Source organism: Ailuropoda melanoleuca, chromosome 2, assembly GCF_002007445.2.
Source record: "Ailuropoda melanoleuca isolate Jingjing chromosome 2, ASM200744v2, whole genome shotgun sequence".
NCBI classification, from domain to species: domain Eukaryota; kingdom Metazoa; phylum Chordata; class Mammalia; order Carnivora; family Ursidae; genus Ailuropoda; species Ailuropoda melanoleuca.
In genome coordinates this window covers 55,238,651-55,299,598 of record NC_048219.1, presented here as the reverse complement: position 1 = coordinate 55,299,598, position 60,948 = coordinate 55,238,651, and the positions used below count along the sequence as shown (strand labels likewise).

At 39.8% G+C, this 60,948-nt stretch overlaps 1 protein-coding gene across 4 annotated transcripts; it reads right to left on the bottom strand.

Annotated features, from left to right (window-relative positions):
- Window positions 1-364: 364 nt before the first annotated feature.
- SAMD13 (sterile alpha motif domain containing 13) lies at window positions 365-39,951 on the bottom strand. Of its 4 annotated transcripts, none has more exons than XM_034653781.1 (4): window positions 39,864-39,951; window positions 35,018-35,102; window positions 17,300-17,411; window positions 365-1,508 (listed from the first exon to the last, which is right to left on the bottom strand). In XM_034653781.1, the coding sequence occupies exons 1-4, from the start codon at window positions 39,871-39,873 to the stop codon at window positions 1,365-1,367; spliced, it is 351 nt and encodes a 116-aa protein (XP_034509672.1). In that variant the 5' UTR covers window positions 39,874-39,951; the 3' UTR covers window positions 365-1,364. The 4 variants fall into 4 exon arrangements, with proteins under 4 accessions (XP_034509672.1, XP_034509673.1, XP_034509674.1 ...); XM_034653782.1 differs by having other exon boundaries at window positions 39,247-39,931; XM_034653783.1 differs by lacking the exon at window positions 39,864-39,951 and adding an exon at window positions 36,507-36,929.
- Window positions 39,952-60,948: the final 20,997 nt, after the last annotated feature.

Here is a 60,948-nt window from a genome sequence, read left to right as displayed (position 1 = left end):
TTTTATATTTCTAAAGGTTTTGTTTGTTTGTTTGCTTTTTTTTTAGGCTTTTCTTTTTCTTTTTTTTTTTTTTTTTAAAGATTTTATTTATTTATTGGACAGAGATAGAGACAGCCAGCGAGAGAGGGAACACAAGCAGGGGGAGTGGGAGAGGAAGAAGCAGGCTCATAGTGGAGGAGCCTGATGTGGGGCTCGATCCCATAACGCCGGGATCACGCCCTGAGCCGAAGGCAGACGCTTAACCGCTGTGCCACCCAGGCGCCCCTAGGCTTAACTTTCTTTCCACAGTGTTGAGGAGTGACCTCAATCCTTAATCCCAACTGAAGAGGCAACCAAACAGAAAAGATCAAACATACACTGGCAATAAACTGAAGCAATGCTTTATTGCGACCACAAAGCACCAATTCAACAAGGCATTGACAGACAGAGATTTGAACAAATGTCTCTTTGAACAGAGATGTAGCAAGCTCACTTTTTTCAAGTTCTTAAAAACAAGTACTCAAACCAAGAATCAAACAAAGTATCAGAGCAATTAAAAAAATATTACACCATCATGAAGGAATATATATAAAAATATTCTGTACTAGTAACAAGGCTTTTTGATCTGTAACTCTTGGCAAATTCCTTCAGAAACAAATCAGTATAAATACAAACCATAAAGTGAAAAAATGCTTTCTTCTTCGGAGACAAAAAGCCAATTGGAAAGTAAACCTATGCAGAAAATACCATTACCCCCTGTGAAAGAAGCTGAATGTGGATGGAGATCCCCAAGACACACCAGAGTTTCTCTTTTCAGAGGTTGTGCTCCTGTCGGGGCCTTGACACACGTTCCTCTCAAACATCGCAGTATTTCCCAGTGAAACCTTAATAAGGTCAAGTGGAGGACCCTCTATAAAGGAGGGTGTCGGCAATTCCATCCAAATAACACAAACTCTAAGGAGCAGAGGGATTCAAGGGAGACAGCAATCTCTCTCTCTTTTCTCCCCTTCCCCAAGCTTTCTTGTCTTTAATCTCCCTACATCTGTAAGCAGAGGGTCATTCCATTCCACCCTTTTTCAAGGATTTTGGGAAAGCAATCTGAAGAAAACCCCTTTGGTGGGGAGGGGTGTCCAACTATGTCAAAGATTACTCTGTTTGACAAGCTCCACCAGGAAAACCATGCTGTCCACAAGTCATCCTTGCTCCTCCTGGCTGAGTTCAGGTCAGCCGATGGATTGCCTAGTCTATCCCATAGGATAACGTTTCATTTGACTGAAATTCTTTACATATACACATGTATGTATTCTGTTTACAAAGTTTCATCACATGAAACTAAATTATGTCATCATGTATTTTTTGAGGTCTAAGACCCCAATTTGACTGTACTATGAAGAGTTGTTCTTTAGATGCTTTGTCTGCAGAGGTTTTACATGGTATTCGTAGATTTTCAGGGCAGGCCCCAGTTTTAACTGAAGTCCCGTCAACACGTCATTTCTTGTCATCAATAGCAGGGATTTTCCATCAATTTCCTATAATGGAAGCCAAGGGTAAGACCAACATTAAGTCCAAAAGTGCAAGGATAATGAAGAACAAAAGAAGTTCAAAGGAAAATACATATTGATTGTCCTCAAGCTAAAAACATTACTTTTTTACTTGGGTTAAATGGAAAAAATAGACTCCTCTATTTTTATGTTCCATCTTCCACTTTTATTTTTGGATTAAATACAACCCATAGCTGATCCCATTTTCAAGATCACATCCCTAAAGTCGCATCTTAAGAATATGACAGGCAGGCTTGGCACATACACCTGTAAGGATCAGAGGTATTGTTTCTGAAAGAAATAATGACACTTTCCATTTATAAAATGTATTGAAGTTTATGCAAAATTTCTGTGTACTTAATTCCTAAAACAACTCTATAAATTAGGACAGGTAGGGATTATCAGCTTAATTTTACAGGCAAACCAAGGACCAAGGCGAGAAGTTAATATGCCTAAGATTAAGAAGTTAGGCAAGGGAAACAGGATTTGAATCATCTGCCTACAGCCAAAGCTGATGTTCTTTCCATAAGACCCTTCTGTTTCTCCTGACACTTGGAAGTAAATATGTGTGGTATAGGTGAACAAATGGGGTCACAGAATCCTAGGTTTTCTGGAATCTTGTCAATCACAACAATGGGCAGTGGAAAAAAGATTCACTCTCTGTGAACTTCTTTCCTGTCCTTTAAAAGAATCATCCTGTATCAACCCAAAAATCAACCTCTCATGTTGAGGGTCCCACCATACTTCCTCTCAGTGGATCCTCAAGATTCCAAATAAGGTAGTGAGGTGCAGGGCTCTGCCCCTCCTCTCTCAGAGTCTGCTTTCCACCCCATTCACGTACCCAACCAGAGTGCCCTGGAGACCACAAAACTTTGGGGGTGAAATATAAACAGGCTTTCCATGAAAGGGAGTGGATCCCAAATACAGAAAGTAGTTTGGAACTTCTGGAAAGGAATCACTGAGAAGGATGCTGAATACCACCTTCTTTTTGTTATTCTTTATTGTGGGGACAAATGAGCTGGCTTTTAGGGGGCCTGGGCTCAAGAGATGGACCAGCTCTGCATTTTCAGTAAGCCTCGACATGTCTGTACAGACATATGTACAGACATATGTATCCATCTCCCCCACTGGTGGACAGACAAAGGGATGGGGGTGTAACTGCAACTACACAAAACTGACTCTTTCCTACACTGACCCCAACAAGGCCATTCCTCCAAACTCCCCTGTGTTTTGCCAGGCTCTAAAGAAAATGGGCTTCGTATGTCTCAGTGTGTGGAGAAAAAGCACTGGGCTAGCGGGCTGAAGAAACACCCACTTTGTGACCTTAGGTAAATCCCTTCCTCCTCTGTCTCCTCGGTTGGTAATGTGGGGATTGGGGGGTTTCTGACAGGATTCCATGAGAGATTATTTTTGCAAATGCTTCCTGAGGTATGAATTCTACAATCACTTGTCATTGTTCCTCAACAGGCCCATGGTCCTCACGTCATTTGTCAACCACCTACCATGAACCAGAGCAGAAGGACAAGGAATTACTTCTAACTGCTCTATGGTGCTTCTGAACTCTGGAAACCTTTATTTTGCTGACAACTAGAAAAAAAAAAAGTCTCACATTAATTTGTGAGAGACAACGATTCAAAAACATGGCGTATAAAAAAGCAGTTAGTTGACAGGGCAAAAGTGGAAAATTATTTCAGGACATAGGATTTGACTTTCCAACCCTAAAATATTTTCTTCTCCTTTCACGGCTAGTAAGCCCAAAGACTGCCCGTCAGTAAAACCTGTAAGGATGAGAACTGGCAGAGGAGCTTATGACATGCGGAAACCACGGTAGCAGTTCTGAAGGCACTATGAGGTCACAGGAATCTGAATCATAGGTCCCTTCAAAGCTCACCGCCTAGCTTAGATTAACTGAGCTGAAGATGGACTCACTTGGGACGCTTTAGAAAACGGCAGAGCCCTTCCTGCTCTCCATCTTTCCTTTGTTGTTGTTTGCTCATACTTAACTTCCTACATATTTTAAAAGGGCATGAGGAAGAGATGACCCTGCTTTCCTTTCTACACTACAAGAAAACTTCCTTGACTAACTGAAAGTGATTTTTTTTTTTTATCTTTGCTGGCAAAAAAGTCCTTCTACAACTCAGCATTTCTGTCAAAAGCCAAGTATGTCTGTGAAAAATGCTGAAATTTGGATTTTATTTAAGACAAAATGGAAAATCAAGTTTCACGCTCCAATTTGATTTTCCTTTTGTTCAGTAGCCACACTGCAGTTCACCTCACACTAGGGTTGGTAAAAGAAAGCTCCATCTGGAAATCCTCATTTTAAAAATTGGAAATGAATATAACTCATACATACAACAAAACTTTCCTTTTTGGTCATGATTATAGCAGCTCAGATGAATGGCAGTGGAACACAACATGATGGAAATGTGAGCTTCCAGGTCAAGCAAACTGCAGTCTGAACCCTGTCTCCACAATTTATTGTGTGACCCTGCGTAAAGGACCAGACTTTCCTGAGCCTCGGTTTCCTCACTTGCAAAATGAAAATAAACCCCTGAAGGATTCTAGAGATTAGACATGATTCATTCACGTAAGGCACCTAGCACAGTGCCTGACAGACAGGAGGTTCTCAATGACTACTAAGCGGCAAGAACAGGATATGTTCCAATTCCAAATCCATCTACTGCTTCCTTTCTGGAAGTGTGCTCCCTGCCTGAATGCTACCCTTTGCCAGAGGGATGTAGGCGTATTCCTGTTCAAGTTCAGAAGACTCAGTGAGATTAAAAAAGCTCAAAGACTACATCAAAAATTTGTCTCATAAAAATTGCAAACACAGAAAAGTTCCTTGATTAAGGAAGCGAATCATTTGTTACATAACTTCTATAAAAGACTGAGATGCAAATGAAATCCAAATTTTGCCAGTCAGCATGGTGTACTAGAATGAGCATGAGATTGGAAACTGGAAGACAGAGTTTCTGATGCAGACTCCATCAGTAATTTTCCACAAGCAACCACTCCTTTGTACCCCAGTCTGTTTATTAGGATAAATGAAGGGATTGGTGGGTGACCAAATCCAATTAAATAGATATTAAAAAATCCCATGATTTTGCATGTACATCATGATTAAAGCCAAAACAAAAAGATAGTTCACACCTTGGGATCCTGTTCACATCCCTGTGTTAAGGGATAATCATTTGTCAGTTTCAGTGAAACTTTGTACGTGGCTTCTGTCTTCATGTAAGAGTAACCAAGTACCTGTTGGACAACAATATTGATGCAAAAAAATCTTTGCCTACTTAATAAGTTCCAGCAAGTACTCATGCATGGAAGTAAGGTTTAGAGATGATAGGTGTAAATTTCCAATGAGGGCAAGACCCAAGATGTAAAAATAAATGAGAGGGATCCTTAGATGTTATAGCTCAGTAGATAAGCATGTGTCTTATAGTAAGACATTATTTTATTGCTTATTAGGTGGGGCTTGGGCAAGATACTTAATCTCCCTAAGCCTCATTTCCTTATCTATATGAGAGAGGAAAAGTAGCTACTGTATTTCACTGCTGAAAGGATTACTGAGATAACACATTTGAAGTAGAATGCCTGATACCTATCAAGGACTCAATAAATGCTATCTATTAAAAAATGTATTTAAAAAATCTTAACCCATTTACTTTTCACCCTTTCTCTCTGCAAACGCTAATCTACACCTTGGTAGCTCTTTCAATCAAGCCTAATTGTGATATGGCCCGTTGGAAATGTATGGGAAGAAAATGAGGGGGGAAGAGAGAAGAGAAAGAGGTTAGGAAGAGGAAAAGAGTGGCCGTCAAGAAAGAGGAAACTGGTTAAAAGCAGGGAAGGACAGGGAAAAAGTCAAAGAGAAGTCAATGGGCTTTCTGATGGTAGGTTCCTACAACTAACCCAGGAGGCCATATTTGTGGTGGTGGTCTCTACTGTCCCAAACACGGTGCAGAGGAAAAGAAGGCTCAGTTAGAATCAGAAGATGAGGTGGAAGCCAAACTCTGCTGCTTCTTAGTTTCTTGTGTATCATCTGGTCCATTATTTCTTTCCTCTGTGAAAGGAGAGGTTTGAACTAAGCTGACTTCTGTCCATTCTAGTTCAACACACTCTCAGATTCCAATTTCATCTTTTATAAGCATGAGATTCACCAGCCTTACAGGAAAGTCTCCCTGTGAAAGAACAAAGCACAGACTCCTTACCGATGACGTGGAGGAATTTGACGAAATAGGCTGTCTTTTTCCACTTCAGTCTTCCCTCTCACATTTTCTAGAACTTTCTTTGTAACAACTCTCTTGCCATTCACTATCTGGCTACAAGTGGTGACCAGTCTGAAGTTTCCCATTCCACTGCTTACAAAGGGTACAAATGTCCCAGAGGAAGGGGGACTTGCTCTGGAGCCCAAGGATACAAATGTGGAAAATCCTGTGTCCAATATGGGGATCACATCGAAGAAGGAGGAGCGAAATCTTGTGGCCTTTCCCACACGATCAGTGGAAAAATAATCTCCTGAGAAGAGGTCTTTGTCTTCAAAGACATTTTGTGAGCCACAGTGTGGCCTCTCAAACCGTCGTTCCTCTTTCAAGCAGTTTTTGTCTCTGTAGCCACCTGTATTTTCAATTTTGATGTAGTTCTCTTTGGACTTGTCATAGTTGTTGCATTTCTCAGCATCAGACAAGGCCTCATAGGCTTCTTTTACTTGTTTGAATTTCTCCTCAGCTGCCTCCCTGTTTTCTGGGTTCTTGTCTGGATGTACCTGAAGAGCTAACTGGTGATAAGCCTTCTTAATATCAGAGGGGGACGCGTTTTGAGGCACCCCTAGTACTTTATAGTAATTCACCATGTTTCTTTAAAGGACCTTTCCTTACCAAGACACAGAGTTTGTTTTCAGAAGAACTTCCATATAATTTTGGAAAGTAAGATGGTAAGCTACTACACCAGGACCCTTTGAATCTTCTCACATAGTTGTTGGAACAAACTCTTTTCTGGTGAGGAAATTCCTCTTTGATGTCCTCTACAATTCCCACCCCTCCACCCTACCCCCCACAGCTCATATGGGGGGAGTGACTATGAGCTCAACATTATCAGCTAATGACTCTCAGCTGATGCTGTGCTCGCCTTGCATTCCTATTGGTGGAAAATCTGAGGTGGACAATATACATATTAGGAAAACTTCACCTAGTTAAAAAAACCAACAGTGAGCAGCTTGTTTACAGAAAAAAAACATCTATGTGGCTCAAAAAGAAGTCTTTACCTCATTTGTTAAAGTGACAGTCAGAAGCAAAATGGGTCTTGCCTTAAATCCGATACAAAATCCATTTTGGTTCATTGTGAGGGCTAATGCCTTCAGTGACTTAATGTGTATCTCCCTGTTATTTAATATTTGCTGCTGGCACAAAGTGGGTGATAAAGGGGCTCTATTACTAAAAAAGTCTTGTACACATTTCTGATGAAGGAAAAAGAATGAAACTCACTTCATCAAATGAGGAAACTGGGTTACAGAGATGTCTGCCTAGATTAAAAAAAAAAACCCACCAGAATAGATTCAAGGAACAGAATTAGAAGTAAAGGCTTCCCATGTATGGCCAGATAAGGCTTTTTCACTTCAGCTATCTTTATAAAGTTAGCCTTTTTGAAACTTATCTCTGGACTTAAGAACAAAACTAAGTAGCAGCATCACAACAGCAGATGCTTTAAAAAATGGCTTTGAGGTTCAAGTGTAGCAAGGGCTGCTGATTGCTCTTTTTTCCAGGACACATAACTACACATCTCTCAGACTTCCTTGCAATTTGGTGTGGCCATGTGACCATGTTCTGGCCAATGACCTCTGAAGAGATGATGTGTACCTCTTTCTGTGTGCACCCAGCCCACAAAACCAACTATGTGTGCTCCTCCTTGCTCTTTATCTTTATGCCAACTAGATGTCAATACCTGGATGATCTTGATCTGACTAAGATGACAGAGCCTCCATCACCCTGGGTTCTTGAATTACAGCGAAGGAGAACACTCCCAAGACCACCATAAACTATTTATATGAATAAGAAACAAACTTCTACTATAATTAAGCCATTATACATCTTTTCATCTACTTGTGACAACAGTTAGTCTACTCTAATACACCATTTCCACAACTTCACCTTCACTTCTAGGACCTTCAATAATGCCATCAACCAGCAGAGTCCTACCTCTGCAACACTTAAAGTCCAAAATCCTATCCTATCTCTCGCTCCTTCTCCTTACTCTCATTTCACATTTCAATTCCACTTTCTCCAAGGTCATGGGTCTCCTTCAGACTCCTCGTTTGTATCAAGTCTGCACCCCTTGGTTGGCCCTGAGAACCATTCTTTCATATGCCCTCTCAAATTGCCCTCTTAGGCCATTAGTTATCCACTGTGCCCATGACACAAACACCCCATCCAGAAGCAGAATAGCAATCCAGCTTCTCTGACTCCTGTGCCTGGTGCAGCTGAGGAAAACAAGCTGTGAAGATGAAACACTACACAGGAGCCATGCGCCAGTCTCGGCTGGGTCAGGAAAATTCCTCAGCAGTTCTATGTATCCTTGGTCAGCTTCCTCTCACATTCCCCTTGATGGCCACTCTTAACCTTCACTGCTCTCCTCTAGTTCCTTATTAAACCTTTTCCCATCCTGTTCACTCCAAGCACAGGAGCTTGCCTCTTGTTCAGCAAAGGAAATAGAGGCTGTCAGGAACTCCCTTAAGGTCCCTGGGGACAAGGGCAATCTTAGCTAGATCTGCACACATCCTCACCTATGTCCCCAGGGCATAGGAAAGATAGAGGAAGATAATCCCTGTCTTGCTCAGAATTGACCCCTTCATAGTTTTTTAAAACAAAAAAAATAAGAGTTGAGTATTTTATTGACGAAATTGAATGAACTGAATCATATATTATGACTGACATTACATTTTATTTTGGTAAAATATGTATAACATGAAGCAGGCCATTTCAATTAACTATTTTTTAGTGTAAAAGCTAGTGGCATTAATTGTATTCACAACATTGTGAAATCATTGCCACCATCTATTTTTTAAACTTTTCCATCATCCCAAACAGAAACTCTATTAAGCAGTAACTCGCCTTCCCCCCCCAAGCCCTTGATAACCTTTAATCTACTTTGTGTCTCTATGAAGTTGCCTATTTTAGATATTTCATATAAATGGAATCATACAATATTTAAGTGGTTTACTTCACTTAGTGTAGTGTTTTCAAGGTTCATCCATGGATCAGAACTCCATTCCTTTTTATGGCTGAGTAATATTCTGTTGTAGATATATACCACATCTTGTTTATCCATTCATCTGTTCATAGACACTTGGGTTGTTTCCACCTTTTGGTAATTGTGATTAATGCCACAATGAACATTTGTGTACCAGTATCTATTTGAGTCCCTCTTTTCAATTCTTTGTGGGGAATTGTTGAGCCATATGGTAATTCTATGCTTAACTTTTTGAAGAACCCCAAACTTTCCCACAGTGGTTGCACCATTTTATATTCCCAACCAGCAATGTATGAGGGTTCCAATTTCTCCATGTCTTTGCCCTTCCATACTCTTTGATCTCATCCTTTTTCTTATCCTCAGGGAGTTTGCTTTATTTAACTGTCCTCAATTTCATTCAATTTTAACCTATCTAATTCTTTTGGCTGCTCTCCTGCATGTAAATAAGTTTGAGTGTCTCCTCTCTTAGAAAAGAATCCTCATGCTTACGTGACCCTCCAGTTACTGGTTCTCCCCTCACTTGCCTGCCTCCCACTCACTCCTCAACTTGGAAAAAAGGGTCCTCCACTTCCCAAACAGTCATCTACCCTCCCCCCACCCCAACTCCACTGAAACTCCACCATTATTCACAGACCCCACAGGGGCTTCACCTTTTTGAGGAATTTGACCTTGCTGATCATTTCATTTTTCTTGAAACTCACTCCTTCATTGGTTTCTGTACAACCTCTCATTACTGGTTCTCTCCCCACTTCCCTGAGTGTTCTTTCTCAGTTGCTTTTGCTAGTTGCCTTTCTTCTCTAAACAGTTAAAACCTGGTATTCCCCAGGGTGCTGAACTTGGCCTTTTTCCTCTCCCCCTTCTAAATGTCTCTCTCAGTCTCATCTCTCCTATGACTGCTGATGACCTCTTATCTCTGCCTCTAGGTCTCACTCTTCCCCCAAACTGTCTGCTAGATATATATACCTGGATGTACCACAGGCCTTCAAATTTAATGTGCCCCAAACTGTGCTCATTATATCCCTTTTACAACTTTCCTCCCACAAACATCTTAGTTAATGGCACTACTTTACAACCACCCAATCTGGAAACTTGGCAGTCATCCAAGCTCCTCCCTTTCCCACCTGTGGGCAGTGAACTTGAGTGGTTTTGGGTTAGGGCGAGAACAGAGATTGGACAAATCTTCAACCTCCATTTCCAGTGATCCACTAAATTCTTCTGGCCATCTTCTCCAGATTTTCTAATTCTTCTTTTCCTTTGCCCAGTAGAATTATTGCAGCTTTGTTCCCACCTTCCATCTCCTTGTCCTCCAATCCACTCTCCACATTGCCACTAGACTGATCTTTCAAAACCACAAATCTCATCCTGGCACTCACTTCCCACTTATTACCCTTCCATGGTTTCCCACTGCCTTTCAGGTGAAGTCTCTTTTCTGCCAGACAAAGAAGACTATCTGTATTCTGGACCCCTGTTTCTTTCAGTCTTCTTCCTCGACGTTCCCTGCTCCACACCTCTTACTCCAACGCACTTGGAATTCTCAAGATAAACCATGTTTTCTCATGTCCTCATGCCTTTGTATTTGATCTTCCCCTGCCAGGAATTCTGTGCTTCCTTCAAATGGTTCTCATACCTACAATGGTTTCAGGTGGTTTTGTTAAAGTAAAACAATTCTTGTGATGATGAGCATTATTTACTTCAGTAATTTTATATTCATTTTAATGAGTGTTAGAAAAAGCTACAACAACTACTGAAATATTTGAACGAGTGAATAAGCCAAAGAAGCACCATGTACGTACCTGACTAGGTGATAATGTCTTACAACTGGTCTCATTTCAAATAAATGACTTAAGCAACCATTTGGGATTCTTGGTTTATAGAAATCCACTCTATTTCAATCAAAAACTCAAAAAGTCCTTTCCTTATCAGTTTTGTTTTCAATTCTCTTGGCTATTTTCTTATTGTTAGCATCAACCATTTGTTTTTTAACTACTTCCTAAATATTTATAGGTGGGAAGGACGCAGCAGCAGAGTTTGACTTGCCACTTCCCTTATTGATTATGTTATAAAATATTTTAAGCATATCAGAAGCCTTCAACTGTTAAGAAATATCAGGTGTCAAGGCACCTTAAATATTTTCAGTAGTTGGTATTATAAAATGCTGACAAAGTTATACAGTTGCTTCCAATTTGTGGGGTTTTAACAGGTCTCACTCAGAGCTGGATTTCCCATGAAGCTAATGAAGCTTAGCTTTGCCTCAGGAATTTTGTATTCATATTTTCGAATTTCTTTCCCCAAGGAGGGCTCTTAAAGTTGTAAAAGCTTTAGGGCTCCCAAAACCTGGATTTGTCCTGGGTCTAAGTAGAAATATCCACCACAGGGACACCTGGGTGGTTCAGCAGGTTAAGCATCTGCCTTCGGCTCAGGTCATGATCTCGGGGTCCTGGGACTGAGTCCCACATGGGGCTCCCTGCTCAGCAGGGAGTCTGCTTCTCCCTCTCCCACTGCCCCTCTCCCAGCTTGTACTCATTCTCTCTCTCTCCCTTGCTCTTTTGCTCTCTCTCAAACAAATAAAATCTTTAAAAAAAAAAAAAAGAAAAGACAAGACATATCCACCAGAATCACTGCAGTTGAAATCCATCCGGCGATGACTCAGGCCATTAGGCTCAGAGTTGCTCTGATTGGCCTCCCCACTTCACTACTTCTTTTGGAAGTAGTGTTATTTGGCAATTTGTAGCACTGAGAATTTTTATCCACATTTGTTAAGTCCGTGGCTTCCGAAAGTTAGCGAATAGTCATATGAAAAAAATGCCAATCTGCATTTCAAATGAATGGTTTAAACAACCAGTTGGGCATTTCAGAGTAAAATACTGCTCTTATACACGTGGTTTGGGAAAGTGAGGAGCTAATAGAGTAAAATTAATTTGTCACCATGAATTGCCTGCTATATTGTCATGATACTCTGATAAAAAAAATTATCTCAGTGATACATATTGTTCTGGAAACAGAATCACTGATGTTACTCACTTGTAAGTTTGAGGCATCTGAACAATATGAATTATATGACACTGAGTGAGTGGCAGATCGCTGCCTTCCATCTTCGTCGCATATAACCTGAGTACACGAGTCAGACAGATGAAGACATGGAAGTGAAGTGACTACATTATGAGAGGCAGAGCTATCTGGGACCTGCATTAGGGTCCAGTCTGAGTGGTGATGGTGCCATACTGGACTGCCAGCATTCCTTAACTGGCAACTAAAAGTATTGTCAATAGCAATGGCTTTCCACCAAAACTAATGCTCTTAGGAAAGCAAAGTTTCTGAAGTACATTTGACTCTTGAAAACCAGGCAACCCATATCCATGGGCAAATGCCAATTTTTTATCTAGTCACCAAAATTCAACTGTGTATATACAACCGCTCAGGTAGTTTCGTGCTCTGTGCTGTGCATTGAGAGCACACTTCATGAAGGCCAGTTCTAAGCTAACACTTGACTGTTAAAGCAACAGCTTGAGCAATGTTCTGTCTGTTTAAATCAACATTCGCTTTATAGAAATCTGAGTCTTAGAAAGGCGAACTCTTCTGGACCCTCCAGTGACCAATGTCAATCAAGAGAAAAGAAACTAGGAGTCACCACAGCATGAGAGATCTGCCTGCCAGAAGACACTTGGGAAAACAGCCACCACCCCACGATGTCCATGGGAAAGAGAATACTGACAGAGTTGTCATTACTGCCTCCTCTAGGAAGGACTCCCACTGCCTCCTGTTCTTATTGGCCAGTGAACCCTCTGGAGCACTGTTAACGAGGTCAGTGAGCCAAGGAAGAGGGATAACACTGGTCTTAAAGGGGATTGACCAGAAGAGTAAAACAACTTGAAACACACATACTATTGACACTGGGTCATGGGGGGTGGGGCAAGGGTCTGGGCAGGGGCTTAGAACTTCCCTTCCAACAGTTCTTTTGGCTTATAGTTGTGGCTTACACAGTAGGTTCAAAAGAGATTTTCCAGAAGAAAACTTGATAGAGATCATTACCAGAAGGAAACTTAATGGAAATCATTTTCACGTGGCATTGTGCCTGCTCAGAGAAAAGGACGTCATGCAAAGGTCACTGGCTTCACCAGATGCTTCACACCATAGACATGGGACACCATTCCTGCCCTTTGGACAAACCTTGCTCAATGGCCTGACATCTTCCAGGGAGTCTCACTACTAGAAAGCCACATCTGTCTGGTTGCTACAGCAACAGAATATCCAGTATCATACTGTGAGACCATACCGTGAAGACTGATGTTCTCCTGAAAGTCAGCCCAGCTGAGGGTGGACATGTCCAGCATCAATGTCACTATCTTACTCAGCTCTAAGTTCTGATCATAGTTCTGGAGCCTGGAAGTCCAAGCTTACAGCGCCAGCATGATCAGGTTCTTGGTGAGGCCCTCTTCCTGGCTGGCAGGTGGCTATCCTCTTGCTGCATTCTCACACGGCAGAGAAAGACAGAGCAAGCTCTCTGGTCTCTTCACTTCAGGGGACTACTTCCATCGTGAGGGCTTCACACTCATGATCTCATCTAAATCTGATTCTCTCCCAAGGCCCACCACACAATATCATCATATTGGGAGTTAGGGTTTCAACATACGAATCGGGAATTTGGGGGGAGGTGGCACAAACATTCAGTCCTTCATAGTTGGCCAAGGAACTAAGCTCCCCACATCACTGGCAACTGAATATCCTTTCTGGACCTGCCCTTTTCCAAGGTGGTGTAAGGGTACTTTCCAGCCCTGTCCTGTTTCTGTCCGATGGCAGGGCAAAGATTTCCCTGAGGAGATTTCAGCATGTGGGCCTCCTTATTGTTTCTCAGCTGCTGTGACCTGGAAGATGTGCCCGAAAGGGTCATGTGTTTGGGCTGGGGGTGGCGGTCTTCCTATCTAGGGTGAACTTGAAGTTCACTGACAGAAAGATCCTTGAAGGATCCCATCATCATGCCTTGGAAGGATGATGGAAGAGGCAGGGTAACATGGTAAAAGATCTTGATCTTCAGTCCTCATGGAAATCACAGTGGCTACTTGTCTTATCAGGATGAGCCTGACTAGTTCCCTCCTTGCCCTCCCTTTACCTTCTTTAAGGAAAAGAGGAAAGATGATGAGAAAAATACACAGCAGCAGGAAAATTTGGATCACTTCCAGGGAATAACTTAAGGCAGACTCTTTCCTCCACTCAACCGCCCTTCCATGAGAATGAAGGACCTCAAGCTTCTAGACCATGCTTGCAAAACTCCAATACCCTGGCAATTCATTTCTCAGGCTCCTGAGTGGGACTCAGCACAGTAGCAAGATGATGCCCTTTCTCCACTTGAAGGACTTCTGAATGAAGTGTTTTGGGAGAGTTTGCTCCCCTTTGCTTCCCGTTTTGCTGGTGCCAGAGTGATGTCATTCCTGGGAGAAAGGGCCCGCTCCTGGGCCAAGCTCAGAGCTGGCCAGCTCCATTCTGAGGTCCTGCACAGAACCTGCAAGGCCCAAAGGACACCCCCTCCCCCCATTTGCCTCAGAGGAGCCTGAGTAAAAGCCCAATCTGAAAAATGCTTTTGGGCAGCTGGGAATTGGGCCAAGAGACCTTTTAGCTGAGTCCTTTTTTTTTTTTTTTTGTTAACCTTTTACAATATTATTTAAATTTAATTTTAGAAGAGAGTTATTCAACTGTAATGACACAAATGGATATTACTCCATTAAAAACTAAAATAAAATATGTTCCAGCTGATAGGCCTTCACCTTCCAACCTGAGGTATTTCTCCCCACGATTTTTTATAAAAATTTTCAAACATGAAGTTGTAAGAACATATAGTGAACACCCACATGACCACCACCTAGACTCTACAATTAACATTTTCTATACCTTTCTATACTTTTATCATGTTTATCCTTTTACTCATTCCTCTAACCAATTGTCAATCCATATTTTGATGCATTTCAAAGTAAGTTGTATAAATCACTGTATTCCCCTAAACACTTCAGTTTGCATACTACTAATTGCTTAATATTTTTTTCTAGTTCCTTTTCTTCTGAGGTAAAATGTACAGGTCATGTAGCACACACATCTGTAACATCTGTATATGCCCGTGCACCTGCGGTGCACCTACTGAAGCAGATACATGTAGCCCAAATCCTCATCAAGACAGAACGCTACCATTACCCAGAAAGTTCCTTCACGCCGCTTTCCAGCCATTCTCCACTCCCACCTATCCAGAGGCAACCATTGTTTCAACTCGTGCTACCAATGATGCATTTTCCTGTTCTCAACCTTCACCTAGATGAAATTGCTATGATCTGAATGCTTATGTCTCCCCAGAATGCATATGTTGAAACGTGATCTCCAGGGGGTATTAGAGGTAATTGGTGATGGTGTTAGCAGGTAGGGCCTATGGGAGGGGATTATACGGATCAGTGCCCTTACAAAAGGAGCCCTAGAGAGCTCTCACATCCCTTCCTCCATGTGAGGACACAGAGAAAGACAGTTGTCGAGGAGGCAGACCCTCACCAGACACCCAGTCTGCAGTCTCCTTAGTCTTGGAATCCCCAGCCTCTGGAACTGTGAGAAATAAATGTTTGTTGCTTATAAGCCACCCACAGTTTATAGTATTTTTGTTATAGCACCCCAAACAGACTAAGATAGGAACTGTTCAATATGAACTCTTGTGCAAGGGTTCTCTTACTCAGTGTGATACTTTCTCATCCCAACTGCTTTACGTATTACTAGCTTGTTCCTTTGTATTACTAGCGGTATTGCACTGAATGACTATACCACGTTGTCCCAGTTTCGAAATTGGGACTATTACGAATAAAGCCACTAAGAATAATTTTGTATAGATCTTTTATGGACATATGTTTTCATTTCCCTTGGGTAAATAGTCAGGATGAAACTGCCAGATCATGGGGTAGACGTATGAGTACTTTACATCCCCACCAACAATACAGGGGAATGTGTTTGCTCTACTTCCTCATGAGCATTTAAATTTATCAAGCTTTCTTTTTTTTTTTTTTAAAGATTTTATTTATTTATTTGACACAGAGAGAGAGACAGCCAGCGAGAGAAGGAACACAAGCAGGGGGAGTGGGAGAGGAAGAAGCAGGCTCATAGCAGAGGAGCCTGATATGGGGCTCGATCCCATAACGCCAGGATCACGCCCTGAGCTGAAGGCAGATGCTTAACCGCTGTGCCACCCAGGCGCCCCATAAATTTATCAAGCTTTCTCATTTTAGCTATTCTGGTGGATGTGAAGTGATTTAAGCTGCTATTTCAGCAAATTTTCCAAATTAACAACAGCAACAACTATATATGCTTGTGTATATATGTGTATATATATGTATATATATATATATAGAGAGAGAGAGAGATCAGAGATCAGGTTCGAAGAAAATACTGAAGGAGATTTATATATAATTAGAAATTATATATTAATTATATATATATGATACATATAGATAGATGATATAGATATATATTAGAAAAGTTTCCCTAGCCAAACCCAGCTTAAGAGAATAAGAGATAGCTAAATGGATATGGAAGAAGCAGCCAGACACATTCTTCAATTTATAATTCTATCAATTATATTACAATACTGGGAAAGTAAATGTAATGCTTAGAAAACTGCAGCCTTCACTGATAGGGAGATAGGATCTCTGTTTCCTTACAGAGCTGGTCTGGTGTGGACCACAACATGCCCCCTCAATTTGCTCCCTCATGGTCAAAGCACCATCCCTACAGTGCTGGCCCAGCCTAAAAAATGGGAGTCAGGAATCATCCAGATAATGGAGAGGGACCCCTACTCCCTCCTTCCAATACCAACCCTGGATCTGAGGGAAGGGAATTAACACTTTAGGGCCATGAACACTGTGCCAGGACCTACCCTAGGTACTGTGCAGACAAAGTCCCTAATCCTCACATCACCACCCTACCAAGTTGGGCATTGATAGCCTCAAGTTGTGGATGTGAAAGCAAGACTCAGAGAGAGAGAGAGAGAAACTTGCCCAGAGTCACACACAGTTAGAAGAACCAGGATCTGACTCTAATCTGTGCTCCTTCCACTCTACCTTGCTAAGCACCTGGAACACAGATTGGAGGGGGCTTTCCTAGCTCAGTTGGTGCTGGGGCCAGGAGCGGATGGTGCTACATGTCTCTCATCAGATCCGCCCCACATTTCCCTTTCTTCTCTATTTCTGCTCTCCAGTGTGTCTGTGGTGAAGGTAGGGCTGTTCCATCTTTCAGAAGATGCAGCTGTAAATGAGCGTTAGCCCTCCTTCCTGCAGCTGTGAATGTGTCCCAGGGCTTGGGTTTCTCTCTCTCAGGAAGGAGTCATTAGCTTGTCACTTTTCTTCTTCCCTTTCCCACCCTCCTCAGTGGTCTGGTATACTTGGTGTTTGATGTGGAGGACAGGCAGAGCCTCATAGATCCCTCACTGCCCTCTGGTCCTCTTCCTCCTCACTCCCTCTGCCTGCTGTGAGGAAGATGTAACTGTATTCATCATGGGTTTCTCTACACCGACTTACCTGCTCCTGAAAAGCACTAGCTTGCTCCTCAAATCCTGCTGTTCGGAAATAGTTGACGACATCCATCACTGCCCAGTCTGCAGGATCCGGCGGCCTCCCGTTCTCCATGGAACTGCAAAACACAAACCCAGACACTTGTTGTGGTGGAGTGTGCAAGAGTGTGTGGCCTGGCTCACTACTCAGTCTCCTAGGGGCAGGACCTGGGCAGCTTGCTAGAACCACAGCCGTCTCTTCCCTCAGAGGCCCAGATCCCAGTTTACCTCTCAGGACCATAACCATTCTTGTGTTTCTTGGGTTCAAGACATCATTACTCTTACTGGCTCAGTCACTGTCTTCCTAATAAACCATTAGACTCTTCGTATGAAGTGCTTCCTTATGAATTGGTTTTTAATCCAGAGATATTAGGAGTGGTTCTATGATTTCTGACAACTCACAGGATGACACTCATACTCCTAAATTAAGAACACCAGGCCCTATACAATATGGCCCCCATGTACCTACCTTTCCCCATCTCCTACCACCTTCCCCATCCCCACCCCACATATCCTCTCTGCAGCTGGGAAATTGCAGGGCTAAAGCCATTCCCCAATATGCTGTGCAGTTCTGGGCCTTTGCACATGCTGTTCCAGCCACTTACAATGCCCCCTTATTTGTCTCTACTTGGCACAATCCACCGTTCCTACCTAATTTATCCTAGTTCCCATGCCATCTCCTTGTGAGGCATTTTCTGGCCCCACCAGGGAACTGTTTTAGTTATAACCTCTGCATCTGAGAACTCCATTCAAACTCCCATTGCAGCACTTTCCACACTGGATTATACTCTCTACTTATTGGACAGTCTCTCTCATCAGACTGGGAGATGTGGGCTAGGGATACACATCTGGGCCTGAAACATTTTATTATTCCCAGTGTCAAGCATATACTTAGGAACTCAACCAATATTCACATGACTAAATGATGATCAAGCATCTGAGAGGTTCTATGGGTAATCTGCTTCACTGGATTTAGAAAGGAGGGGTAGGAAAAGTAGAATAGAGAAAGAATGGCAAGGACCCGCCATTACTGTGACTTTGCCTCATTTCTCTTTCAGGAGTGTTCATCTGGATTTCTCTACACCTCACCTAAAGTAATTCTTCCAGAGTGTACATCTAATTACATTGCTCCCCTGCTTAAAATTCATCAGAAGCTGTCCATCGCCTTTAAGATGAATTCCAAATAGCTTAACTTGGCTTGAGAAATCCTTCAGAACAAAGCTCCTGCCAGCTCTCCTGCTAGGAATACACTAATGAGCAGACATGGTCCTTACTCTTGTGGACCCACAGTCCTGTAGGGATAGACAATGATCAGTCATCATACAACTAAATGCACAGCCGCATATTGTGGTAAGTGCCATGAAGGACAGATACACTGTACTATGACAGTTTAAGGGCCTAGGGGATGCATTCCTGTGGAAGTTTTTCTTGGGGTAAGGTCTAGAAAGCAGCCAGAAGTTAACCATATGAAATCGGGTGAAGATTATTCCAGGTTCTTTGGAGGAATATATACAGTCAAGGGAGCCATGCGTCTTGGAGCCCCCATTGAGGATTCTGGATTTTTGTCTATGAGCAACGAAACTTGCTAAATGGTCTTACATAAAGGGGGTGACCTGATCAGATTTGCATCTTGAAAAAGAAAACTGGAGATGAGCCAGAGGGGAAGAAGGGATGCCAGTGAGAGGTGGTCTACTGCAGTCATCCATGCAAAAGATCATGGTGATCCAGACCAGAGTGGTGGCTACAGACAAGGAGAGGAAGTGTGTGGATTTAAAAGATTTTTAACCAAGAAAATCAGCATGACTTAGTGGTGGACTAGACAGAGAGAATGAAGGAGATGGAAGTGTCATGGAACTGGATGCATGGTGTAACTTCACTTAGATGGCATTGCCAGGTTTAGTTGAATACACTGAATTTTGGGTATCATCTACATCCAAGCTGAGATGTAATACGAGACTGAGTCTGTTTCTCAAAGCAGATGAGTGGGCTGGAGGTATACATTTCGGAGATTTAATTTTTAGACAGTAACTGAAATCTTGGGAGAGGGTGAGAAGAAAATTGGGCCTAGAGCTAAGCATGGGTGAGAGGTTCAACATGTTAGTGAAAGTTGAAAGGATTCATGTTATTTTTAATGGAAATGAAATTGCCCAGACTTTGAGGAATCCTGAAAACCTTCAAACATCCAAAAGTCAAGGGACTAGCTGTACCACTGCCTCATCTCCCACATAATGTTTTGCTCATAGTAGGAACTTAAAATATTTGATTAAATAACCAAACTTCTGTCCTATCTCAAGACAAAAGAGCCCTTCATCAATGACACACAGGATCAATGATTCATCAACACAACATTTAATTGAAAAGCAATGCTTACTAGTTAATAGTGTTTTCCCTTTTGAGCTTAGAGATTGTGAATCTATAAACACTGCATGCCCATGTACATATGCACTTATATATATGCATGCTTACTACACACACACACACACACACACACACACACACACACACACACACCTTCCTACCATTTAACAGGTAGTATACATGGGGAAAAAAACGACTTTCATCCTAACATTGCCAAACATTAACTATGTATTTTAAAGTCAAAGCTAAACGGGTTTTTAAAAAATTATCCACATGCTGGGATTTTTCTATCATCCCATTAACATAGGCAATCATGAGCTGACACTGGGCAGTTCCTTTAAGGTACCATTTTTCCTTCCCTCTCTTGCTTAAGGTGGGTTTGAAGAATGTCTATAAAGGCGTTCATTGTTCTAACAAATCTTTTAAGTTTCCTAATCAGCTCACTTCTAGCAGTGAGCAGAGAGTCCCATCAGATATACTTTCAGGTGCCCCAGAAAACATCTGAATTCACTCTCCCTGTGGCTGACTTCAATTAACTGCCTTTCCTCATAGAGAATAGTTATCTAATTGTAATAACAAAGTATGCTACATTGTAATTTTAGGATGGGAGGGTTTCCTGATTCTTACTCCACTGGGATATGACATCATCACTTCCATAATTGTGAAATATTCTTGAGTATTAGCAACACGGCAGAGAACAAAGACTTTACAACACTGCTGACAGTGTAGCATGAAGAAGAGGAGCAACGGAACACCAGGCACTCTCTCGTATTTAGGGTAAGGAGACCCATGCAGAAGAAATGGGCATGAAACCAACCAGTGCATTTAATGACTGATCCATCCTAAGTTTAGGCCTGATAGCAAAGAATCCCAAAATAACTTAGAAGACAAATCACAGTGTTAGACTACTCACATCCCGAGAGGAGAAACCTGTCTGTCTTCATCTTGTCAGCTCTCGCGCGCCTAGCGCAGGTCTCGGGTGCATTGTTCATGCACAGCAAAGCTCTGTTACGTCAGTGGACTAAGAGCCAGAGCGGACGTAGAGTCTACAATATGCTTTTTGTACATTTCCTATTATCAGCCTCTGAACTCCTTGTCATCTGGCTACTGTAACCTGTTTTTAGGAAACTAAGGCTCAGAAAGATTCAGAAACTCACCCTAAACTACATAGTAGATAAAGCCAGGATTGGATTCCATATATGCTTGCTCCCAAATCTACGCTTTTCCACTCAACTCCTTGATACAACAGATATTTACTTGAAGCCTATCGACTTCTCAGTCCAGGACTAGATGTAGGGTTATAAGGATAGGAAGGCATAGACCCTGCCCTCAAAGAGCTAGCAATCTGGCGAGGGCAGCAGACGTGTAAACAGCTACCTCTAAGTAATACTAGAACTGAGGCCTGAACATGTGCTGCTGAGGACACACTGGCTGGAGGGCCCAGAAGGTTCTGTCTGATGGACACCTTAGGATCTCCCATGGCGATTTTGAAAGGTATCTGTTGCTCCAAACTCATCCTAAGTTAGGCCTTGAGAGGGGACAGCTTGCAGAGGCAGGAACATGCAGGCACATGTTGTCACTTGAAGGTTGTTTTTTATAAAGTATGATGAATAATTTCGCTGGGTTTCCAGTGGTTTTGGTAACAGTTTTAAGGAGAAAACTGGCGACGATCAAGGGCAGCATGAAAGTGGGAGTTGGGGACAGGGGCGGAGTGCCGAGGCCCCAGGAAATTATGAGTACATTTCAGAGGATGGATTTAAGTGTCACCCTTCCCCACTGGGAAAGCCATATGTCTCCTAAAGGACTGCTATTTGTGACCACACTGAGACACTTTGTTCCCTTTTAAATGGACCATTCTCTCCAAATTTTTCTTATAACCTGTGCATGTCAAATTGTAGAAGGAATTTAAATGGCGCTGTTTAAAACACCTCCCAGATGGTGGTATCCATTGTGGCTGCTAATTTTGCACAGATGAAATGAGATGGCAGATATAAAAGTTCCGTTATCATCTGATATTTATTATTTACCATCACCATAGCAAAAACATTTCTTAAAATATAATGTATACGGATGATAAATTCATGAATACTTTTCCAGGCATGGGATCTTTAAAAAATACATATGCATTTTAACTTATTACAAAAAATTAGCAAGAAATGAAGGGCAGATTTATCTATGGTCCCATCACTTACCAAACCAATGTTTCCATTTAACCCAGTCACCATTTAGTCCCTGTGTATATGGGTTAAGTACATCGTATATTGATAAAAATTATATCATGCATGGATAATTCACACTGGGAAACAATTATCCCTTAATTAAACAATCACCTCACTTTTAAAGAGAGCTACAGACACAATCATTGGGACAGAGATGCAATAAATAACAAATTTGGCAGGTACATGCAGATGGAGACCTCACTGTGAGTGTTTTTCATGCTGACATATTATAATTTTAAGCGCTGGCAGAAGTCTCCACTTCCCCTTTACACATTAGTGAAGGCAGGTGGAACACAGTTGAAACCTTTTCTCGGAATCTAGCACGTGTATAGTTGTTAGTACTCATGATATTCTAGATTCTAAGGGTTGATCAGACCAAAAGGAAACTGTGGATAAATACAGTCCATATGAGATTTCAAAACCCCATTATACTCATTAATTGCAATTCTGCTCAAATTTCAGAGCAAAAGTTATTTTAGGCACTAGTTAATTTATTATGGTGATATATTTATCACATTACTCCTTTTATAAAGGTAATTCTCAATGTTACTTATGTTTCCACTCAGAAATGCATTCTAATTTTATACTGCCTTGATCTTTCAACTTATTTTCAAAATTAAATTAAACTACTCTTTGCCCATATCTTAGAACAGCCTTTGGCTAAAAGCAATATAATTCTGATTGTAATAAATTAATATTGATTTTTTTTTTTTTTTTTGCCTATGACATATCTGACAATGAAGCAACTAAATGAGCTTTAGTTTTATCTCTACTCCTTTCTTCCTCTCCCTTCAACCAAACTAGCAGGGATCTGGCTAAAAGGCAGGCCTAAAAAGAGAAAGGAGGATTCAAAGGTTCTTGACAGGACATTTTTCATTTTTTAATACTCTGATAAATAAAAGTTGACTGCATTTAGCTGCAGCATACTCAAGCAATGAAAGCACTGAGAAAGCAAATCATTCTTCAAGCCTTCTGTATATTTCAAATTCTTTCTCTTGGCATTCAGAAATTTGATTCAAACATAACTTTCCAGGCTTATTTCCCATTCTAAGTTTGTACTGAAATTTAACTGGGCAACATCCTGGATTTTCCCATATCCTCAGCTTGGTTATGCTGTTCAAAGCTCTGTTGGTTCAGCTTCCAAAGATTAGAACCTTACTCATTTTTGAAAGGTACTGGTTAAAAGTCCTGCTCCTAATATGCCTAATCTTTTATTCCAATCATTAATTGATTTTAATCTGCCTACTATAAGCCAGGCACTTGATGAGCCTTGGGAACTCATTGTCTAGCGAAGGGGAAAATCTCAAGTCAGCTAAATGACGAAAAAGGTTATGGTTATGTGTGTCCCCTGCTTTATTCCAAAAAGTGGTTTAGGAGCAGGAGGAATTGAGAGATGGAGGAAGGAGAGCAGAGAAGTAAAAGTCACCACGGCAAGGTGAGTCAGGGTGTGCTGGGTACGTAGAGAGGCTTTGGAGCCCTGATTCGGAAGAAACACCAGGAGCAGGTCCCAGGGACAGACAGGACTTCTTCCTGCATTTCTTTCCTCTGTAATAGACATCTTCCTTTAGGCTGACGGCTGTCCTCTGAAATCACACGGCACTCGGTCTTGGACATATCTCTGCTGGGCATATCTCCCCAGCACTCCCCCCATCTCCCTGAAAACAAGGGATTTCTATAACTGCCTCTTTCCCTACCTGTTCTCAACCTTGTAGTACAAAAAAAGACCTCTGAACAAGGGTAAATAAGGACACTCCTCTCAAGAGGATGCAATGAGTTAATTTTTATTCACTATAAGATACAAGTCATGCCAAAAGTCAGGCTAAACACAAACATGTGTATGTTTCATATCCCAATCAATACTAAAGACAACTGTGCAAGCCTGAAGAGCTTTCCCTCCCTGTTCTGAGCCACAGCACAGTGGTCACTAATCCAGAAGACTTAGGTGTGGCTTTACTGTTTAGACAAACTCGGTTTTCCTTTTGTAGGGATATGGGTAGCGTGCCAGAAACTATGTAGAAAACAGCAGCCCTTCAGGGCTGATAATGTATAAAACATATATAAAGCATGTTTGTGAACTTTGCTGGATTTGATGAAACTCCTGTTGTTTTCATGCTTTAAATGATATGCTTGGCTGACTCAATGGTTTTATCCATTTTACTCTTTTGAAATGTACACTTCTTTAAGGTAGTCATTTGAAGTGGACATAATGGGACAAATCAAAACAATAAACAGACTCAATTCTTAATTCAAGTTATCATTTAATTTAAGGGAATAATGAAATATTTATCATAAGGCCATATGACAAAAGTGAATTGTGCCCTACCCCCACAAATTCAGATGGTGAAGCCCTCCCCTTGATGTGACTGCATTTAGAAATAGGGCTTTTAGGAGATAGGACAATTAAGGTTAAATGAGGTCATAAGGGTAGGATCCTAATCCAAAATGATTGGTGGCCTTATAAAAGCCAGCATGCACATACCGTAGAAGTCCACGTAAAGACCTAGTGAGAACGTGACCATCTAAAAGCCAGAAAGACACCTCTTATCAGGAACTGAATCTGCTGGTACCTTGATCTTGGACATCCCCATTTCCAAAACCGTGAGTAATAAATTTCTGTTGTTTAAACCACCCAGTCCATGGTATTTTGTTATGGCTGCCTGAGCCAATACAGTATATATCAGAGTGAACAGATCACTATAAAATATTAAGGAATGAACTTTATCTTCACTAAGAAAAATAAAATTGTACCAGTTACAAGTATCACCATTAACTCCTATATATCATCTGTATTCAAGAAACCACATAGCACTCTAACTTATCCCACCAAACATATATAACAACAGATCCTGATTAGAAAGGTTATTTTTCAAGTTTGAATTATGGGCTCAGTTTACCTCCCCTTCCCTCCCTATTCTTTATTCTTTCTTTCTTTCTTTCTTTCTTTCTTTCTTTCTTTCTTTCTTTCTTTCTTTCTTTTTCTTTCTCTTTTCCTTCTTTTCCTTCCTTCCTTCCTTCCTTCCTTCCTTCCTTCCTTCCTTCCTTCCTTCCTTCCTTCCATCCTTCCTTCCTTCCTTCCTGACAAACCATCAAGAGGCATTTTCTATTTAGCCACTTAAAATGTTTTGGGTGTTTTATTTCCCTTTTAGTATAGTGGTATCTTACCATCATGATCACCCCCTGTTCCAGATTGCTGTTCCCTGTAAAGAACAGCATGGTAGAAACCATCATTCACTGCACTCAGGTAGAGTCAAGCTGTGTGGTTGTGGGTCTGGGAAAGGAGGACAGAACGGATGAGAGGGGCCTGATGGGGAGAGAGTACCCAGGAACTACCTAGCAGGTGGATACAATTCCCTCACTGCATTCAAAGAACATACATCTAAGGACCGCTGATCGTTTATACAGCACCACAGAAGGTCAGGATTAGGAGTAAATAAGCAAAAGCTGAAGGCCAGTGATCAGACACGCAATTATTTCTATCAGTTTCCTCTTCTTCCTTCGATAAGGAGCCAGGCAAGGGTTCCAGGCAAATAACCAAGTATCCTGTATCCCATGAAGTTCTTTATTTAACCCTAAATGTGACTGCTTCCCTTAGAGATGGAGACCTGACTGGTGGATTGTTGTACACATAAGCATTGTTAGATTTTTTAAATGAGATTAAATAATAATAGCCATTGTTATTACTGTTATATGAAAAGTCTTTTTGATAATTCTACAATAAGGCCAGAGTTTTGAAATTCTAACAGTGCTAATAATAATTTCTCACTCTACCTTAATATTTTACTTCTACCATTCACCTGCTAACCCTCTAATTCACATGGGCAAAAACTTAATGCTTAACTTAATAGTTACTATAGTTAACTGGCTCTCAAAAATTAGTATTACCCTATTAAAGCAAGTTTAAAACTTTATAGCACCCATTACAAAGAAAAGTATCACATTACTAATTATAAAAGGAATTTTAGTTCCAAAATTTAACAAAAAAGTCTTTCTTCAAAATGAAACCATACACTGACTGCAAAGGCAGAGGATATGGTGAGATATGGATGCAAGAAAAGACATGACATTAATAAGAAATAGCTTCTTTTGAAAGTCCTTGGGCACCTGGGTGGCTAAGTTGGTTAATAAGCAAGCCTTTGGCTTCGGTCATGATCTCAGGGTTCTGGGATCGAGTCCTGCATTGGGCTCCCTGCTCAGTGGGGAGTTTGCTTCTCCCTTTTCCCCTCCCCTGACTAATGCTCTCCCTCTCTCCCTCTCTCAAATAAATAAATAAAATCTTAGAAAGAAAGAAAGAAAGAAAGAAAGAAAGAAAGAAAGAAAGAAAGAAAGAGTCCTTGCTAAACATTGCTACTGTCAGTTTTCTATTGGAGTAGAGCTTCCCCACTGAGGGGTGAGGGGCATTGTGGTGGTAGGGAAATAAACTGCTTCTTGCTGAAAAGCTGCTAACTTATTATAAGCATCTATTGTGTGGGAGCATTGGTTCCTCCTCTATCCTAGAAGAAAATAAAAGAAGGGAAAAAAGGCCCACTGTTGAAAAAGGGAGTAAGACTAAGACTAAGTGATTGGCAAAATATATATATTTGACATTGAATACTTGTGATTTGTACAGATAGGCACATACATGTAAAACATCTAGAATTTTTTTTTTAGAATTTTGTAAAAATTCTAACATTGATCTAACATGTCCAAACATAGATCAATAACAGTGTCATGTACCAAGGTTCATGATTAATCCAAAATCTGTGCATCTACAATCCACAAAAACAGAATACTATAATTCCACTTGTTCAATAGAAGCTTATGGTGTACATTCTTATATGACTATGTGTATACATATGGATACAGAAAGTATTTGTATACAAACTGTCTAGAGAGATATAGTCCAAACTATTAAAATGGCTCCCTCTTAGCTATTTAATTAGTTATTTTTAAACTTAATAAACACCCATGAACCCACCAGGCAAAATAAAAGCTAGGATCTTGACAGGAACTACATCTGTTCCCCCTCACTCCCCTGACCTGAGCTAATCATCATCCTCAGTTTCATATTCATGTAACCTTTCTCCTGGTGCAGGTGTGCAAGAGCTTCACCTGACTATATACCTGTGCAATATGGTAGACACTAGTCCTATGTGGCTATCGGGCATTTAATATTTGACTGAGGAACTGAATTATTTTTTTTAAAGATTTTATTTATTTATTTGACAGAGATAGAGACAGCCAGCGAGAGAGGGAACACAAGCAGGGGGAGTGGGAGAGGAAGAAGCAGGCTCATAGCCGAGGACCCTGATGTGGGGCTCGATCCCATAACGCCGGGATCACGCCCTGAGCCGAAGGCAGACGCTTAACCGCTGTGCCACCCAGGCGCCCCAGGAACTGAATTATTAATTGTATTTAATTTTTATTAGTTTAAATTTAAATGTAAAAACTTGAACAGGTATAAAATATGCTTTATTAAATACAACTCCATTGTTTTGGTGTGACATTTCACTTTTATGCTGCATCACCTAGGCTAATTTGTTGAAGTTCTCCTATCAGATGCATGTGTCCTCTCTAGTATTATACATAAATACATGGCCAATCTAGTCGATATCAACTGATTGACTCAATTCAAATGATGTTTTCCTACATACCCAGATAACACTGTAATGTGTTTGATGCAGACAGCTCCAGTTATGAGAATCTCTTTTTACGTCATATGGGGTAATTAATTTGACATTCTTAACTATTTTAATTATAATAAATATTTTTTAGTTAAAATAAGTATTGATAAATTTTAAAGTTTCAAAAGGTAGCATACTATTGAGGCAGAATTGAGAGGAGATGCAGAAACTAGCACTGAAACCAGAACAGTAAAGAAAAAAGGAGGCTGAAAAAACAAAGAAAAAGAAAAAAGGAGGCTGGCTTAAAGTATATTGGAAATTTCACAATGAATAGCAATTGCAATTTGCTGGAGCAGAGCAAAAGGAAAAAGCTGTTCGTTTGTTGTGTGAAAAACATGGTAAAGATAATAAAATGGACAGTATTAAGAGACATTTTCAGCAAATATATAGTAAATTTGGTAACTTTCTTCTCAATGATCAAAAAGGAATTAATGACATTAGCCACTTGAATTCAAAATTAAATGTCCAACAAAATGTTTTGAAGTGATTTCAAACAGAATCTGAGCTTATAAATTTGTATAGCTATAAATGGCTTGGATTCTTGCACAAAAAAGAAAACAATGTTTCCACAGACATCTGGTTATATTCAGTTTTCTTAGGATATTACGAGAAAAGACTAAAAAGGTATTTCACAAAAAGTGAAAGATTTTTCAGTCAAGCCACCCAACAATTGCCTGAGGAAGACAAAATCTTTTAACAATATCTAAGAGCAACTGGTTCAAAATTTGAAAAACACAATTACTTTTCTTTAGCTTTAGATGAATACTGCAACATAAAAAACACTGTCCAATGAATACTTGAAGTATGCTTTGTCTCAAAAAACTTCCAAATTTATGAAGAAATATTGTCAATTTATGGCCTGAAAAATTGAACTCAAACTTTAAATATTTTTAAGTTTCTTACATCTGTCAAAGAAGAATTTCAGCTAGATATGAAAAAATTAAATTCTATTCTAACGGATGGTACTTCAGCCATATTAACTAAAAAAAAAAATCTGGGTTTAATGTAATTCTAAAACAACTGACTGATGTTTCCCTTATTGCTTTATTCCATCCACTGTATGATATTCATGTTCAGTTTTCTAAAGCAGGCTCTTGAAATGTCATGGATACCATTGTTAAATCATTTGTTATATATTTGCAAATGCTACAGATCAATGCCAGGGTGATGGAATTGTGAAAAAAAAAATAGAACACAAGGAATAAAATGATGTGTGTTCTTTGCCAATGCTTGTTGGAAAAGTCCTAGAAGAATTTTACAAACATCTACTGTATTGTTCCAATTCAAGATTTAATATTAAAGCAAATGGGTGCTTGCCAAATTTTCAATGAAGATCCCAAAATGGCACAGTAAATTATATTTTCTCATTGATATCACACTACATGTGAATGAACTAAATTTATACCTCAAAAAAAAAAAAAAAAAAAGGAAAAGCTGATTTGCAACCCAGCCAAACAGTCATAAAATTTGAAACTGAAACTTTTCAGATTATACAATAGAGCCATAGTAGTATACAATAATAATTTTACATTTTCTAAATAAATTAGTTTAAAGAAAAGTTTGAAAAATTATATACTGACATTGATAAACTTACAGTTGCTTGTAAATTTATACAACACCCTTTGAATTCAATGTTAAGTATATTGAGTTGGTATAAGTTTTAGTACATTTATTTAACTTGGACAGACATTTTGAAACTGATATGCATTTGTTTCAAAGTCAAATCAACACTTTTAAAAAAGAAGAACCAGTTGTGTCAATATATATGCATATAATACAAAAATAATATTTTTGGTACTTGATTCATTTATTCAAATATTTAACTTTGGAATTATTTGGGTATGTGATTCTAATTTTTCAACTATAAGTCTTATGAAATCTAACACAGAGCAAATATTTCCAATGAAAATTTTATATCCAAATTGAGATATAAAGCATAAAATACACAATGGATTTAGAAAATTTAGTACAAAACATGTGCAATGCCTCTTTAATAATATGGTTTTAACCTCCTGGACCTTTAGTTTTCTCATCCATAAAATAAGAATAATAATGTATACCTCAAAATATGGTTGTGAGGATTGACAAGTCTCACACAAAAGTACTAAACATATGAAGGGACTTCATAAACAGTAGCCTTGCAAAACTAAAGGTCTGATCACAAGTATGTGGCCAGTGAATAAGGGTTATTATCCTAGACTTCTTTGGAAATGACCCTTTGTGACAGTACTTTTCCTAGTAAAGCAACTATATTTTCCATGCCTGGAAATAAAATGAAAGCAAAACAAGCGCCAGTTTTGGCAGATCTCAGAAACAGCCATAAGAGCCTATGTTTTGTGCCTTTTGGGGTTCTATTAAAATCGAACTCTACACTGTCCATTAGGTTAGTCACTAGACATTTGTGGTTACATTAATGAACTGGAACTTCTGTTTCTGGTCAAGATGGAGTAACGAGGCCCAGATTTATCCTTCTGCCTAAATAATTAAAAAAGTAGAAAAAATATATGAAAGAATGGCACTCAAGACACTGGACATAGGTAATAAAGGACAGTGATTCCTGAGGGATGGAAAACAAGCAAGGTAAGTTCTATTCGCTTACTGCCTGAAGAAAGAGTTTAAGCTGTGCACAGAGGTCAGTCCTAAAGACTAGGGAGGAGAGAGCTCTCAGCATGAAAACTCTGGAGATCTGCAGAGGCCTCCCTCAAGTACTCAGCAGAGCACTGATTATCACATACATGTGAGGAAACTAACTGAGTCTGGGGAAAGAACCACCCCAAATAATTAGAGAGCACAATCCTCAGGGATAATGCAGGGATGGGAAAAATGTTTGTCTCCATCTGCCAGGGAGGAAAACCTCATAATTCATGAGCATTGGCTAGAGTACAAAGATGGGTCTTGCCTCAGTAAGAGGGGAAAATTACCCTTAGACTAAATGCAGCCCTGCTCCTACCTAACAAAACTTAAAAGCAAGACTTAATAGGATCAAATTCTTTCCAAGTAACCTAACTGCATCCAGGACAGACATCAGGGATATTTATAATTCCTATAAAATAGCCAGCACCCAACAAGGTAAAATTCACAATATTTGACACTCAATCAAAAATAACCAGGTATGAAAAGAAGTAGAAAAATACAACTCATTCTCACTGAGAAACCAGTCAACTGAAATGGACTGAGAAATGATAGAAATAGTAGACAGGGACACTGAAACAGTTACAATGACTGTACTTTACATGTTCAGAAGCAAGAGGAAAGACTGAATATGTTAAATAGAGATATCAAGGTACAAAATAAGACCCAAGTTGAACTTCTAGAGATGAAAACTACATCGTCTGAAATGGAAAACACATTGAGTGGGATTAACAATAGATTATACATTTCAGAAGGAAAGATTAGTAACCTTGAAGGCAAAACAAAGAAACTATCCAAAATTAAACACAGAGAAAAAAGAATGAAAGAAAACCTAGGGCATTAGTGAATCGTGGCACAATATCAAGTGATTAAATATACCATAACTGGAGTCACCAAAGGAGGAGTGAGGGAAACCAAAAAAAAAAATGCCTGGAAAATTTCCAAACTTGATGAAAACCAAGCCCATAGAGCCAAGAAACAAAAACAAAACAAAACTCCAAGCACAAAAAAGATGGAGAAAACTATATACCAAGTCTCATAATCAAATCGCTTTAAAATCAATGATAAAGAAAAATATCTTTAAAAGCAGACAAAAAAGAGACATATTATACATAGAAAACCAAAGATAGAAAAAGGACTAAATGTTTTCCTTAACAAAACAAAACTAGTCTGTCTAATCTCACCACTTCTATGTAACTTGTTAGTGGAGGTCCTATCCTGTACAGTAAGGCCGGTAAAAGAAATAAAATATACTCACATTGGGAAGGAAAAAAGACTCTTTATTCACAAAACATAATTACCTATTTTTTTAAAAAGATTTATTTATTTATTTGACAGAGAGACAATAGGAGAGCACAAGCAGGGGGAGCAGCAGAGGGACAGGGAGAAGCAGGCTTCTCACTAAGCAGGGATCTCCATGCTGGGCTTGATCCCAGGACCCTGAGATCATGACCTGAGCCGGAGGCAGACGCTTAACCAACTGAGCCACCCAGGTGCCCCCATAATTATCTATGTTAAATATCTAATGGAATCTACCTAAAAGCTATTAGAAGTAATAAATGAGTTTATCAAGATTATAGAATATGAGGTCAATATACAAAAATCAATTGTATTTCTATACACTATCAATAAATGATTGGATATTAAAATTTAAAAAGCAATACCATTTAAAATAACATGAAGTTATAAAATTATGTAGGGATATATCTGACAAAAGATGTGCAGGACCTACAGATGGAAAACTATAAAACATTACTGAGAAATGACAGAAGACCTAAGTAAAAAAATACTGTGTTAATGGGTTGGAAGACACAATATTGTTAAGAGATCAATTCTCCCTAAATTAATCTATAATTCAATGCAATACCATCAAAGCACCAGCAGGTGTGTTTTTTTGTTGTTGTTGTTGTTGTAGAAATTGACAAACTGATTCTAAAAATCATTTGGAAATGCAAAGAACCTAGGAGAGACAAAACAAGTCTGAAAAAGAACAAAATTAAATAGATAACACTACTTGATTTCAAGATTTGCTATATAGCTATAGTTATCAAAACTATGTTACATTGGCATAAATACATACAAAATTATGAATGGAATAAAAAAGTCCAGAAATAGATCCACACATATATAATCAATTATTTTTCAACAAAGTTGCAGGAACACTTCAACAAATGGTGCTGGAATAACTGGCTATTCATAGGCAAAAAACCCCCCCACCACCACTACCAGAAACTAATTTAATCCTTATCTCATAGCATACACAAAAATTAACTCAAAAATCACAGTCCCAAATCTAAGAAAATGTAAATCTTTGTGACCTTAGGTTAGGCAAATATTTCTTAGACATAATACTAAAAGCACTATTCATGTGGTGCCTGGGTGGCTTAGTCGGATAAGCATCTGACTCTTGATTTTGGCTCAGGTCATGATCTCAGGGTCATGAGATCAAGTCCCATGTCGGGCCATCCTGGGCATGGAGCCTAAGATTTTCTCTCCCTCTCCCCATGCCCTTCCCCAACTCTGCTCTCACACATGTGTGAACTCTTGAATAAATAAATAAATCTTAAAAAATAAAAAGATAAACATCATTCATAGAATAAAAAATAAACTGGAGTTCATTGAAATGAAAAATTCCTACATTTTGAAAGACACTGTAGAGAGAATAAAATCACATACAAATAGAAAAAATTTTCAAATCATGTTTATAAGGGACTTGTATCCAGAAATATGAAAATTGTCTACAAAATAATACATAAATAGCTAGCCCAATAAAAAGGCAAAAGATTTGGACCATATTTTACTTAAGAAAGATATATGGATGGCAAATAAGCACATGAAAAGATGCTCAACATCTTTAGTCATTAGGGAGATGAAAATGCAAACTATACGTAATATAATATCAAATATGAAAAAGATTGATCTTACCGAGTTCATGAGGATATAGAACACCTGGAATGTTTACACACTGCTGGTGGGAATGTAAATGACAAGCAGTTGAGAAAACAGTTTGTAAGTTTCTTAAAAAGTTAAATATACGCCTGTCAGATAGCCCAGCCATTCCATTCCTATATATTCAAGAAAAATGAAAGTGTATGTCCACACATAGACCTGTACACAAATGGTCAAAGCAGCTTTATTTGTAATACCTAAAAAATGGAAACAACCCAAATGTCTATCAGCAAGTGGATGAACTGTTGTATATCCATACAATGAAATATTACTCAGTAATAAAAAGTAATGAACTATTGATAGACGCTATAACATGGGTGAATCCCAAATTAATTATGCTGGATAAAAGAAACCACACCCCCACACTCTGCTCAAAAATGTACACTCTTAATAATTCCATTTATACAAAATTGTAGAAAAAGTAAACTAATCTATAGTGACAGATAGCATATCAGTGGTTGCCTGGGGATATGGTAGCAGGGAAGGACAGGAGGAAGAGATTATAAAGGGTTATGAGGAAATTTGGGGGGTTATCATAATTGTGGTAATGGTTCCATGGGTGTATACAGATATCAAAACTTAAAAATTTTATACTTTAAACACATGCAGTTTATTATATGTCAATTATATTTCAATAAAGCTTTTAACTTTTTAAATTGCTTAAAATTAAAAGTTCATATAATCAGTTATACTAGTCCATTTCAAATTTTTAATCAGCCACATGTGGCCAGTGGCTACCATTTTGGACAGCGCAAGTGAAGAACACTTCCATCACTGTTCAAAGTACTGCTTACTGGAAAGCACTGATCAAACTCACACAGGAGGAAAAAAAAAGTGCATACGTCTCTTTTATTTCTCCTACATTTACCTAAACTTCAAGAATGGAACAAGTACGCCAGCATGGCACTGATAATATATATTATATGAGAATCTTTAAAAGCAGATCTTATTAAGTTTATGTTAATCTAACTTTGCTGTGGAGCTAAATATACCCTCTACTCACAAACACGCAGCACACTGCTCCTTCATTGAGATATCATAACTTCTATGGATTATATTTAACTAGTTTTCTCCAAGGCTCCAGTTGAGGGCAATTTTAAACTAAATGACATGGAAAAATGGAACAGATAACACTGTCTTGGAACTTACTTTCTCCTCATAGTCAAAGTGGTTATAGCCTCAAAATAACATCTAAATAGGGATATACATATTTTTCATATACTCACAGATATCTTATGAGGTCCCCTGAAATACGTAGCATGTTTCAGAATATGCTACATAATGCAATTAAATTTTCCTTTTTAAAACAATCAAGCATATAACTCACAACAAACAAAGTTTCAAATGTGAGAACAGACATGAAAACAGAACACTAAGTTATGTACTAAAATGTTTCACATTCACGGATCAGTTCATAAAATTAGTAGGACATTCTAATCAAAGCTTTTTTTCTTTCCTTTACTACAGGTCTCAGTTTTGATAGAGGTGATTTTATTTAAAAAGACTCAAATTCTCTATTCTGCCTCCACCCTTGTAGTCTATGAACTCGGAAGGCAGAGTCTGTATGCTCAGTGTTTTGTTTCAATATACAGAATGCGGGGCTGAGATCCTCCACCGTCCCTGTTCCAAAGCCTGACACCCTAACCCTTTATGTACAGTTTGATGCCTGAGTCATCTCCATCTTAGAAATGGAATAAAGAAAAAGGCAATTGGGGTTGGCGGGGGGAGAAGGGAGTCTGGTGGCCAGTGCAGACCACACAAAATCAACCCCAAACAGTGTATTGTAGTAGATAAGCAAGAAGTATAAAAATAGAAACCAAGTCCCTCTGTTGTTTGCAGAAGCAGAACTCACAAGCCAGTTTCACTTACTTTTTTACACCGACAGAGCCATTTTCCTTGTTTTCCATGTCAACAGATAGCATGGGAAGGCTGCAGGGTTCCTTTACTTCAGCAACTAATCAATAAGGGAGAAAAGCTTGTGTTTAATTCTTAGAAAGTGAGAGAAGAATATATATTCTGAATCAGAAACATAATGGTCCCTTTTACAGCTTCACACCAGTTCACGTATGTTTGTTTAAACCTCCAGTTCCCTCAGCGATTGGAGAGATGTGATTAAACCTGAAGAACTAGAGGAGAGGATTGGGGTGCTTTCATCTGTACTGGCACTCCCTGCCTTGACAATAAGCATTTGCAAATGAAATTGAATCCTCGTTCAAAACAAGTGCTGTGTGAACTGGCACAGCTTCCCCTGGGTGCCAAGCTCTCACTTAAGACATTGCAACTCATAAATGAGTCAAAGTGGAGAAAAACAATCCCCCTTTTCCTGCCCCTTCAGACCACGGGCTATGATTGCTTTCTTTCTCTCTCTTTTTTTTAATTGCATTTTTTTGGGTCCACTCACAAACCTTCTATGTTTTCACTGCAATGCAAAAGAGCACTTAAAGCTTTTGTCAGCAAGTATTCCCCTACCTCACATATTCTCAACGAAAGCCTCAAAACCTGTCTGTGAGATGGCCATGCTGTGGTAAAGCTGGAAGCTCACAAAAATGTCAGATAGCCCTTAGCACAGAAAGGTGGTGCTGGGGTGTGTGTGTGTGTGTGTGTGTGTGTGTGTGTGTGTGTGTCTGCGCGCATGTGTGTAAGAGAGGGGAGGCAGCTCATTAGATTTATATGAAAATCACCAAAACATCCAAGGAGATATAGTAGCATCCATCACTTTGTCTTTTTGTTTAGTAGGATGAGGGCTGTGAAAAAATAAAAACCCTCCACAATTAATATGCAATTAGCAAGATGAAAAAGCTATGAACAAAACTGCTTTAAAAAACTAGTTCTGAAACGTGCTTGTTCTACAGCTGAAGCCATAAATTAAATACATTTCCTCTCAAATTACTTTATACTTCGGCACTCCTTCTCTAGGGATTACTCTGACATGACAAGTGCATCATTTAGTATATTCACAAGATTTTATCACTGTTCGAGAAGTAGATGATTAGCAAATAATACTGTTAAGTGTGGGATAATCCTCACTCCTGATATACACACATACACACACGCACACACACAAACTTCCAGTTGCTAAACCACTTAGATCGTTCATAGAGAAATCCAACATTTAATATACATATAGATATTAACATACATTCACACACCGTTACAGAGTAGGCAGAAGATAGTGCTGCTGCTCCATGCCAAAAGAATGATTTCACTTCAGTTGGAAACTGTTACACATTCACCATTTTCTAAGCATCTCAGAAAAAAACAAAACACTCACAATGATACTCTGTAACACCACACTACATTGTCTTATTATTATTATTATTATTTTCTTTTTTTGTGGAAGAGTAAAAAGAAAACCTACCTAGAAGCAACTAAAACATGTCATTTTTTATAGGCTTATCAAGAACAGCCAAAGAAACCCCAATGTTTTCTTTCACAAAGTAGGCTGGCAAAGGAATTCAATAAGGAGGTACAATTTGACACAGTGAAATAAAACCAGGCTGGCTCTCAGCCAACATGACGTTAGGAATCACACACAAGCTGCACCAACTGCCTTCTGGTTCATGGCTGACTTTTTAAAGCTACAGTGTGCCTGTTCACTTTTGCTAACTACCTTCAGCACAATTAGTGGAAGTGAATGAATCAGGAGTCCAAGAACTGCAGAATTCTCCCCACATCTGTCTTGTAAAGAAAAACAAGCGGTATCGATAGCCTCTTATTTTCTCCCTCCCCTTCTTGTTGCTGCATGATAGATCCTTGCTGTTGTTCTGAGCAGGGATGTCATGTTTTGAAAACTATTTTTCTCCCCCATGGGAGAGAAAAACAAGAGAAAATAAGAGAAAGAACCTAGCACTATTGGCTATAACCAGTGAATATTCAGAAGCTGCAGTCCCGTGTTACTCTTTCTTCCTAACAGAGACTCACGGACAAAGTTCCCAGGGCTGGCTTTTAAGTAATCTCTTTAAGAATAAGGAAAGCACTGCCCAGCAGAAAATCCTTTTCTTCCTTATGCAGGAAGTAACATATTTCAGAGGATGAAAGGTGGATGACCAGATCTTTTGAGAACACCTACGTTCTTTTATTTTGTCATTCAACCTACCAGATGAAGTCAGCCAAAATTCAAAATGAAACAAATATCATTCTATAAAAACAATTAGTTCTGGGAGGTTTAATCTTAATTGTTTATCTCAGTTGCACACAAACCGTAATTCAACAAATTTAACTAACACTATCTATGAGCACTGGGTCCTATATTAGTTACATATGAAAAAGAAGATACTGTGCCAAGCCCCAAATTCATAGTATCTCCTACCATTCAGGACATGGGAAGGTGGCATAGAGAGACTAGGCATGATCTTTTAAACTACCCTGGTCAATCTCACAGTTCCTTTGCGTGGCTGGGAACCACTGCTGAAGGGAAACATTTCCATTCCACAAATATGCCATAGATGCACAGGAAGCATGCATAGCTGTCATCAAAATAAACAACAATCAATATTTGGACACTTTTAGGTCAAGAAGTCAACTAAACCACTCAAAATAGGGCAGACAATACAGGTTCCCAAGAAGGATCCTAGAAAAAAATCATCTGTTGCTAAAAGACTGTGTAGAATTCAGGAAGAATTGAGGAGAGAGCGACAGGTCTCCTTTTTCTTTACTAATTTTTAAGGGCCCTAGAAGAAGATCAGAAACTATAATCTACATTTGCAACCTGAATTTCAAAGTCAAAAGTTTTTTCTCTTATTTATTCCAAGAATGGTATTAGAAATGTTCAACTTCGTGAAAGATCATCGAGAAAGATTTCAAATGCTCTCTCTGCCCATCTTCACCATTGCTCCTTTGAAAAAGCAAACAATAATTTAGGGACAAATTCTAATAATAATAACAACAACAACAATAATTTAGGAACAAATTCTAAGTGTTCATTTATTTTTGACGACTATTTTTTGAGTCTGGTCAAACAGGTGAGTCTTATCACCACCAATCAAAATGATGAACTCTCCTGGAGATAGAGAGCTCTTTCACCAACAGATTTCATAATGCTTTGGGACTTGATCTGAAATTCCAGAAATGTGCTCCAACTAAATTCAAATGGGCTGGGCTGTGAGTCCTGGGGATAGGGGGAGGAAGGTGTCTCAACAGCACTGTCATGCCATTGCTGAGAACAAAATCAGTTCAGCTCTGAATCTTGAAAGGAGAGGCAAAGAAAATGTAGTTACACCCAACTATTCCTTAGACACCCCTACAGGAGGAAGGTTTCTGTGAAGTTTCTCCAAGATTTTCTTCCTACACAGAGGACATCTCCTTCTCTCTCCCCTGCTGTGACCAAAAGTTTGCCTGTTAGATAAGGGTAAGGGTTTCAGAAGGTGATGTAGGAAATCAATTCCATTTTGGGGGGGGGCGGGGGGGGAGGAACCAAGAAAAGCATTCTAAATTCTAACAACAGGTTTCACTTATCAGCTAGTTTCTAGCTTTGGAATAAATTGACATTTGTGGGTATAAATATATATACTCACCCACTTCCTCCTCACTCTCTCCAACAAACTGATTTAACCCTCTTCTCTGCTAATAAAAATGATGTGTATGTATGTCGTATATGGTATGTGTATGTAGCCTGTGGCATAAACGAAGTGTGTGCATGTAATGTATGTTTATGTGATGAATGTAACGTGTATGCTGTGTGTAATGTGTCTGGTCTGTGTTTGTGGCGTGTGTAGTGTGTAGAGTGTGTCGTGTGCACGGTGTGTTTTTATTGGCGCGTGTGTGTAGTGCGTTAAGTATAGGGTGAGAGAGATGCAGACAAACAAGATCTGATCCAGGATATTATGGGATGTGCTAGAATAACTTGGGAGATCCCCGTGTTGGGATTCTTAAGCAGAACTTTCAGGCACACTTGGGAATGGGCTCAGGAGGGGAGATGAGTCAGCAAGGGCGGGAAACCGGTGCCTCCAATCAGGCTTCTTTTATTGATCAGCACTCATTTCCCCCCCACCCCAGCGCCCACCCCGGGAACCAGCGCTGTCCCAAAGGAATCACTCGCCCTGCCTCCCGTCAGGGAATCGGCCCTCAGGAGTGTCCAGCCCACATCGCAGAGTGCAGACCTGGGTCCACGTGGCTGCAGAAGAAATCTCGAGAAGTCGCCGGAGGGCAGGGCAGAGCTCACCGCGTCCCTAAGGGCGTCTCACGGGAGAGGGAAGAGCGGCCTGGAGAGCGAGCGGTGGGGCTAGACTGAGGGCGGGAGAGGGGACGCCAGGATGCCTCTTGGACGAACGGCGCCGTCCGATAGACAAACGACCCGCTGGTGGCACCGGCGACAAGAGGGGAAAGTTTCTAAGACTTTCAAGAAGAAACCATTCGTCTTTGAGTTTGGGGGCTCCCCGGGGAGCCCGTCTGTGGAAAGGGAGTGTGGGGGTGTGGCGCTCGCTGGGCGCCCAGCTGAGCCGTGCCACCACCCGGTCCCATCCTGCGAGCTCTGCCCCGCAGCCCGGGCGAGCCGCAGCTCTCTGCGGAGCCAGGCACGCTTCTGCCCCCAGTTCCACTCCAGGGTGACAGATTCCACGCTCGTGGGTGCAACAAGCTGCAGGAGCACCGGACACACAGCAGAGACGAGGGAGGGCAGGGCGGTTTTTATTGTGGTTTTCTTCGTTTTCTTTCATCCTGGAGAAGGGAGAGAGTGGCCGCTTTCCCAGTGCCCTCGCAGCATGAGCGTATCACTTACCTCCCCGCATGGCCGGCGCCGGGAGGCTTTCCCCCGCGCAGAGCTCGGCGGCCGCCACGCGCCCAGCCCCGGTGCAGCCGGCCGGGTGGGCGCGTGGCACGCCGGGACTTGTAGTCCTCAGCCGGCGGGCGGGGCGGGGGTCCGAGGGCTGGGGCCACCAGGAAGCGGAGAGGTCAGGAAGGGAGGGTGCAGGGCGGGGGCCCTGTGAAAGTCGGGGACGACATTTGCAAGAACTTAAAACCTCCAGGGAGCTGGGGGGAGGGGAGCATTCCTAGAGAGAGTTTTAAATTGGGGGTTTTCAGGCTGATACCATTATCGCCCTGTCTTACTGGCTCACGTCCTGATGAAGTTTTAAGCTGGGTTTTTGGGCAGTAATGACAAGTAGACATTTCCCGAGCCAAATTCATATTATTTGGGGCATTACTCTTCTTTACTCTTCTCACTCCGAACACAAACGTGGCGTTCTCTACTTGGAACACCTTTGCTGTCGTTCACAGAATAACTCAGTTGAAGCCTGGGGCATGCAAAGGTAGGGTGACTATATCGTACTTTACATTTGCAGAGCACTCTACAATTTACAGAGCACCTTTTATTTGGTTCATTGTTGGAACCATAAAACAACACTGAGTTAGGCAGAGAAAAACTTAAGATGCGGGGAGTTTTTTGTATCCGCTTCATTCATTTCCTTTTCTAACCCTGCTCTTAGCAGCTGGGAAGAGAGTGGGGAGAAGGAGGGCTGAGGGCAGATGTGGTGGGTGCAGGGAAAGAAGAGGAGCCTGCTGTGAAGTACTCCCTTGAAATAGCTGATGAATAAATCCTTACTAAGTAAGGAGATAAGTAAAATTAAAGAACCTATGGATTGGAAGAATGGACTGGGAAGGATAGAGGCAGAACAGAAGATTGTGATGGCTAGAGGCAATATGGAAAGGTGATAGATGGACAATGCATGGAGGAGGAAGGAAATGGCAGGTGGGAAAAATGTAGAGACTGAATAGAAGGTTGTGATGAGACTAGAGGCAATATGAAAAAGTTGTATCCAAAAAAAAAAAAAAAAAGGCAAAACAACAGGGATTTTAGAAGCCAGGTAGAGCTGGGATCCTGATGTCACTTCGGAGCTAGCTCTGTGACCATAGGTAAGTTATTTAACTTCCCCAAACCTCTTTTTCCTCATCTTTAAAATTTCAATAACTTCAACCTTATGATGTGGTTGTGCAGATTAAAAGAGATGGGAAGCATTTAGTATAGTGGCTGGCATATAATGAGCACTCGATCACCACTATACTAAGTATAAATAACATACTATTTATAAATACTAATAAAAATTATTATTACCTCCTTTGCTGGAAATCAAAAGATAAATTGGAGTAGAAGTACCAGTTAGGAGGCTGTGACAGTATTCTAAGTCACAGGTAATGAGAGCTTGAACTACAGTAATAGAAAGGAAGCAGGTATGAGACACTTCCAAGGCAAAATGGACAGAGCAGTGCAATCAACTGGATGTGGGAGTGAGGACTAGGGAACAAAAATGATTGTCATTTCTAGATTGACTAAGTGGATGATAGGTACAACAATGGAATAATAGATTTTAGAGGCAGATGACAAATTTGATTTTGGACATGTATAACTTGAGGCTTTCTATGTATGAATGACAAAGTGTCAGTTGGAAGTGTGGCTTTTGGTATTCTGTGTAGAAACAGAACTTTGAGAATCAATTCCTTAGGAGAGGGAGTTGAAGATCATGGGTTAGACTTCCGACTCTTGATTTCAGCTCAGGTCATGATATCAGGGTTGTGAGACGAGCCCCACCTGGAACTCTGCGCTCAGTGGGGAGTCTGCTTGAAATTCTCTCTCCCTTTCCCTCTCCCCCTCCCCTTGCTCTCTCTCTCTCTTTCTCCAAAATAAATAGATTTTTACTTTTAAAAAAAAATTTTAAAGATTTTTTATTTATTTGACAGAGAATGAGAGAGAGCACAAGCAGGAGGAGTGGCAGGTAGAGGGAGAGGGAGAAGCAGACTCCCCTCTGAGCAGGGAGCCCAATGAGGCTCGTTCCCAGGACCCCAGGATATAGCCCCAGCTGAAGGCAGATGCTCAACCAGCTGAGCCATCCAGGCGCCCCTAAATAAATCTAAAGAGAAAAAAAAAAGGAAGGTCAGAGGAGATGGACAAGGGGAGGTGAAGAGTTAGGCAATGACACGTGGCAGGAACTGTGGAAGTGAAATTGGAAAAGCTGCAGGAATGCCGTGACTCTGAAGCCAAGGAAGGAAGGAGACATGAAGAGGAGCTCATTAACAGGTCAGATGTGATAGAGAGGTAGCCAGTGACAACAGAAAAGCAGGCTACCAGATTTACAGAACTAGTCTGTCGGGATGGATCTACCCCCTGGAGTTGTTTTGGAAGTGTACCAGAGTGATTTTGCTTGTCCCAGGGACTGGGGAGGGAGAACTACTGGAGTGTAGTTGGTGGAGCCAACGATGCTAGGTATCTTGCAGCGCCCAGGCTAGTACTGCACAGCAAAGAATTTCCTGCATTCTGTGTGACTCGACGATTCTACTCTCCACTCATGTAGATGAAAAACCTATTTATATTTACCTGAGCGTAGAATCTATTTTATATATGAACATAAAGTGTTGTTCACATAGTTTAAGATGTATTGACTTTTCCTGGAATGCAGTACATTGAATGGCAATACAGTGCTTGTTTGGAATTTGAGTCACCAATCCAGTTTGTTTTATGGCTGTCCATTTCACAGTGATTCTACAGACGAATGCGAGCATCTGATTACTTCATTGTGTCTTTTAGTTTAGGGATGCCTGAGCAGTTCCATAATGAATCACACATGTACTTTTGCCTTTATATTACAGTTAAGGCATCACCTCTGAGTTTTTTAAAAAATTGTGTAGGTAGTTTATGACTTACCTTTCACAGTGTTAACAAGCAGGTTGCTCTGTATTTGTTATGAAAAGAGGCATTAGGTTTGACAAGGCTGAGAATCATGTATTCGGTCAGTCAGCAAATATCTTTTGAGTGCCCATTATGTACTAGGCACCTTTTTAGATCCTTGAGCTACATAAATAAATGAAACAGATGAACTTTACTGCCCTTATGGAGCCTATACTCTAATGTGAGTGTGGGAAAGGCAGACAACAAATAATAAACATAAACTAAATAAGTAAATTCTATGGTATATTAGAAAGTGTTTTGGAAAAATGAAGTAGGATTAAAGAGATTATGAAGACAGAAGAGTGTGGGTTGAAAGGTTAAATATAGTGATCAGAATAAATTTTATCGAGAAGGTGACATTCAAGAAAAGATTTGGAGTTGGTAAGGGAATGACCATGTGGATTTCTGAGAGAAGAACATTCCAGGGAGAGAGAACAGTTCGGCATAGGCCACAAGGCGAATATGTGGCTGGAGTTCAAGAAACAGCCAGGATGCCAGCGTGGCTGGACTGGAGCGAGCCGGGGTGAGAAGGAGGAGGACTGAGGGTGACCACTGAGTTGGGACAGGCAATGTAGGGCTTGTAGTGGGTGGCAGGGACTTTGGCTTACACGCTGGATGCAATGGGTGGCTGCCAGAGAGTTTAGAGCAGAGAAGTGACATGGTCAGGCATATTTTGGAAGGATTATCCTGGCTGCTCTCTATTTAGAAGAGATCACAGAGAGCAGTGCAGGAGGCTGAAAAGGCAAGGAGCTATTGAGGTAACCCAGGCAAGAAGTAATAGTGGCTTGAACCAGAGTGGTAGCAATGAAAACTGTTGTGGAAAGGAATCACAAATTCCAGAGAACTCAGTGGAAGAGTTTCAGGTGTTGCGGAGGGCTGGAACATGAAGACAGATTAGGGGTTGTTTTGAGCCTTGTGGGAAGGAGACTTTGGGAGAAGTCTCCCTACATTTCTTTTATTGATTGATTGATTGATTGGTTGATGTTTTCCTTTATGTGTTTTAATGCTCTATTATTTGATATATGCAGATTCATACTAGCAATAATAACTTTATTGTGAGTTGTATATCCTTTGCCATTATAAAGTGTCTCTCTTTGCCCCATTTAATCATTTTTTAAAAACAGTTTATTCTATCCTACTTGAAATTATTTCAATTAGATATGTTTAACTTCATCTCTTATGTCTGTTTACATTTTGAATGCTTATTGTTTCTTTCTCTTTTGCTTTATGATCTGTTTCCTTTGTTTTTGTTTTGTTTTGTTTTTGTTTTCATCTCCCTCTGTGTATTAGTTATCTTTTGCTGGGTAACAAACTACCCCCAACCCTAGCAGCTTAAAGCAGCGCCCACGTTTACCTTGTACTTTCTCTGGGTCGGGAATCCTGGCATGGCTTAGCTGAGAGCTCTGCTTCAGGGTTTTTACTGTTTGGTTTTCACAGGTGTTGTACTGGGCACCATTCTCAGCTGAGGGCTCCAGTTGGGGAGGATCCGCTTTCAAGCTTCCCCACATGGCTGTTGACGAGATTTAGTTCCTCATGGGACCTAGAGAGCCTCAGTTTCCTGTCACGTGGGCCTCTCCATGGGGCAGCTCACAACATGGCAGCTGGCTTAATCAAAGCAAGCGTGGGAGAAGAGGCAGAGAGAGGGTGTAAGCAAGACAGAAATCACAGTCTTTAAAAGCTCAACTTCAGTCAGTTTGCCACATTCTCTGTTAGAGACAAGTCATTACGTCTAGCCTACACATAAAGGCATGATACCAGGAGTTGGGGATCATTGGGAGCCACTTTAGAAGGCCACCGACCACACTCTAGCAATTTGTAAGTTGTAAAGTGTATGAAATAACATGTTTACATTTATATTTCTCAGTTTACCTTAGAAATGAAATGATGGTGAAAGATGATGAAATTAATCTGCTTAGACTATTTTCTTTTCCCTGCCCTCCCCCTTTCTGTTAGTTTGGAGAGCAAATATGATTCTTTTTTTTTTTTTTTAAAGATTTTATTTATTCGACAGAGATAGAGACAGCCAGCTAGAGAGGGAACACAAGCAGGGGGAGTGGGAGAGGGAGAAGCAGGCTCATAGCAGAGGAGCCTGATGTGGGGCTCGATCCCATAACGCGAGAATCACGCCCTGAGCCGAAGGCAGACGCTTAACCGCTGTGCCACCCAGGCGCCCCAGCAAATATGATTCTTGTCCCTGTCTATTATCATCAAAATATTATTCTTATATTATGTAATTTTTCTTTTAAGCATTATAGCAATTATATTTCATTTTATGACTTAGAAGCCTAGTTACTTAAATATAATTTTATGTACAAAGAGATTCAAAGCTCATCACCAAACCTTTTCTATTCCATGACTTTCTCATTCATGAATTCATTATTGTTACTCATCTGTTCATTGTTATTATTTTTTTTTCTGACAGATTCTTCAGAAGTTTGTAGATGTTATGATTCTTGAGTTCTTTATGTATTTGAGAATTTCTTTTTCTTACCATCACATATGAAAGTTTAGACCAGGTATAGAAAATTTTTTTCCTTTAATATTCATTAACCACTGTTCCGTTTTCTTCTGGTATCTAATATTGTGTGATTTTTTCATATTTGACGATGACATTTTTCCTTCAGCCTAGGTGACCATAGGGTTTTTTGTTTTGTTTTGTTTTTTTTTTACAGTCCTTGAAGTTCTAGAAAAAAGCTTTTATTAAATTTTCTTGGAATGTGGTGAGCCTTTTCAAAATGTAATTTTAAGATCTTTTTTATTTCAGAAAATTCTTCTATTATGTAAATTTTTTGGGTTCCATGTATTCATTCACAGCTTCAAAGATAGCAGTCATTCCTGTCAGTTCTCTCTTATTTGTTTTCTGCCTCTTTCATCTTCCCCCTCATCACTTTAATTCTGTGTCATTTTCCACTAAATTCTATGTGACTTTTTTTCAATAGCTTGCCCTCCATGTCCAATTTTCTTCAGTTTAAATTCTACTCCTTGATGCTTTCAGTGTGATTTTCAGGGATTTAATTTTTTCTACCTATTTCCTCTGCTTTTCCAGATTTCTTTTATTTTTACTTTGCATGGGTCCCATGCTATTTTTTTTTTAATCTTTGAAGGAAGTCAGTGAGATCTAGTTGATTTGCTCAAGAATAAAGTGAGCATCTTGCCTCTCCTTCCCTGTTTACCTGTGTACGGTTTGAATCATCCATCTAAAATGTAAACCAGAGTACTGAGTGTTGATGGCTCATAGTCTTTGGTCAGTCACTGAGTGATGGATAAGCTGGGATGGAGGAAAATCTGCTATAAATAGACTTGACAGGGAGAAAGAAAGTGGGGGCCGGGGGGGAAGGAGGGAGAGAGAGAAATTTACTTATTTCTTTGTTTTTTTTTCCCCTTACTTATTACTAACATTTTTAAACAAAGTTTTCAAGTAACTCATAATAATGTAAGAAGCAATTTTAGAAACTACTCAATATCCAAATGAAAATAAAATATCTATGCCAGAGGAGAAATAAAAAGGAAGATATGTAGCTGCAGCATCTTACAAAGTTGTTAAAATTAAAATATGGCTGAATTTTTAAGCTTCCTGGCAACCAAAGCAAGAAAAAACACATAACTAAAAGAAAAACCACATAATTTGATATATGGTTTTCATTGACTCTAAATGAAAGCCTGTGAGTTATTCAGGGGGAGAATTTTTGTAACATTTTGTTCTGAAAAAATATCTAAGGGGGCAGGGTTCTTAAAGAATTTGATTAGTAAATACAATAGTGGCATTCATTAAGCTATTTCTTAGAGCATTGTTTAATGAAAGGTGGAAACCTGGCATCTACACACAGACTAGACAAGACAAATTCCTGTGGTTCAAATATAGTGGGATCCAAGCCTATTTGGAAGATAAAATCTTCTCTTTGGAGGAATAAATAATGTTACTAGGTTGAAATGTGTCCTCCAAAAAGATATGTTGAAGTCCTCATCCCCAGTACCTTAGAATGTAACCTTATTTGGAAATAGAGTCATTGCAGATATAATTAGTTAAGATGAGGTTGTACTGGAGTAGGAATTCTTTTGAGAAGAAGTGAGACACAGAAAGGAAGGTGCTATGTGAAGACAGAATCATGGAGGAAAGTTGAGGGAAAGATTGGAGTTATGCTGCCTCAAGCTAAGGGGCACCTGGGGCTGAAAGAAGCTGGAAGAGGCAAGGAAAGACCCTTTAGTAGATGTGTCAAAGAGAGGTTAGTTCTGCTAAAACCTTGATTCAGACTGTGGCTTCCAGACTATGAGAGCTATGTTTCTGTTGTTTTAAGGCACCCAGTTGTGGAACTTTATTATGGCAGTCTTAGGATACTAATACAGATAGACTGCATTTCCTCGAACAGTGTTTTATAAACATTAGTTCTCCCAACCAAGATTTAATATTGGCCACTTTGATATTGGATATTGACATTCGGTGTTGGACAATAGAAAGTTTGTTAAGGGACTAAAGGAGGTTTTATGTGCTAATATTGAGGATGAATCCATATGCTTTAAATGAAAACCTGTGAATATTGGTAAGGTAAACATTCCTTGTGAACATTGTTATACCTAAAATTCATACCTGGAATGCTGGCCATCACACCTACATGTATGGAGGGTCAAGTGTACACTTGAAAACAAGTACAGGGGGGTTTTTTTTGTATTTTTTTTTTTACCAATGTGGGATCTGTTTTATCACATGAAATACATAAACATTGCTGAGATGATTGGTCTAGAAAGTTTACAAAACACATAATACCGGGGCACCTGGGTGGCACAGCGGTTAAGCGTCTGCCTTCGGCTCAGGGCGTGATCCTGGCGTTGTGGGATTGAGCCCCACATCAGGCTCTTCTTCAATGAGCCTGCTTCTTCCTCTCCCACTCCCCCTGCTTGTGTTCCCTCTCTCGCTGGCTGTCTTCTATCTCTGTCAAATAAATAATAAAATCTTTAAAAAAAAAAAACACATAATACCTGTTCCTTACTGTAAGAATTGGACTGGCATAAGATCACAAATCATAGATCAGTTAGAAAATGCAGGATAATTTTAGTATCATTGATAAGCCAGGATTTATAATGATGAGGAGACAGTAGATCAAACTGTTGTTGAAACTACCCCTAATTATTGAAAACTCATCACTGGAATACAGGATACCTGCCCTCCATATACATGTACATATCTATGTTCTCCATATACAGACTTCCCAAAAATTGTCTTCCTTCTTTCTTATTTCTTCCTGCCTGGAGATTTTTATTCCCAGGCAGATGGTACTAAGAAGCAAAAGTTTGTACAGTCTCATCTCCTTATCCAAAGGTCAAATTTTTGGACATTCTCCAAAACACAGCAGCAGTCTAGAGATATGGAAAGGAGAGAGATAGATCTTGAGATTTAGAAATAATCATAAACTCCTGAATTAAAATCATGAAGTTTACAGTAGAGATATGGCCAATTGGAGGCTGACTCAGTGACAGGAGAAAGACATACTTACCAGCAGATGTAGGGTGATCGTTTCACCTACAGTAGTGGATGTTATATAGTGAGATCTGAGACCATAGTGACAGCTGGTCACAGAATTAGATATCTGGGAACAGGGAAGGATCCAGTGTCAAGTTTCTTATATCCTGAAGTATAAGCAATTTGAAGTAATAAAAATATTAAATAAAAGTAGATGGAGTACTTCTCTTACTCTGAAGCACTTAACATAAGTGATAAAATATATAAATCATTTGTTAAATGCATGGATAAATTTTAAAGTAAAATGAATGTTTAATATGGTAAAATAAATTATAAAGGAAATAAAAATGTGAGGAAGGAAAAAAGAATACAAAAATATCCATCACATTTGAAAAAGAACAAAATAGAACTTCTAGAAATGAAAGATGAAAAGATTGAAATTAAAAACCAGTGGAAGAATTAAGAGTGGAGGAAACCATAGCTGACAGAGAATTAGTGAGTGGGAAGCATAGATTGGAAAACCTTACACAGAATGCAACACAGAGAGATGATTGCTGGAAAATACTGCAGAGAGGTTGAGTCATGGAGGATAGACTGAAATAATTATTTACCCATTAAAACTGCTTGTCAGAATACATTAGATTATGCTGTGGTAACAAATTAACTCTGAAGCCTCTGTGGCTTAACAAAAGTTTCTCTCTTGTGTTAATGCATTAAGGAAGGTACAAGTGTGCCCTGCTCCACACAGTCACTCAGGGACCCAGGCTGACAGAAGCTCTGCTCTTTCTAGCCACATCACCCAGAGTTACATGAGTGATGAGGTCATTTCAGGAGGGAAAGAGGAACATAGAGGTACACAGATTCCAACTACCTTTTTCTGGAAGGGAAACATGTCACTTCTAGTTACAGTCCTTTGACCAGAGTGAGTCACAAAGTCCCACACTATCTGCAAGAAAGAGTGAGAAATGATGTTTAGTAAATACTAACTTTCTCTACCACAACCATTTTTCAAAATGGGGATAAAATAGAGCTAGTTTAGATAAACAAACACTGAGAAAATTTAACATCAATAAACTCTTAATGAAAGAACTAAGGATGTCTTCAATAAGAAGGAAAATGAGGAGTGCCTGGATGGCTCAGTCAGTGGAGCATGGGACTCCTGATCTTGGGGTTGTAAGTTTGAGCTCCATGTTAGGTGTAGAGATTACTTAAAAAAAAAAAAAAAAACAACCTTTAAAAAATTTAAAAAAGGGGGGCGCCTGGGTGGCGCAGTCATTGGGCGTCTGCCTTCGGCTCAGGCCGTGATCCTGGCGTTCCAGGATCGAGCCCCACATCGAGCTTCTCCGCTGGAAGTCTGCTTCTTCCTCTCCCACTCCCCTTGCTTGTGTTCCCTCTCTCACTGGCTGTCTCTGTCACATAAATAAATAAAATCTTAAAAAAAAAAAATTAAAAAAAGAAGAAGGAAAATGATCTAGAAGGAAAGTTTGAGTGACAAAAACTAATGTTGAGTAAAGGAAAAGGCAAATAGTTGAGTAAACCTGAATAATACAAAAAATACAAGTAATAAATAATAAAGTACAACTTGTGGTATTAAAAAATAATAGGTTTTAAGGTAGAGTGATGATAGGAGTTAAAATATTCTTACATCCTTACATATTTGGGAAGGTTATAAAAATAATCAGTACAGACTCTGTTAGGTTAATATACATATTCTGATTTCAAAGGAACTACTTAATGAACAAAATTAAGCTTATAATTCCAAAACTAGAGGAGGGAAAATTTTGGAATTAAGAAATTGAATCAATTAAAACAAGGCAAGAAGGGAAAAAAGCAACAGAAAAATCAGAACAAATAAAAAGTTTAAAAATTGATGATAGAAATTAAAATATATCAATAAAAGTAAATGGACTAAACTTCCCGTTGATTGTGAGATTGGATTAAAAAATCAAAATCTATGTCTGTGCTGGTTATCAGAGACATGCCTAAAATATAAATAAAGAACAGTTGAAAGTAAAAAGATAGAAAAAGATACTTTAGGCAAATATTAAAAAAAGAGTTGGAGTACATATATCATATAAAATAGATTTTAGGGCAAAAAACTTGATAGAAAAGGAGGTCCTTCAGTAATGATACTAACCTTAATTCACTGGGTGGATAAAATGACTCAATTTTTACGTACCTGATAACATAGCTTCAATATCATAAAAGGAAATGTGACATAATTACAAAGAGAAGTTGTCAAATTTCCACTATAGGGAATCATTTAAATGTATGGCTCTCAGTAATTGATAGATAAAATATTCTAAAAAACATGAAAGCTATGATTAGACAGTAGAGAAATTGAGTTTATCCTTAGAACACAGAGTAGTTTAACCTTTGAAAAATCAATTAATGTAATTCACCAAATTATAGGTTAATGAAGAATAAACACACGCTCATCTCAATAGTTGCAGAGAAATCTTTGTATAAAATTTAATATTCATGGGGCGCCTGGGTGGCACAGCGGTTAAGCGTCTGCCTTCGGTTCAGGGCGTGATCCTGGCATTATGGGATCGAGCCCCACGTCAGGCTCCTCTGCTATGAGCCTGCTTCTTCCTCTCCCACTCTCCCTGCTTGTGTTCCCTCTCTCGCTGGCTGTCTCTATCTCTGTCAAATAAATAAATAAAATCTTTAAAAAAATAAAATAAAATAAAATTTAATATTCATGTCAAGACAAACAAACAAACCACCAAACAAAAACTCTTAGCCAAGTAGGAATAGAAATTATATCCCTTGAGTTGATAAAAAATATTTGCCAAAGACTCACAACAATTTTACTCACTGGTGAAAGGTTAGAAGCATTCCTTTAGAAACCAGTAAGATGGGAAGAATGCCTGCTAATGCTATGTCTAGCCAACACATACTGGAAGTCCTAGCCACACAGAAAAGAAAAGGAATAACAAGTTTTTTTTTTTTTTTAATTGCCATTATTTAATAGATGATGTTGTTAGCCACATAGAAAAATAACCTATGGAAAATTATTAAAATTAATAATACAATTTGATAGATGTGAGATTAATATCAATAACCATCAAAAAGAGTAAGAAAATATATTTGAAAAATATATCATTTTCAAGTACAAGAAAAATACAATATACCTGGGATTAACTCTCACCAAATATGTGCAAGACTTTTATGAAAACATCATATAACTTTATTGAAAGACATTAGAGAATGTTTAAATAAATAGAGGTATATCATGTTCATGAATAGGGGTATTTATTATTGTAAAGATTTCAACTCTACCACAAATAATGTATAGTCACAGTGAAGTTGTAATACAAATCTCAAGAGGGTGGTTTGAAGATATTGAGCTGGGTCTAAAATATATGGGAACACAAAGGATTAAGAATATCTAAGATACTCTCAAAAAGGAACAAGGGTAGTAGAGGTTTGTCTTATCAAATGCAGAGATATATTACAGAAGTAATTCATGAAGAAACTGTGATATTGGCAGAAGAAGAACTAAATTGACTAATAGACTATAAGAGAAAGCCCCCAAATGGACATGGTATATGAGGAACTTGATATATGATAGAAATGGCACACACAGAAAAGTGTAATTGTCCTTGGACAATTGGTTATTCAGGTGATGGAAGATATAGTACGATTAGGTCTCTGCCTCACATCATACCAAAAGCATCAATCTTAGGTGGATTAAAAACATAAATATGAAAGGAAAAACTTTAAAATTTTTGGAAACAAATATAGGAGACCTTCCTTAGGCCAACAGGAAAAGAAAGAATTTTCTAAAGACACAAAAATATAATTTGTAAAGAAAAATATTGAGGAAATTCAAGCACAATCAGAGTAGAAACTTTGGTTCATCAGAACATAACATAAATGGGGAGAAAATATTTGTAGTACATTTAACTGACAAAATACTAATCTCCAGATGAATAAAGGATCATTATAAATTTTAAGAAAAAAATTTAGCAACCAAATGGAAAAGGAGGTATTTCACAGAAGAGGAAACCCATGTGACCAATCAGCATATTAAAATATTCGATCAAAATATTAGCAAAATAGAAATCTAAACTCTGAGATATAGTTCTACACCCACCAGATGGGCAGAATTTTAGAAGCCTGAGCAGGGTGTGTTGAGGAGGTGTGGAGCAAGCAGAGGTCTTACTTTGCTGGAGTGAGTGTAAATTGGTGTGATTAACTTGGGAAATAATTTGGCATTATGAAGCAAAAGTGAAAATCCATATACGCTATTATTCAGCAATTCCACACCTAGGTTTATAGCTGGGGTACACAGAATAACTCATACCCTCCCATGCCCACATTCCAATCCCCAGAACCTGTGGATATGGGGTTACGTGGCAAAGATGTATGAAGGTTGCAGAGGGAATTAAGATTGCTAATTAGTTGATGAGAAAATGAGGAGAGTGTGCTAGATTATGCAGGGGGCACTGCCTTGTAACCTGTAGTGTATTCAGTTGTCTCCTCCGCTAATAGTCTGTAATAATAATAATAACAACAACTGTTACTTAGGGAGCAGTCCTAGGCAATTGACGTCCCTCAGTTCTAATTGCCAGTTCAACTCCAAAAGGTACTAATCTTTAGCTGCATTTTAAGGTTGAAGAAACTGAAGTTTCGAGAGTGAGGTAGGAAGCACGGTCATGCCATTATACTGGCAGCATCATACTCAAATCTGGTTCCATTAATGTTTTATTTGATTCCATCTCTCTAGCAGCTGTCATTAGTGTTGACACTTTTCTGGTTAGATGGATGTGGATGGATGGATGGCCTGGGTTGCCATAAATCCAGGTTCCAAAGAAAGAAAAACAAAGCCAAACTTGAAATCAGGCTGAGAACACTCGTGCTTGGGTTTGGCCTCTGCCTCTATCTAGCTGCTAAAATAGGAGAGCTCTCGAATGATGAGTGTGTCCAGAGGTGACTAGTGTGGCAAGTGGGCTTCTGGGTGGAGAAAGAACTTAGACTACAGGCTACCGATCAGCGGGGAGGCCAAAAAGAGTCTTAACTCAGAGGCAGGGTGACCACTGATGCAAATTTTCTTCCGGAAGAACTATGTTGTCATGCAATCTTTATCTTAGTTCCCCAGATAGGGAGATAGGGCTTTGCTATCTCTGTGTGCAGCTGTGACCAGAGATTGATGTGGGCTTGGTCTCAGTGCAAATGCATACACACCGCCTACCTTTTTGGTTTGTGTCCAAAGTGGCTGTTTTCTGAAAATAGAAGCTGATACTGCCTCTGACTCAATCCCTTTCTCCTCGTGTTCTTTCTGGTACATTTGCCCTGAAGTATCAGCCCATCTCAGATTCCTTGCTACATGCCAGATTTGCAAAATCTGTGAAATTTGTGAGTAATTACTGAGAGATTTAAACTTTCTTTTAATAATCCCTGGAAGTTGATGTACTGTGAATCAGAGGAAATATATATATATATATAATATATATATGTTGCTTCCTTACTGATATATGAGGTCATGGGGGTCTCCTTTACTCTGAGTCCTTTGAATGAGGTAACAGAACTCATTAAAGTCACCCCCTTGGGGTCCCTCCCACCTCAGTTGGCAAGGAGAGTTTCTGCTTCTGGATTAACCTTTGTAAGTCCCGTGACTTGCTGGCTCCTCTTAATCCTTCTGCAAGAGCTCTCTCCACCCCCTCTCCTCTAATGTCTTCCCTTTCCAGTGACTGTTTCAACGAGGGCTTTTTGGCAGCTCATGTAACCGGAAGTGGTACCGCAGCAAGTTCTGAGCACCTGCAGAGGCTCCCTCTGTGTTGCAGTCAGTGAGTTCCAGTCTCCAATCGGCACCTCTACAGAGAAGCCCCGAGGAGAATACTGCTTCCCCCTCCCACAACCGCCTGCCCCACCCCAGACTGTGAGACTTAAATAGTAATGGTCACTTTTCAGCTCTTTTTGTATTTTCATCGACCAGTTAGGCTCTGAGCATTTCATTTCCTATGACGCAAACTCCTAGTTATATGTAACTAAGTCTGTCTATTTCTCCCTGCCTTACGCTCTCAATCAATATAGTATTGATTGGGTAACAGCAGAACCTATTCTATTTTCTGCCTCTAATTCTCTTTTCTCTCCGCCAAGAAAATCAAGGATTTGGGGGCAGGCAAGTATCTGGTCCATTCAGTGACTGACTAACTTTCTTCTCTTTTCTTTTTACATTTAGTATTTTTATTATGAAGATAATACATGCCCATTATCAGTAACCAATCTAGGATTGTAAGAATTCCCCAATCTTATCTCTTGCTAACAGTGTGGTAAGTATTCTTCCAGTTATTCATAGGAATTTACAAAAACAAAATGAAAGAAATAAGATAAAATAAAATTCCCACACAAAACACACTTTACATAAACAGAATGCTAACAAAGATATGATTCTGTAAATTGACTTTTTTCATTTAATAATCACTGTGATCATCTTTTATATTTGTCTATTATTCTTTTATGTTTAAAGAATACTTCTATTAGTTAGAACGCTCTGACTGCAAGTTACAGAAACCCAACTCAAACTATCTCAAGCAAAAAAGAGAATTTACTTGTACACAAGAGTGAGGGGAAGAAAGGCAGGCCTGGCCTCCAGAAGGGACATGTCCAGAGACCCAATGGCGCTGTCAGGATTCCTTCTCTTTCCATTTCTCGGCCCTGATGTTCTGTTTTGGCCTCATTCTTTCCTAGAGCAAACCAAACTTTTTATTCCATGCAATAGGGACAGGGAGTGTTGCCCCTGCTGACACCTTCAGGCTTACGCCATCCCAGATCTGCTAGCCTAGCGGTTGGGTAACCCTGAGCTCATTAGTCTGCCTCTCCTAACTGCAGCTCTGTCATGGGAGCAAATGTCCTTGGGCTCACTCTCCTGAGCCTCCCCTTGTGGCCCAGCCAGTTTCCGGCCAGGTGTGGAAACTGGAAATACCGGAAGCAAAGTTTCCTATCGCTCTCCTGCAAGTTGCTGGAGGGGCAGAAGTCCCCACCTGGGAGAGAAACACGACCACATCCTTGAAGGCCACCTGAGGGCCGCATTTTGAGTTCATCTCTTCTTACCTGTGCCCGGTTTCAGCTGATGTTGGCCCTTCATTTTATTGGGTGTACCTTCAAGGGTAGAGGAAGAGCTGCCCGAACCATGAATCTGTGATTGAGGGTCTCTCTAAGTAAGAACAGCTTGGGAACTCTCCCACCCAGTTTTTGGGACTGAGACTGCTCTTCCTCCCAGGAATTCCCAGAGTTATGCCTTATTATTTCAAAATCGTGTTTCAGAAGCCCTAACGCAGTGGGGCCCATGGGTGGAGATTTCTTACAAAAAAGGTTCCTGGGCTTTGCCCCCTGAGACTGAATCAGTGGATCTGGGGTAAGGCCCAGGAATCTATACTTTTTTAAAGCAACATACCTGGTTTTATGATCAAACAGACTTAGGAAGCCCAAACGTAAATCTTCCTACATAATTCTCTTAACTGTACCTTTCCGAAGGGCAGAAGCTGGGGAGGTGTTGACTCCTTTCCTGGGCCCTAATGACTGGTCCTGGCCAGGTGTGCTTAAGGGACAGGTGTGTCCTGGTCCCCCCTGCTTTTACCCAAGAGATGTCTTTATTTTTATTCCCAAGAGATGTCTAAGATGGAATGTTTTCCCAAAGTAGGAGAAGATCTAGGTTTTGTTGATCCTGAAGTGTATCCAAGTTTTTTTTCTTTAAGAGAAAAAAGAGTATGAATATAAAATCGAGTCTAGAGTGCTAGAAGAGGCTTCATAATTAAGCTTCATCATTTTTGTGGGAATTCTGCCTCTGAATGGCTTTCTCATCCTGGAGCAAATCAGAAGAACTCTGTTGTTCATATTGTCTACACTGTCTGTATATATTAGATGAACTGAATTTGTGGAAAAGAAAAGGAAAAAGACCATAAAAATAGATTGTTTGGGCCTGGATAAGTCTGACGCTGAGTTTTTAACCATAACATGGTGGCATAAGTTTTGTTTTTTTGTTGAGTTTGCTTGTTATACTCTATATTCCCTGAAATTGAAGGGAAAGCAACATGGTTCCTTTATAACCCACATCCCATCACCTTTTTGACCACATCCCTGCTACTTTCCTCCTTGTCGGCGCCTCTTCAACCACACTGGTCTTCCCTGAGTGCACCTGGTACCCTTTCGCCCTACAGCCTCTGATCTTGGGGCTCCTCTTCCTAGAATGGTGCTGTCACCTTGTTATAGAGAAAGACATGTGGGCTCAGAAGAGTTAAGTGCTTTGACCAAGTGATTAAAACCCATGAAAACATTCATTATGTTTTTCTCCTGTTCTCATTCTTGACTCCCCTTTTTCTCTCATACTTCAGTCAGTCAAAAAACCCTGTTGACTCCATCTGCAAAATACATTTCGAGTTCAACCATTTCTTCCATCTCTGTCATTATCCTTTGGGTGGGACCACCACCATCTCTTGTCTGCATTACCACCACATCCTCCCATCTTGTCTCTCTGCTTCTCCCCTCACCCCTTACAGGCTATCTCAACACGGCAACCACAGTGATGCTTTAAAATATATGTTAGATCATGTCACTTCTCTGCTCAAAACTCTGTCATAGCTCCCTATTTCCTATGGAGTCAAAGCAATGACCTTACAAAGGCCTATAAAGCTCTATGGCTATGCTGTCCAAAGAGGTGACTTCTGGTGGCATGTGGCTATGGATCACTCGAGATGTGGTCAATCTGAATTGAGATGTAAAACACACAGTAGATTTTGAGGAATTAGTTTGGAAAAAAAAAAAAAGAATGTGAAGATTAGTGGTTGCCAAAGGCAGGGGCTGGTGGGAGGTGGTGGATAGGGTATTGGGGGAATAGGTAAAGAGCTCAAAAGGTACAAACCTGTAGTTACATGATAAGTAAGTCATGGGGATGTAATGTACAGCGTGGTAACTATAGTTAACAATACTGTACTGTATATTTGAAAGTTGCTAAGAGAGTAGAACTTAAAAGTTCTCATCATAAGAAAAATTGTAACTATGTGAGGGGATAGAAGTAAACTAAACTTATTGCGTGAATCATTATGTTGTACATCTTAAACTAATCCAACATTGTATGTCAATTATATCTCAATAAAACTGGAAAAATAAAAATGTAAAATATTCAATCATCTTTATACTGATTATATATTGAAATTATAATATTTTGAATATATTGGATAAACAAAATATATTATTAAAATTAATTTCACCAGGGTTTTGTTTTTTTTTTTTACTCTTTTAGAGTGGCTGACAGAAAATTTTAAATTATATAAGTGGCTCACATTTCTGGCTTGAATTACATTTCTATTAGTCAGCCCTGGTCTACAGTATCTGGTCCTTCCCTAAAACCTTTCCTGATCTTGTTTCCTGCTCACTCCTGTTCTTGCTCACTCCAATACAGCTACACTGACCTCCTTGCTAATCTTTGAACATAGGCACATACCAGGCATTCTCACGTTTCAGGGCCTTTGCACTTGCTGTTTCCACTCCTTCCTTTCCTTCCAATTACCTGAATGATTAGTTCCTTAACCTCCTCTGGACTTTATTCAAACCTCAGCTTCTCAATGAAGCTTTCTCTTTCTTCATCTATCTCTACTCCTGTATTCACTGAGCTCTATTCCTAACTTACTTTTCTCCACAGCATTTGTCATCATGTAACATACTATATATATTTTTGCATTTATTTTTATTGTCTAACTTACCTCTAGAATCCATGAGGGTAGGATATATTGTTTAAAGCTGTGCTCCCAATGTCTGGAATTACGCTTGGAACATAGTAGATTCTCAACAAATATTTGTTGAATAAATACTGAGTGAATTTAATCAATCACTTAATTATGTGGGTGAAGGAACAGAGAACAGTGGAATTTTCAGGGTTTCACAGTGAGTTAGGGGCAGAGTATATGTACCCTTGGTAAGATCAGATGCTGTCAATCAGAAATACAGGTGCCACCACCTAGAGTCCTGGCCCTTTACTTATATTTGTGTTTCTTCACTGGAGTGTCCACATTTTTGTGTCTCTTCTAAGTCTTATGCTTAAGGAAAGAAAGATCTACTCCAGAAATACATGTCACCTCAGTCATTACACCTAGGAGATGACATCTGACATTCCTTTTCACTACAAGGATAAGCCTTTGAGATTTTTTTTTCAAGACAGGAATTCTAGATATACCTGGACCTATGGAAACTAATGACGCTTCATCAGGAAAGAATACTTCTTGGAGGAGCCATTACATTTGATTATACAATGCAATATTTAATTTATGGCCTGAAGAATTTAAACTAGTTTATGTATTCGACTAACCGACACATTTTATTGAGCACTAATACACTAATATATGCCAGGCCTTGTTTTAGGTTCTAGAAACAAACACAATTTTCAGGGAGCTAAGAATCTAGTGTGTCTATCTGGGATGGGGGCGGGGGGGAGTTAAACACACACAGGATGTATGTGTTCCCTATTGCTGCTGTAACAAATGATCACAAATGTGGCAGCTTAAAATACACATCATTCTCTTATGGTTCTGGGGATCAGAAATCTGAAATGGATCTTATTGGACTAAAATCAAGGTGCCAGGAAGCTGTGTCCCTTCTGGAACCTCTAGAGGAGGATTCATTTTCTTGCCTTTTTCAGCTGTTAGTGGCTGCGTCATTTCAGTCTCTGCTTCCACCATCCCTGGCTATCTCTCTCACTCAGACTCCTCCTAGATCCCTCTTACATGGGTCTTTGTGATGTTATCCACCCACATAATCCAGGATAATCTCCCTATCTCAGGATCCTTAACTTAATCACATCTGCAAAGTCCCTGTTGCTATAGAAGGTAAAGTTTGTAGGTTCTGGGGATTAGGACATGGACATCTTGGGGGACCATCATTCAGTCTACTACACAGGACAATGTGACAGGTGCCACAGTGGAGATAAATGTCAGATGCTATATAAGTGCAAATGACAGACCAGACAGGGTATGGAGGAGGACTGGGACAGTTTTAGGGAGTAAGTGACTTTTGTGCTGAGGCTTCCGTCATGGGAATGGACTGTAGGTATTGTGTATAAAGGAATGTGCAAGGGAAAGGAGATATAAACGAAGAGGACTTTTGCATGAATTATCTGTTGCTACATAACAAATTACTCCCAAATTTAGCAGCTTACAACAATAAATGAGATCTCATACAGTTGCTGAGAGTCACAAGTCTGGGCGAGTCTTGACTGGATGGTCTTGACTTATGGTCTCTCATGAAGTTGCTCTCAGGCATTGGCTGGGGCCACAATCATCTGATGGGGCTGGAAAAGCAGTACCCGAGCTCACTCATGTGACTATCAGCAGGAAGTTTCAGTTCCTTACCATGTGGGCCTTTCCATAGTGTTACTTACAGGAGGTGGTTTCCCCGAGGGCAAGTAATCTGAAAGAGAAACAGAGTTCAAGATAGGAGCCTCAGTCACTTATCACCTCATCTAGCAAATGACACACCACCACCTCTGCCATTCTATTGGTCACCCAGAGCAACTCTGGGACAGTGTGGGAGAAGACTTCATAAGGGCATGAAAACGAAGAGGTGAGGATGACTGGGGACACTCCATCTTGGAGTATGGCTACTACGATATTCTTGGAATTAGAAGAGTTTCCCATTGCTGGACAGTGGGGCAGTCATGAAAGACTGGCAGGAATGAGGTTGGCATAGGAAGGGAGAACCAGAGCATGGAGGGCTATTTGTTTGGCCAAGGAGTTTGGAGATAATCCTTTTATGAATAGGGAGCTATTGTAGGGGCTTCGTTAGAGAAGTGACATGACCGAACTGTTTTTTAGAATGATCACTGTATGTGTGGTAAGGATGTCAGAGGGGAAGCAGAAGGCAAAGAGATTAGGGAGAAAAAGTGGCTAAGGGGCTATTGCAATAGTGAGGGAGAGAGAGGACGAGGCTCGACAGAAGACACTGGTGGTCAAGGAGTGCCAAAGGTGATGGGTTCAGGGTATTTTCAGGAGGCGGAATGGTTAGGGAGGCAGAGGGTGAGGGAGGGAGGCCCAGAGTGAGTCCTGGTTTGTAGGAGGGATAGATAACAATCAAGCATCCAGAACGATGGACATGGTTGACATTAGAGTCATTTTCTAGATGTCATCTTTATAATACCATTATCTTTAGAACGACCATTTTTGAATGCCTGCTGTATACCCTACTCTGTGCTATGAACCTTCATTCATTTACTTCATTTTGTCTTCACACTAACCCAGTGAGATCTGTTGTGTTCTTATTTCCTTTGTATGGATGAGGAAACTGAAGTAGGTACTGCTAGCATCGTTTTTTACAGAGGAGGACACAGGCTTATTGTGAACAACAGTGCTCAATTATATAGCAAGTACATGACAGACACAGGTCTCAAATCCAGATCTTTTGACGGCAAACCCTGTGCCCTGAATTGGAAAGCCACCTACAGTGTACAACTAGACAGTTTCCAGCAGGGTTGGGGTGAGGTGAATTGATGATTTACAACCTGACATGTGAGAGACAGCAAATAAATAAATAAATCAGAAACAAGGTCAGGAATCCACATATGCAGTGGTGTGGAGAAAGGGTCGCATGCCCTTTTCCTGTTAAATATATAGAGACTTTGGCATATTGGCAATGCTTGCTAGCTTTTCCCTGGGACTCTGCCAGTTTTTTGTTATTTCTGAAAAAAATGTGTGG

Excerpts from the sequence above, each read along its gene's own strand:
- SAMD13 (XM_034653781.1), bottom strand. Across the intron at positions 17,412-35,017 it reads GGCTCTGTCGGTGTAAAAAA|TTCCATGGAGAACGGGAGGC; the intron begins GTAAGTGAAACT and ends TGTGTTTTGCAG. Across the intron at positions 1,509-17,299 it reads CTAGTGCTTTTCAGGAGCAG|GAAATTGATGGAAAATCCCT; the intron begins GTAAGTCGGTGT and ends CTTCCATTATAG.